Source organism: Acanthopagrus latus, chromosome 5, assembly GCF_904848185.1.
Source record: "Acanthopagrus latus isolate v.2019 chromosome 5, fAcaLat1.1, whole genome shotgun sequence".
Classification (NCBI taxonomy): Eukaryota; Metazoa; Chordata; class Actinopteri; order Spariformes; family Sparidae; genus Acanthopagrus; species Acanthopagrus latus.
The window spans coordinates 14,313,976-14,386,064 of NC_051043.1; the positions used below are offsets into that span (position 1 = coordinate 14,313,976).

At 41.0% G+C, this 72,089-nt stretch overlaps 4 protein-coding genes across 6 annotated transcripts in view; 2 read left to right on the forward strand and 2 right to left on the reverse strand.

The window, feature by feature from the left end:
• Positions 1 to 328: 328 nt before the first annotated feature.
• tor2a (torsin family 2, member A) lies at positions 329 to 5,882 on the reverse strand. The gene is made up of 6 exons (XM_037097532.1): positions 5,675 to 5,882; positions 4,648 to 4,913; positions 4,358 to 4,533; positions 4,071 to 4,198; positions 3,318 to 3,563; positions 329 to 3,213 (listed from the first exon to the last, which is right to left on the reverse strand). The coding sequence occupies exons 1-5, from the start codon at positions 5,793 to 5,795 to the stop codon at positions 3,319 to 3,321; spliced, it is 936 nt and encodes a 311-aa protein (XP_036953427.1). The 5' UTR covers positions 5,796 to 5,882; the 3' UTR covers positions 329 to 3,213; position 3,318.
• Positions 5,883 to 6,836: 954 nt separating this feature from the next.
• Positions 6,837 to 32,516, reverse strand: sh2d3cb (SH2 domain containing 3Cb). Of its 2 annotated transcripts, XM_037097529.1 has the most exons (12): positions 32,389 to 32,516; positions 28,070 to 28,814; positions 22,211 to 22,250; positions 20,761 to 20,889; positions 18,787 to 19,169; positions 17,959 to 18,062; positions 10,459 to 10,925; positions 10,226 to 10,341; positions 9,944 to 10,115; positions 9,025 to 9,136; positions 8,719 to 8,925; positions 6,837 to 8,552 (listed from the first exon to the last, which is right to left on the reverse strand). In XM_037097529.1, the coding sequence occupies exons 1-12, from the start codon at positions 32,405 to 32,407 to the stop codon at positions 8,383 to 8,385; spliced, it is 2,664 nt and encodes an 887-aa protein (XP_036953424.1). In that variant the 5' UTR covers positions 32,408 to 32,516; the 3' UTR covers positions 6,837 to 8,382. The 2 variants fall into 2 exon arrangements, with proteins under 2 accessions (XP_036953424.1, XP_036953425.1); XM_037097530.1 differs by lacking the exons at positions 28,070 to 28,814; positions 32,389 to 32,516 and adding an exon at positions 27,100 to 27,237 and having other exon boundaries at positions 8,383 to 8,552.
• LOC119019180 (UDP-glucuronosyltransferase 2A2-like) lies at positions 12,694 to 16,534 on the forward strand. The gene is made up of 2 exons (XM_037097531.1): positions 12,694 to 12,982; positions 14,463 to 16,534. The coding sequence occupies exon 2, from the start codon at positions 14,477 to 14,479 to the stop codon at positions 16,052 to 16,054; it is 1,578 nt and encodes a 525-aa protein (XP_036953426.1). The 5' UTR covers positions 12,694 to 12,982; positions 14,463 to 14,476; the 3' UTR covers positions 16,055 to 16,534.
• A 25,891-nt stretch (positions 32,517 to 58,407) lies between the features above and the next one.
• LOC119019533 (spermatid perinuclear RNA-binding protein-like) overlaps positions 58,408 to 72,089 on the forward strand; it is a 66,491-nt gene continuing 52,809 nt past the window's right edge. Inside the window, exon 1 of one of the 2 annotated variants that reach the window (XM_037098235.1) lies at positions 58,408 to 58,779. The gene's annotated coding sequence lies outside the window, so the exon portion shown is untranslated. The remainder of the gene's footprint in view (positions 58,780 to 72,089) is intronic. The other variant, XM_037098234.1, reaches the window with a different exon arrangement.

Here is a 72,089-nt window from a genome sequence, read left to right on the forward strand (position 1 = left end):
TAAACCTATCCTTTAGTTTAGGGGCCAAAGGACTGTAGGACATCCCAGTTTCACGAAATCCCATAATCTATAGTTGAAGCAAGTAATCTTCTGCAATGTGCCAGAAGCCTACTACCAAAGAGTAGTCGTCAATGTAAACAAAGCAGGTTTCAAAATGTTTTGAAATGAATTCACAAAGGTTTTGGCTGATGGAAAATGGAGAGACTGTTTTATAGAAAAGCAAAAACAAATTGCAGAAAAAACGTTGTGTTACAGTCTAAACAGACACATTATGGTATTTTTTATAGGACATTTCTCTTGACATGCCTGAAAGAGAACAGAACAAGTGTTTTGTAGTTTATTTTCTTTATTTCATGGTCTTACCAGAAGTGGCATTTGGCTTTGGAGTAAGCTTCATTTACCAACATGTAGGCACTTCAGAGGCTGAAACTGACATAGTGGTCACATAACATTGGAAGATGCCAGAATCTTAAAGGAGCACGCAAACAACCCTCAGAATAATGGCAACTTTTAATAGTGATTGCTATGATTATGAATGGAAATCATGTCAGTTTCTGATTTCCACTAATAATATCCTCACTGACTGGCCTCTGAAGGCACCTGCATGCCAAAATGATATTTGCATTGAGTCTGGTGGAAGTTTACAGGCTACCATCTGTGTATACCAGAGGGAGGCAATCTAAAAACTGATAATGCTGACAACACTGTCTCAACGGTAAAGAATATCATGTGTCAATACTCAGTCTGCTGCTGTGTTAATCTGTCTTTGTTCCAATAAGAAAACCTCCATGTACTCCACATGTAAATTCAATAAGCTTGATTTTCATAGGATTTGAAATGTTTGACTTGCTGCAGCAGGACTTCATACAGCATTCATTCAATACAACTAATAATTAACAGTTTACAGTCAGTAATTAATTGTAAACAATTCATCCTCTTGACAACTATTCATTTTGGCAGACCTTCTCACCATATACATTTTCTTTCACAAAGAGTGAGAAAAACTGTTTCTCAAGAACACATCAGATCCATTTTATCCACTATAAAGTTAAAGTGCACTTTCAGTGTGTTTAAACACACAGGCAAACATTTTACATCAAAGAAACAAATGTACATCTTTACAGAACTCACTCAAAGATCAGCTGGACTGAGCTGCAGCTGAACTCTGCTTCACCTCTTCCACTTGAGGTCAAAGGAAGTCTTTACTGCCACCTGATGGGAAAACTGATGAAGTGCTTCAAAGCTATGACATCAGCCCTGCTGGACACCATCAGAGTGATAGTATTCAAGTATTTCAATAAAAACCATCTTCTTCAGATTTCTACCACTTTTTAAAAAAACAGATATGGCACTTTTCAGACAGGTCATTCATATCACTTGAATCTCAATACAGAATTGTGGATGAGAAACACTTTAAGACAATATACATTTACATTACATATTGTATGTAGTCTGGTAAAGCACATGTTGGATGATTTAGAAGGAAAAAAAAGCAAGGTTGCAAGTTAAGTAAGAGAATGCATTTATCAAGGGAGCTGAGAATTCATTCAGAATTCAGTTCTAATTTATTCGAGGACAATCATGGCAGACTTCATTTTAATTTCTGTATAATGTTAAATTATAATGGTAAGGTAAGGTTCAAAACAATGATGGCACAGGCTTAAATACACACACTAAATTTCTTGCTTTAAGCTCTGCAGCCTGTTGCACCAGCCATGCGTAAGTCCTGTCTTAAATTAGAGTGTGAAGTCCACACTAAACTAAACCAAACACGGAAATTATATAGTTTGATACTAAAACGGTTTTGTTTGGTTGCATGACAGGGATGTAAGGTATCCTGACTACTACCTACAATACCGAAATACTGGTGCAAGTAATGACTTTTTCACTTCCTGTGGCCAATCAGTTAAAGGACTAATGGCTATAAATAAATAATTCCGTTAACTATTGTTAATCAACAAACAACAAAAGGTACCTGAAATAGGACATGGCTTTATGACAAGGTGATATCATATCTATAGCCTCCAACCATAATCTACCGCTGGTTTAAAATAACAACAGTGACATCGAGTCAGCTACATCATATGATAATATAACCATGTTCTGTAACTGGGCAGATGAAGTTGTGACAACATAACAAGCACATTATAGGGGCAACACTCGCAAGCTGTTTTAAATCAGTAGCCCTTTGTTAATTGTTAATTAAGAACATTATCTAACCCTATATGTGAATGCTAACATTATGTTAGTGTCTAATATCAAATTTAGACGAAAACCAGCCAGTAAAATCTGCTCCTTCTCCAAGTTTATCCCATCTTTCAAAACGATGAGCCATGCCAACTGATATTTTTACAGAGGACTTTACACTTACTGAGGGGTAGGGTTAACGTTAATCTAGAAATAACATTCAAACTAGGCTGAGTTTGAATTTTGGCATAGCTGGTGCAACCCAGTGCTGGTATATTTCCCAACCTTACTTAGAATTGTGAGGTTAAAACCTTGTTCTTTTGTTTGTTTTACATGCTCACACTAGTTGTGTGAGCTCATGAGTTCCCTCTTCAACCCTTAAACCCCTAAACTACATTTTTTCTTGGCTCCTTAAAAGTTAAATAAAAGTTAGATACAAGATGCAAAGCTAAATTTCAACTTTGTCTTTAGCTGCTACAATTGGGAACTCTTTACATCTTTGCGCTGACATTAAATATATTTTCCCTAGAAAACATTTAGATGTTTTAAATCCAATAAGTCCTTCATAAGAACTTTGATCCCTTTTGTATAACTCTCAAAGAGGAAGTCAGAGAGCTCCAACTGAGGAGTTTCCAACAATGGGTGTGACTGTACAAAAGTGAAAGGAGGGTAGTTTTGAGAAATAAATACTGGCTAAATAGACTTAATCGATCGCCTCCATTGATGGCAACCAACTGCAGCTAAAATATAAAACCGTAATGTACCAACTTCAGAATTCATAAATAAAAGGCAGAGTTGGATTTGAGGTAGAGCGTAGCATGACTTCTGGCATGACGTGGAAAACTCTCCTGTGCCCACACGAACCAGCTTTGTACCGACTGCTCCAGCAGCAATGTCTTCAGAGAAGCTCAGCTCTGACAGCACAAAACTGCTTTGGATTAGGGTAGTTGTGAGCTCAAGTCCTCTCAGAGAGGAGTCGTCCTCGACTCTGAATCCCTGCCTGCTCCAGAGGTGCTGCTCTGACCTCTGTGATGGAGAAACGGATGGAAACAGACTCTGTTTCACTGACTCACCTAAGAGGGAGTTTTCCCTTTCAGTCCTTAAATATCAACCAGCAGCTGCCTTCTCACCTCACAGGAAGAGGTTGATTTTGGCGGGGACAGCCTTACAGCCAGTGGAGGAAAAGTAATGTCCCTCGACAGGAGTGTAGATCATGTCCCCACCTACTGCGTCCACCACATCACTGCGGCCACAGCTGCCCCGCTGGCAGAGCTGTGAGCGGACACAGCGCTCCACGTGACGACGGCTAAGAGGCAGAAATGGAACGAAGCGGGTGATGTAGTTGTGCTGGATAATACTGGAGTGGAAGAAGCCGCCTGGAGAGAGAAAGTCCTTTCAGTTTCCCTCATCTGACAATAAGTCACAGTGCAAAGCAACCAAACCAACGCACTTGTTTAATCAACTGAATAGCCACATCCGAACCATAACTCTGGAGTTTCAGAGTATAGGCGCAGCACTCTGAGCTGTGGGCCCCACTGGTTCTTTTACCTAGCTGAAGAAAAAAGCTGTTTTTTGGGAACCAGCTTTTCAGCTCAACTTACATTGAGACAAAGGTGTGGCCCACAGAGAACTAAAAATCGTCAGCCCTGTGTGAAGGCGAGCGACATGTGAACCCGCTGCTGATAGCCTTATAGCGCTAGCCTAAACTCACAGAATCTGGAGTTACAGTACATAATGAAGGTTCCCGCCTACTCATTTTGAAACAGCCATAGCCAATGGGGAAACTCCAACAGGGACGGACGATCCCAGCACATATTTGTGGCTAGTATGTAGTGTGCACTAATCTCTGAAAACTGTACAATTAAATTACAAAAGACACATACTTGAGTTGGTGTTGTAGGCCGCTTGTGCGATGGCTTCCTGCAAGTCTGCCCACTTGATCTCGTCTCTGTCCCCTCCAGACTGCCGGTTCTCCAGTGCCATTTTGTTAATCACCTCCTCTCCTGTGGTGCTGCAGGAAAAATATACGTAACGCATTTAGATTATGATTCCCTCTGTATCTGGTGGAGGATTAAATGACTTGTCACTGTACACTCAGCAAAATGCCCCCACCAATGCTGCTCCTATATCTCTCTGAATGCCTTGTTTGTGTATGTGTGTGTCTGTTTACCCGATGAAGATGTAGATGGCCTTGCGGTAGTTGGTGCCAAACACAACGTGGGAGGGACCCAGGAAGGGCTGCAACACATCAATAAGACCTGGGGGCATTTTCTCCATCTCATCAAACAAGAAGACAGAGCGAGCGCACTCCGTCAGGTTCCCCTGCACCCAGCTCTTTAGCTCCTCCTGCCAACCAACAGAGAGAAATTTAGTCCTGACTAAAGCATTTTGTCACCAACCTGTAACAACTCATGATTACACTAAAATGAACAACACCTTACACAATAATCCCTAACTTACCCTGTACTCATTGACCCGGTCAGGATAAGGGAAGTGCAGCGTGGGAACAAATTGATGGACGTACGGGCTGCTCATCGCTGAGCCGTACAGATGATTTCCCAGCATGGAGCTGACCAGCGTCTTTCCCGTCCCAGACGAGCCATGGAAGGACAGCACCAGGGGCCGCTCGGGGTTGTTATTCTGAAGGAACCTTGCCACCTCCTCTGAAACGATGTCCTGGGCCAGATGTTGTCCGTAGACATTTTTGTAGAGGTCCCACTCCAAGTCTGTTTGTCAGGAAATAAAGACACATGGGATGTTAATTCAGGGTCAACTTGTTTGGCTTTTTCAGGGCTAATACCTATACCACTGTTAGTAATGGTATAGTAATCAAGGAAACTGAAAAGTGACATCTAGGAAAGATATTGCTTTGCAGTAAAAATTATACACTGTCAAAATTTCGAACAACCAGTCATGAAATCAATGTAAGTACAATTTACTCAAGTTCTGTTCTTAAGAACCATTTGGAGGTACTTTACTTGACATATAAGACCCACTATATCATTGTCAGATGTTTTTTTTTTTTTAACGGTCAATCCTTAAGAATGAAAAATAACTGTCTCTGGACTGTCTATTACCATAGACTGAATTGTTAAGCTGGAGAAGCAGGCCAGCAACAGTAAGCTGAAAGCAATTTCACACTGCATATTACGCAAGTTCCTCACAGTTTAGAGCTTTCAACTTACACAACAATGTTTTGTTCCAGCCTCTTGTTCGGCCCTGTACAGGACAGGACTTCCTGTGTTTTGCTAGCTAGCATAAGCAGCCAAACTAACAGAGCATTTATTACAGTAACAACTGTATTACGTCTAAATAGCACTTCTTAAGTACTGTGTAGAGTGTAACATCAGTAAACCAGTCCTGCACAGGTACAAACCACATCAAACTAGCTAGATATACGTATCTTATTTGCCTAGCTAGATGGCTAACAACACGTAACATCGATCAGTAAACGTTAGCTAGCCACGGTAGACATTTATCATCTTACCTCTGATATTGGGCTTAAAATCGCAGTCACAGCTGTCTTTGAAGGTGCATAAAAGTCTCTGAATAACACCGCAAACAGGGTGAGTAAGGTACAAAAACAGCACAGACAGGATTGCCAACATTTTGGCTGCCTGCTGGCGGACAGAAAAAGCGAAGTAACCCTCTCCTGACCGCAACCGGTCAGCTTGTAGTTTTTCAAGCTAGAGAGATGAATCCAGGAACATGTAACGAAGAGACTGAAAGGACTACATTTCCCAGATGGAAATCCGACATGGGGCGTAAGGCTGTACACGTTGGAGGATCACAGTCCAAAAAGCACAGCTGTAGGCACAACATCCGGAAAATACTGTAGATTCAAATATTGTTTTGTTTAATCGATGTAGGCCTGTATTTAAATTTGAAGTGATTTAATTACACTGGACTATGTGGCAGAGGGGAATAAGAATGGAATAGATGTTGTATGTAGAACCATTGGACAAAGCTGTTTTATTGGAAAACCCTTAAAATAATTGTATCTGTGAGGAATTGTATTCTTGCATATAAAGTGCAGTAGAAAAGGTCATTTACAGCAAAGGGTGCTGTTAATGTGGAAATTAAGGAGCCGTGGTGCACACGGGCTATTATACTTAAATTAACCCATGATATTGTTACACATGTCTGTTGCTGTTCTGTGAGGAAGCCCAGAGTCCCATTTTGTCTTGTCAGAGTTCACCTTGTCTTTGTGTCCTGGAAAGGAAATGGCTGAATCTCAGCTGAGACAAACAAGAGGAAAACACAGATGTGTGTGTGCAGATGTGTTTCAGTACTATGCATGGTAGAATAAACACATCTTTCACAAGCTTCATTAGCCTTCAACACTCTTTTTCATGTTCTAACACTCCAGATAAGCTTGGTTTGACACATCATTGTCCATTATGTAAGGCGTTAGTGAAAGGAAGACCAGGCAGAGATGGTTTTGTGCTATGGCTGTTCCACTGGTCTGCAGTGTGTGTATGTGTGAATGGTTAAATGTTTAAATGAAGTCGGCAGTAGAACAGTGCAACACAGTCCATTGTGATCTTAGACCTCTTCAAATAAGTGTTGGAAAGCTGTATGGGTCAGGCATCAGGCGTGTTTCTGACAGATACACATTATGAACAGTTTTATCCAGTAAACTGGCTTGATAGCGAGGTAAACATGTTTATTTTATTTTCACATTTCAGATAAATATTAGACATTAATACTGTGTAAGGTAATAGAAATGCTCAGTACCTGTGGGCTGCACTTGTTGGGGTCAGGTCGCTTTCAGTTCACTCGCCACATTGACATAGCGATAATCACATATACAGTCTGAGAAAAAAGGACGTTTCAACAGAACGTGAAGTGACCCCAGCACTGATTACAGCCCCTCTAATCTCATTAAATACTCACTTCAAATGATAAAATCCCAACGATTAACACATGGTGAGAAACATAATACAAAATATAGAAATGTGAATAGTATATTATTTTGTTATTGGTTGTACAATATGACATACGCTTCATACAGTTCTAGATTTAGGGAAGGTCCAGCCTTCAGGGACATATAAGCACATTTCTACACAACAGACTGAGGCACAGCCTCGTCTCAGGAACTATTTTCATAAAAACAGGTCTCAGGCTTCTCGTAACATAAAAGTGTTGTTGTTTTTTCCTGCAGAACAAAACCACTGTACCACAACAGAAATTGGCACAGGGTTGCATATATGCACACTGATATCTTCACATTTTGGTTCATTGCGGGACAGATAAAGTCCTCTGGTAATAAACTTCAACATATTAAATAAAAAATGCTGGCAGGATAAAGTTGATTTCAACTGATTTCCACTTTAAATTGTTTACATCCTCAGTTAAGAATATAGAAAGTGGCAAACAAGACTGTGATGAGGATGGCAAACTAGGGCGTTACCTTGTTTGAATCAAACCGATAATGTGCCGATTATTTGTAACTGCTTCTTTTGTCTAACCAACACTCCAAACCCACTCTTCATTTACTGACATCGGTGACAATGAAAAACAGCAAATCCTGACATTTAAGAAGCTGGAACCAGCAAATGTTAGACATTTTGCTTGAATGATGACAAAAATATTTAATCGCTTATCAAAATAGCAGACAAGTAATTGTCCTTGACTAATGGTCTAACTGCAAATTCTGCAGCTTCTTGGTTTGTGTTTTTTTTTTTTTTGTCCTCCAGGGTGCAGTACTGCCTCATACTTACAGTGCCTCCACCATCCTGCTGCAACTCGGACTTCAACACAAACACTTTGCATTTCAACATTAAAGCAACTGAAATGTTAGAAATTAACCATTTAGCATGAGATCAAATTAAAAGAACATTCATCCTGCTGATTAGCTTTTGAACAAGAATCTGAATCCCAACAATCTCCAGAGAACCAGGTGATAGGTTAGTCTCACCCTCACAGTCTGTAAGATGTGGGCAGGATTCGACCAGCAAAGACAACAAACTGCTTGAGACTAGATGCTTATCAAGTGTTTGTGGCTGAAGGCTTCCTGTTTCAAACATCCTGCTCTCCCTTTCAATGCCTCATTCAAGTTCGACTGGAAGGTCATCAGGACTGCCAGGAGGAGCTGCTCCGTGACCAACGGACTGTCACATGTAGGGTTGAGAACACAACAGGGTGCTCATCATCCTAGGTATACAAAGTCACAAATCTAAAAACAATCTGTGGTCAGTGTGGTCTGGCAGGTGGCTCCAGCTTGTTGGACAAGGCGGTCAGCACCTGGTCAAACTTGGCATATCGCAGAGCCTGGCTTTCCGTGGCTCCCCTGCTCCCCCACAACAGTCTCATCTGGAAGTCAGTGAGGAAGAGCTCCAGGACCTCCTCCTGCTCCTGGAAACCTGCAACAGCCATTTGTTTTAGTGAAAGCAACAATAATTTAGTCTCTGATGATATATATTTTTTTTTTGTCAGTTTGACCCCATATTAAAATATATTTTCTTTAATGTCTTAAATAAAACTTGAAATTTTAAGTTGGAATAATCTTCTGACAATCAACAACATTACCTTGGAGTTTGCTCTCGGCGTTGGAGCGGTAAATGCCCCCCAGCTGTGCGATGGTCCTCGCCGCCCCCAGGTGGAACATGACCACGTCCACCCCGACTTCCACCGTCTCCCACGGCTCCGTGCCCTCACCCACCGCAATGCTCTTCTCCAGCAGAGACAGGAGTGGTAGGATGTGGGGGAAGGTGGTATTGGACAGCGGACAGCTTTCTGTTGGACAGACGCACAGACAGAGTCAGTGTTGCTTGTGAGGAAGGTGACCATCAGGAATCACTGTCTAACCACGGGAATCACGGTAGGCCCCCCTACCTCTGCCTTCGTTCAGACTCTTCATGAATGGCCTCAGAGTTTTCTCATAGAGGATGGCGCCCTCTGTGTGCCGCTGCCGCAATGCCGTCCAGGTCTGCTCCAAGCGGGACACCTGAGAGGCACAGAAACATCACCATGAAAACCTGGCAGTGACTGTTTCAGATGTAGAGGTGGGGCCAGGGTGGTATATCTGACCGTCCTTCCCTGTTGTCCGAAGATGATAGGTAGTTTTTCCTTTTGCTTGTTAGCATGGGTGGATCACTGAACGGCCGTCTGTGTGAAGTGACTGCAGACAACATATACACTGTGTCCCTACTTAAGCCAGGGCTCTTAGGGGTGGAATTAACTAATTGCAGCGACACAAATTACCGTAACACATTTCAGTGCCATTTTTTGGGGTACTTGAGTATTTTTTAGTCTAAGTCTATAATTTTACTCATATGCATTACAGCATGCAGTTTATTTAGTTAAAACTTAGTTTTAAAATCACAATTGAGCGCTGACTACAATTTATATTCATATGTTAACCCTTCATCTACATTTCTGTAGTCAAAAAGGATATCCGGTCACAAACGGGCAAGTGAAAAACCCTGACACACCGACAGAAAAAAACTAACTCTGCAGCGGACCCAGGTTTGGAGAGGTGACCGGCTCTCACCATTTACATAAAGAGCACTGGGCTCAGATCACCTATGGGTGAGCAACCTGTACAGATTTATACCACCAATAAAAGATAAAGCAAGATAACGTGCAGTTTTAATAACGCAGGATGACAGTGCTCATTTTTCTATGTACAGAGGGTGATGACAGGGGTTATTCTGATATACTAAGATGAAACCCAATATCATCACCTTGGTTTGCCCATCATGTATTTTACAAATATTTTACGTATTTCCCTGTCTGGGGGATGCATGTTTACCTGCGGCAGCTCCAAGGCCCTCATGACAGCAGCGAAACCGTACATGTTGCCCATGGTGCTCTTGAGCTCGGCGGCGATTTGGATGATTTTGTGCAGCAGACCGGCCCTCTCCTCGGTCGTCCCGGTGCAGCCCAACACATCCACAGCCAACATGGTCGCCATGGTCTGGAACCTGCAGGAGGGAGGAGAGAGGGTCGGCTCAGTTTTCAGTACCATGCAGCTGGTTGGACGTGGTTGTCAATTTGTGCTGAGGATTGACCATTTGTAAAAATCCTAACTCACCTCTCCAGCAGGTCCAGTCTCAACTGTTGGCCGTGTGGCAGCGTAAGCAGCTCCATCCCAGAACTAACTCCCATCATCCTTTGCACCTCCGGAGTCACTTCTAGAATTCTGGCCACCTGGAAGACACAGGAACATGATGACTGGTCCACTTCTGGCTTCTTTAGGAAACAACAATTGGGGGAAAAAAAAAAAAAAGCATTACTATTCTTATTTTAGCCACTTTTTAACAGTACCATGCAGTCCGCCTTAGTGATGTGTTTGGCCGCCGTCCTGGGGTCGACCTCAGCCAGAAGCTCCTTCACCCTCCGCAGGATGCCCACCTCCAAGGGCTTATTCTCCTTGGGCATCAGCGGCGACTGGTACCTGCTCGGTTTGAAAGACGAGACAGTTTCTACCACCGGCGTGGAGTACACGTTCCCCTCCTCTACCCTCAGCGGATCGATGCCCATTGACCCTTCCTCTGCCCGCAGCCTCTCCACGTAGCTCTGAGGGCCGGGGTACAGCTCCGTGTAGCAGTTCCCACCTGCATCAGAGGATGGGGAGTCGTGGTTCAGATGAGGTTGGGGTCTGTCGTTGAACTGTCTGCGGAGGGTGCTGCTGGGAGAGGGTGCAGGTCCGGAGGGATCCGAACGCCTGGGAAGGGACGGGGATGGAGCCACACTGGGCGTCCTACTGATGTTGGGACTTCTAGACTGTGGAGCTGGAGACAGGAGGAGATAAGGAAACGGACGACATTTATTAACGCTTTTTACACTTATGTCAACACCAGTTATTCTTTGATCCCATCAAATGTTGGAGGTATTGGTCCACTGGTTCCTTCAGCAGCTCCAGATTTAAACAACTTTAATAACACAGGAGGAAGTATTGGAGGAGGAGGGCATTTGTTTGGGTCTATTTTCAGCGGCGGATTAATCAACACCGGGTGCTCTGGTGAGTATTTGTGGTGGAAGGGCGGTGTTTGTGTGACAGTGAGTCAGAATCAAGTGTAGCGTGTGTGTTTATGTTGTATAAAGAACACGTCAGGCAGTGTGAGGGTGCGGCTCATTGATGTATTTTCAATATCTGGACAACAATTGAGCCATATGGCGCAGAGGTCTGAAATATATGAAGCCTTGATACACAAGACTTGTAAGATCAGTTAGTTGCTGTTTTTGGTCGTCAGGTAGAGGTCTGCTTTCAGTCTCTAGACTGAAGACTCTCTGTTTGACACTTTTAAAGCTTTTAACAGCACTGTGACTTCAGCACTGTGACTTCTTTTGTCTAGTCCTGTCTCTCTTAAACATTTTTTTTATTTCAGCCTACTTTCCTTTCTCTTAAGTTGTTTTAATGTTGTGTTACTTGACGTGGTCTTACTTGTTTTTAAATGTTTTTTATTTGCAATATTTAATGTTATTTTTATGCTCCTGTAAACCACTTTGAGTTGCATTGGGTCTAAATCGTGCTATTCAAATAAACTTGCCTTGCCTTTTCATGGACTTTACACACAATCAGAAAAATGTTGCATATCACCAGACTTAAACGAGGCCAAAGTGTAGATTGCATTCAGAATGAAATGTATGTTCAAAGTATTCTTTTGAGGCATGATACATGGTGGTACACATATGGCTGTGTTTGCTCTTTTAGTTCAGAGGATTCTGGTATTTGTAGGACTGATAAGCATTGACTCGTTATATTTAAACCACAGGAGCAAAACACCCAGGAGACACCGGTAGTAAAGGTTTAGTCGAGTTGACAATCCAGAAGGGGCTGATTTGTTATTTGACCGTTTAACATTTTGTAAATTCGTTGCAGCTACACTTTAGTCAAGCCAACACCCTGTTACTCTGGAATGAAAAAAAAACATCATCCAGCATTTAAGTTATTCCTTGATCACAATTCTTAACACTCTATCGATTAAAATCTAGAAAAGAAGAACTGTGGGTTTTAAAGATTTTTCCACCCCTGACAATCTTTACAAAACTGTTCACCTCAGCTTCTGCGTGAAACGTTTTTGCTTTAATGTATAATTCATTTGTCTCGTAAAAGAACGCATCGAGCGCTTTTAAAGTCAATGAACAAGGTCATGTAGTTCATGTACACTTGGCCTGAGTACATTGTCTGGTTACACAATGTGATGAACTTTACACAGCATTATGCTGACTTAATTGAGGCTCACAATACACTTTCAATCTTAAAATGTTTAAACTAATTAAAGCAGATTTTAATTTTCAAAACACTTTTGATCTTAATTTTACATGTACACTTTAATGTTTATTGTCAGTGGTCCTGTTTTTCTTTTTCTTTCATTACAATAATGAATACATAGAGAGGAATTCTCAGCTAAATGAAGGCTTGTTGGAAGTGCTGAAGCTGGGATTCAGTAATAAAAAAAATAGTAACAGCAAAGTAACTGCACAGTCTGATCCATGTCATATTCATTCATTGTAGGAAGCTTTCCGTCAGAGAGCCTTTGCTCACGTTAACCTGTGACCACAGAACAGACTTATCTCGGAACTACATCTGAAGTTTAAAGTCAGAGTTTGCCACGTGAGACTCTCTCCCAGCTCAGCTCTCCCTTGTGTAACCAACCTGCTGGTGCTGCTGCTGCAGCTACATTACACACACTTTGAACTTTAGACCAGCTACTAGAGGAACAAAACCCTCCGAGCTGCTGTGACCATCAGAGCTGGACGCCAGTCAGTCAGTCAGCTGTCAGCTGGACACGCAAACAACAACAGGATTGTGTTGACAAGAAAACTATTGACTCCGACACTCTCGGTAAGTTTTTGGATAAAAAATTAAGACCAGTAAAGGAGTTTTAGAGGCTTAAATACCCTGTGGCATGTTAACACCAAGTTTTAAAACTTGTACTGATCTTTCGGTGCAGTTGTTGTCCATGTGAATGTTACTGGAATGTATCGATGGACTGCTCAGCTGAGTACTTGCAGATGGATACTATGGTCTCGTAGTCTCACTGAGCCATATACGACTTCCAGATGTTTCCTACTGACAAGCTCAACAACAACAACTGGACTGGACTTTATGTTTCATGACCCACGGCAACATGAAACATAAAACCCTGATGAAACCCGAACTCTGCGTAATTAAAGCGAGACCATTGACTCATTATTTTGGAATAACATTTGCTTATCAGCTAACAAAATAGCCTCACGATTTCTGTTTACAGAAAGGAATGCACGGCAGAGTTTGACTCTAGTTTTGCTCAGAGAGAGAGAGAGTGTGTATTCAGTACAGGCAGTCTCAGCTGTTAAAGTAGTACACAATTATAGAAAGTAGTCTAACATCATACAATGACATGTTTGAACACCTTTAAGCAGCTAAAGTAGAACATTTCACCGACAGTTAGGGTTTCTTATCTTAATGTCCTTAGACCACTGACTGTATAAATACAAAATGCAGCCGCTATGAAAGGCTCTTCACAGGTTGACACCTATCTTTACTAAGCACCACTTGCAGTCGAACACAAAGCTGTGAAGCTGTGAAACCCGAGAGTGGGAACATCCACCAAATGCAAGCAGCCTCTGTAATCCTCCTGGGATTTGGCTGCTGGAAATCCCACACTGTGCAGTTGTGTGATGGGAAGCTCTTCTTGAACTGTATTATGCAATTACCGGTATGCAAGTCTTGGAGCAGTGTGCTGAAGGAATAATGAAAATCCTCTATGGAAAGAATTGCACTGGTGTGCATCGGGTTTGTTTGGCTGGTCTTTGCTCTGTTAGAAGAAGCCAAAGGGGAAAAGTGCGTTCTGCTGGGGATCCTCACCCCCTTACACACTTTGTAACACTGGCAGTGTGCTTAAATGGGTCCGGAACCACATGAATTAATGATCTGAACATGTAACACCTGCAACATGTGTATTCTTTGAAGACTGATTATCTTGGTACTTGTTCTATGATCAAATGTGTGTTTCAAATATGTGTATATTTAAATCCCCCTCAATTCTAGTGTTTGAAAAAGGAGCATTTTGAGGTGCGAGAGACAATTTTCATTTGCCTGCGGGTGCCTTTATCGACTTTCACATCTCATAGGTATTAGGTGTCTGGTGCCTTTCGAGCTTGGTAAATAAATAGAGAATGGTGGTTTTGATCTATAGAAAGACAGACAATGAACTGGACCAGTTCCTCTACATCTGCCCATCTAAGCTGTCAGTTCTTTGTGCTCAGTTGTTTGTTAAGTGGGTGAATATTGCATAATTTTAAAGCATTGACAGATCTAACATTCCTACATCTCTTGTCAGAATCTCTTTCAGAAATGCACCGACCGACCCTGGTGGCACTTGTGGTGCTTCTCTGCGCTTTACACTCGGTAGATGGAGGGAAAGTCTTGGTGTGCCCTGTGGACGGAAGCCACTGGATCAACATGAAAGTCCTCATCGAGGAGCTTCACTCCAGAGGCCATGAAATCACGGTGCTGCGGCCATCAGACAGCTGGTACATCAAGCCAGAGTCCCCATATTACAAGTCCATCACTATATTTCCTTCTGGTTTTGATGAAGAACAGTTTGGGTCATTTGTAATCAGAATGATGAACATGCGGCGGGAAGGTGCTTCACTTTGGACCCGTATATCTCTGGAGTATGAACTAGTGGAGCAGTTCTATCAGATGAATAAGCAGTCGCTTGAGATGTTGGGGAAGTTGTTTGAGAATACCACAATGATGCAGGAACTCCATGACGCCAAATATGATTTGGTTCTGACAGATCCTGCGATTGGTATAGGGGTGCTTCTGGGTCACCGTTTGGGTCTTCCACTTGTCTTTAATGTTAGGTGGACCATTCAGGGTGAGGGGCATCATGCAATTACACCTTCCCCATTTTCCTATGTCCCGATACCAGGGACAGAGTTGACTGACAAGATGACATTTTTCCAGCGACTCAAGAACGTGCTTTACTTTTTCTTCACTCGTTTACAAATTTGGTATGTCACGGACCCAAACTACATACCATTTGTCCAGCGTTACTTCGGGAACGATGTGCATTACATGGAGCTGTTTCAGTCTGCAGACATCTGGCTGATGAGGAACGATTTTACCTTTGAGTTCCCGCGACCCACCATGCCAAACATCGTCTACATGTCTGGATTCCAATGCAAACCCTCCAAGCCGCTGTCTAAGGAACTAGAGGATTTTGTCCAGAGCTCTGGTGAACATGGGGTCATCGTTATGACATTAGGAACCTTGGTGGCAAAACTTCCTGAGGACATCACCAAGGAGATTGCCGCTGCTTTTGCCCAACTTCCTCAGAAGGTGATCTGGAGGCACAAAGGCAAAAGACCGTCCACCCTCGGCAACAACACCTTACTATTGGAATGGCTGCCTCAAAACGACCTCCTGGGACACCCCAAGACCAGAGCTTTTGTGGCCCATGGTGGCACCAATGGAATGCAAGAGGCAATCTACCACGGCGTACCCCTGGTTGGCCTGCCCCTCATGTTTGACCAGCAGGACAACTTCTTCAGGATGAAAGCAAGAGGTGTGGCTAAAGTCCTAGACATTGCAACTGTGAACAAAGACAACTTTCTGGAGGCGCTGAAGGAGGTTCTCTATGAGCCGACCTACAGGGAGAAGATGAAAACACTGTCCAGCCTGCACAGAGATCAGCCCACGAAGCCACTGGACCGCGCCATGTTCTGGATCGAGTTTGTCATGAGGCACAAAGGTGCGAAGCATCTAAGGACAGAGTCTTACAAGATGTCCATGATCCAGTACCATTCGATCGATGTGGCGGCATTTCTGTTTGCAGTTATTTCGCTAGTATTTATTGTTTTCATCTCTGCAGTGAAGTTTCTGTGGCGTAGAGTGTTTTGTCAAAGCAAAGTCAAAAAGGAATAATGAGTATGGCAAGATGGTCATGTCACATGTTCGGAATCCTGATTTCTCACGAACAAAACAACAACATTTCTGTATTTAGAGTCCAGCGCAGGACTAACAGTCTTACACAGGTTTCCTAACAGGCCTGACCGTGTTAGCTGAATGCACCCACAAACGCCACAGTTCTGTTTGCATTTTTGTTAGTTTGAAGGACATTTGAAAAATCTGTAAATAATTAGGAATATTTTTGAAGGATTTTTTGCAGGTTTTTTTTGTCGTAATATTTTACATCACGTTACCCTCATAAACTACTGCGTTTAACTGGTGTGATGTAAAATATATTTTTTAAAAAGCGGCACATATGTCTTGTGATTGTCTATAAAGAGTTGGTCTTGTGTGCTGCACAACCATGCAACATATCCACTGCTTCACAAAAGTGTGATTATATAAATGTGTACCTCTGCATATACTTAAGGTTTCAATAAATGTATCATCATGTCACCAGTCTGCACATTTTTGTATCCTAGCCACTCCGTGGACAACACATGTACAAAGCATTCAATTACCTATACCAGCTTTTTTTTTTTTTACTATACTGTATTTCTAAGTGGTGACTGAAACAATTATTTTGTTGAACACATTTAAAAAGTATGCTTATTTTCCATCTTTGTCTAGTTCTGTATCAAACATCTTATAATTCCCTGTATTTTCTGCTGTACTGAAGAAAACAACAGATCATACAGCTGTGTGTGTTTACTGCAGGGACATTAATGCCCAAGGACGAGAACATTGTGTGTAAATGCTAAATGATAAGTATTATCATAAGTAAGTATTGTGTGTCGTCTTACACAGCTTGCATCGTTGGATTAGTTTTGGCTTATCGGAATCAGATAGCACTTGTAGCGCACGCCTTTGAAGTTTCTGTTTACTTCTCACATTCACTTACTGTTATATATCACATAGGACATTTTACATTGACATTTTGGGAGGATAGTTTACACATTTTTCCATAACAGAAATCTTTCCAACTGTGCACAACATAAAAGCTTCCTCTGCAGGATGGAATTGAATGAGTCTGAAGAAGTTAGGCAAATATGGGCATTGTGCATAACAAACATCTAAAGCACGTTAACCATTTTCTCCTGCAAACTTTTCATAGAGGAGTATAAATTAATCTAGCGTAACATTGTCAGAACATGTAACAGTAGCAGGTACCCTCAGTGGAAATGTAATTATTGTAGGTAACAAAGCAAAAACTAGAAAATCATCTGTAAAACTATAATAAAGTACTTTAAACTATAACAAACTTTTGATGAAGAAGTGTGTGTGTGTGTGTGTGTGTGTGTGTGTGTGTGTGTGTGTGTGTGTGTGTGTGTGTGTGTGTGTGTGTGTGTGTGTGTGTGTGTGTGTGTGGTCTGAGCAATGAGAAATGTAATGGTTCATCTTTTGACATTTCTGTAACAAGAAAGATACTGCGGTCTTGTTAGTTATCACCTGACACATAAGCTAACAAACAAATATATCTGTAATGAACTAAAACCATCAGCCGTGTCGTTGAATCTGTCAGGCTATAATTGAAGCAGGAAGAATCTATGAAATAAAAACATTTTAAAATGTTTTTTACTCAAAGTCCACACCTGGTTCATCAGCACTGTGTGTGTCTATTTGGCCACAAAATAAAACTACCAAAAACTCACTAATGAACTGACGGTGGGCAGCTTACAGTTGCACTCTTATGCTTCCTGTTAGGCCTGAGGGAATAAATCTAATTTAAATGATTTGCCCAAATAATCAACTGCCTAATGCCTATTAATGATTTAAGAATTTTACTGGCTCACAGTTAGAAACAGATCATGAAAGCAAAGAGCAGAAAGTGTCCAGTTCAGTATTTAAGTTTAGTTAGCTTAGTTTAGTATTCAACTCACTGTTGTTGTAAGTCACAGAGAGTGAGGATTCTCCAGCAGTCGGCTGAGGCCGGTCGTCCTGCTCTGTGTTTCCATCTGCCCCCCTGTGGTGTAGAGAGGAAGGACTGTGTGGAGACAGACAGAGAGAGACAGATGGCAGGCCATCATGAATCAGGAAATAGCATGTCTTTTTGAATCTGTAACTCATCCTCATGTTGTCTCTCTCAGATTAAAAGTAAATGATGTAAATAGAAAGTTCTGTCTCTGTGTTGTGGTGCTGCCAAATAAAGTGTTGTCACCAAAGCACTTGGGAAAGATACAGCTAATAAGCCTCGATTACAGAAAAGTAAACTCAAACTAAACTCAAGTAGTGAAACGAGTTACACTACAGAGAAATAGTTGTTTTGACTAAATCCAACAGCTGAGTTGATCCATCAGTTTATGAATTTGTAAATGACAACTTTGATAACTGATTCACTGTTCAAGTTATTTATGAGGCAACGTCTCCAGATTGCATTTCTCTGTTTTGTATCATTGCACATGTAATATTGGCATTTTTTTTTGGATGTTGGTCAGACAAAATAAGCTCTTTGAATTCTAATCAGTTTATCCCTGAGTCATAGTGGATACTTGGAGCAAATTTGAAAAAAAAAAAAAAATCCTTCATAGCATGTCAGAGGTATCACATTCACGATCACGATCAGATCACCAAAACTTTCAGCAGTGTGGAGGTATAAATATAGGGTATTCTGGTAGTCTGGGAAAAAATACAATGACGGCAGCATAATCTCAGACACTGTGCCAAAAAAAAATCCCCTGTGTTCTTGTAAGTTCTGAGTGAAACCTCACCTTCTCGGACAGACCCTTTCCTCGCAGTTTATCAGCTGTTTGTGGCAAGACGGGGTACTGATGGCGGTGCAGAAGGCCGTCTCCAGGTAGCTGAGAGGCAGCGTCCTGTTCACTGGCCGGTGAATCTGAGCTCCGCTCCACCGGGTCAGAGCCGCCCTGCCGCCCACGTAGAAGTGAACGAGAGCAGGTAAAGAGTCAAAGGCCTCATCCTCCAGGCTGTACTGGACCCGGGTATATGTCTCACTGGACTGAACCACTGTTTTCCTGATGACGAAGTGAAGTGTTTTCTGCTCCCAGTGGCTGGTGAGGACAAAGTCGCCCAGACTGGACTGAGAGTCTCTGATGAGGAAGTCGCCGTGGTTCACCACCAGGCTCTCCGACACCTGAAGGAACATTATAAATCAGGAAGCAAGATAAATATCAGCCTGAAATTAGGAAATTTATCATATCTGTTTATTGGTATTGGTGAAATTTTAACTGATAAATAGAGCCAATAATATAACACCGAATTGCTTTCATTGACTTTACAAGTGAAGAATTTACAAACTTCGATATGGAAAGTTGTGTCATCCACATTCGAGTTCTTCACATAGAGAAGAAGAAAGAAGAAAAAAAAGAAGCGGAAGAAGAGGTAGAAAACAAGAACAACCCATGCAGAGTGTTTTTTTTGTATTTTTTTTTTATAGAGGAAGACAACATGCCTGCAATTTGCAAAACATGTTCCACAAACATTCACAGAGGAGGGAAAAGGACAAGAGATTTGATAGAACAAATCTAATTAGAGCTTTGTAATATTAAATCATCCATCTTTGTTCACAACATCTCAGCCTTTCTTACCTTCTGATTCAAATAAACTGCAAGACATGAATTTCTCTCGAAAACGTGAAATTATCAGCAATTTCACTGGTACTGGGGAAAGAAAATCCATATCATACACCCCTAATTCTAATCTCCTTTGGTTATTGGAATTATATGTGACATCTGAACATAAATATATGCAGTGATGTGGCTCCATTTTTACCAACATCACAAAGAGTTTCCAGTTGTCTGAATTATTATTTTGTTGCGTGAAGGTATGTTAGTTCCTATTAAATTAGTCCAGTCCTGACATAAATCAGCATTTATCTGTTTCTGATTCAGACTTATACAATTAAGAAGACAGATTTATCTGTCCAGTTTATGTCAGGTTTGCATAAACTGGAGTGCTTATGTAAGTGTGTTAAAACCGCTTGTCTCAGAACAGATATGAGGTGTTCATATCTGCTCTATCCACGTGAGGAGTTGTTAGTGTAAACCCTTCACCCTGAGCGTGAGCCATCAGAGACTGTTGGGTCAGTCCAGGAGGAAAAGGACAATAAGATGAGGATATTTCATATTCAATTCACACTTCTGATACATAAGGTTGTCATGCAGAAGAGCATGTCAGTCAGGTATGTTAAAAAGATTAAAGGGTAATTAGATTTTTGCTGCTGCACTTGCATTCACGTGCTGTAATCTGATGGTTGTAGCTATAATACTCTGTATCCTGTATTAATGCTGCTACATCGAGGGATCCCTCCTTTCTCTTACATTTCATGGATCCAGGTTGGGTGAGCAAGATTTTACCTTTGAACTAAAAATCAGTTCATTTAATGTTGGGTCAGAGCTCCCCCCTGTGGATGATTTGCTGCATGACTTTTGATTCCAATACCCCTTTTCCACTGCTTAATTATCCCACTTAAACCCGCAAACATCGGGCTCTTGTGTGTAATGGGAATGTGCAAACTCAGCATTTGCACCCGGGTCAATTGACTCTGCAGCGGATACAGACTTTTATCGCCTCTGCCCAGTAAGACCCCGGAGAAAACACTAAATTCCACTGTATGAAGTGATCACCCAGTGGTGGTGCGTAAATAAGGAGGGAATTCGGGTGTGTGTGTGTGTGTGTGTGTGTGTGTGTGTGTGTGTGTGTGTGTGTGTGTGCTGAAAACAGACCTCCCAGGGGATGCGTCCATGGTACCAGGCATGGCTCTTCAGGTTGGTGCCGCTCAGCTTCAGCTCCTCCTCCAACTGCTTCCTCAGCTTCTCCGATGGCGGCTCCAACCAGAACTTGTCTTTAGAGAACTGAAAGGGCATCACAGGCACACAGTCAGACACACAAACACACAGAGACAACAGCAGCATGAGTCCAGAGCCTCATGTTCAGCTTCCGACTAAGGTTTCAACTCCCGACCAATCAAATCAGACTCCTCGCTTTCCCTCAAAAACCTGCTTGAAATGTTCATCCTTTGAGGGAAGAAGCATTGTGGGTAAATCTGGTCAAGCTGCAGCCTCCTCAGCTCTGTTTTCGTGTGAATATGCGTGAGTGTTTCTGTGTTAAGCGAGGACGGGGGGGGAGGAGGGAGGACGGACAGGCATTCCCACACTGGCATCCACACCGGGGGCACCGGGGGCCCGAGACCCAAACCCATGCTGGAGTCTTACACTCGTCGCCGTGGCAACGTCATTGTGCGACGGGGGTCATCACTCAGTGGTGCTTTGTTGGACGCGTCTTTATACAAACACCCACACACAAAAACGACGATACTGTATATCAAGAGTGTACACCAAGGACAGGGTGGGAATGCTTTTGTTTTGGGACACACACACACACACACACACACACACACAGTAGTTACTGTTATAACACTGTTATGTAGGTGACATGTTGTTTTTCTTCTCTCTGACACCTCCCACCCCTCACTTTTGACAGAATGGTTTGTCCCACTGGACTGTGAATCAAGGGCTGGGCACCAGGCCAGGGCCACTTCAAAACAAAATGGGAAACAGTGTGTGTGTGTGTCTGTGTGTGTGTGTGTGTGTGTGTGTGTGTGTGTGTGTGTGTGTGTGTGTGTGTGTGTGTGTGTGTGTGTGTGTGTGTGTGTGTGTTTGAGGGGTAAAAGACCTGGAAGCCCCTAATGAATAGCTTTAATTTCATTAGCATTATCATTCATTGCCAGCTTGTACCATTCAGACGAGTGTGTTTGTCAAGTATCCAATTACAAGTCAATGAAGTGGAAATTCTCTCGTCCTCTGTGTCTCTTTCTACCTTTTCCAGGCAGCGCTGCCGGTCCGAATCGAGGCCGCCGCGGTTACCAGTGGCAACAGCGGCGACAGCGACTTCAAAGTATCTCACCGCAGAGGGCTGCATACCCCGAGTCCTTTCTGTCACCAGCCCTGACTGAATTAGAGCCTGCGTGTGTGGAGGATCACAGCAGCAGACAGAAAAGAGCTTTAACTTAACCTTTACTGAGAGCGTTGCCACTGGTGGGAACAGAAAGAGTTTTGTCTGACAGGAGGAAGAGAGAAAGGCTCCACCGCAGTGAAAAGGAAGTCACAGATAAACAAGATAAGTGTGTTACTGAAGTTGAAAATAGATTTGAAGTCATATAAAGAGGAAGCTCACCTTCACGTATTCTCCACCGCTGTCTGTCAGAATCGGCGGGCTGAAAAAAAGAAGAAGAAACATATGAGAAGTTTACATCATGAATCACTTTTAATGCTCCTGCATGAATCTTCTCAGTTATGATATTTTATACACTGGAGCAGTTCAGTCACCACTGTTCTGAAGTCTGCTCGCCGTGTGCCCTACATACAGTGAAGCACTTGATGTATCTATGGAGCCATGTTAGAGCTACAAACCATGATAGTGGCTCTGTTCCTGGGCAGAGCAATGCTAAATGCTAACTTCAACGTGCTAACATGATGATGTTTAGCATGTTCAGTATGACAGTTTAGCAAAGTAGCATGCTGGCAATTGCTAACAAGCAAGTACAGCTTTGGCTGATGGGATTTTGTTGCTTAATATCCTGCCTCATTTACATATGTATCTTTGACACAAGTGTTCAATAAGCACATTTGAGGGACCGTTGCGAAACGTGCATTTGTGTATATATTCGGTGTATATTAGCATATGTGCCTATATGTATCGATCATGGAATATTTCTGCTCCTTAATATCGGTATCGGCCCTGAAAGTCAAGAACTGGTCGGTCTCTAGAGGAAGAGTCATTAGGATTTATCTTCTGGGCACCATGAACATCTGTATCAAACTATAATGTGGCCCATCTGATAGCTGTTGAGTCATTCAGTCTAGGTTAAAGTGGTCGATGTATCGGAAACAGTTTTTCATTCTCAACGCCACAGACACATTTTGGTTGGTAACACAGAAGTATTTAGGTTGAATAACTAGCCATAAGTATTTCAACAGCAGTACAAATAGTAGCTGGTAGCAGCAGCAGTAGTATCAGCACGGTTTTCGTTCTCCCGCCTGTCCTGTTACACAACTGCCTGACAGCAGCCGTGTGTTAATCCGTCACCACCCAGCAACAGCTTGCAACACAACAAACTTCTTCAGGGAGGATGGGGAATACTTGTAATGCTGTGTCAAACTGTTTTTCAGGACTGAAGCAAAGGAAATGTCTTTTCTTCCCAATGTCCATCCAGCAATCAAACAAGCTGGCTTCTCGCCAAGTCTGGTGGTTCTGGGAGTTATAAAACTCAGCTCTGCACTTTCAGCTGACATTAAAAAAAAAGGAAAAAACACTCAAAGCGGCAGTTGCGTTGTTTCTTTCTGACAGCGGTGATGTGAAAGTGTGAAACTGCACGTTGGCAATGGCTCTTTTTTTTTTTTTTTCTTTTTCTCATCACTCTGCTCTTCCTCAACATGCTGCATATTTCCAGGAGTCACGTCAAGGGAGGTGACCTTTTGTTCCCAAACACAAACTCTGAGAACGGACAGCAAACACACACACACACACACACACACACACACACACACACACACACACAAGCAGATGTGAACACACAAGTAAAACACACTGCATGAGAAACTCCCCGAGTGTTGTTCACAAACTGTATGTAGACGTATGTGTCTGGAGCCCATCAGACTGAACCCTGGGCTACTCTCTGTGAGGTTTGAGAGGACGTGCATGTATCTATTTCCGACATTTTGTTTTCTCAAAACAAGTTGTGTTTTCTTGTGATTAGGACACAATTATTTCATCAGCAGAAAGAAAACAGATCATTAAATAATCAGAGCTCTAAAGAAAAAACAAGTCTGATTTATTGAGATCAAGAAATAACTTCTCACTATCACGAGAAAATGTCTGAAAACATTTCATCATCTGGCCCTCATTACAAGTCAAACGCTGGCTTGTAAGTACTCAACAAAATCTTTAGAGGTTTTATAATGCAGAGATGTTACATATTATGTCTTCGATCTATATGAAAGCAGATTCACATAGTGTGAATCCTGGTGAGTCAGGGAGGGAACGTGGGGGAAATCCTGCTCATCTGGAGAGTCGTGTTTTGTAAAATGTTTGGTTTTCTACAATGTTTTTATCGTCTACCTTCTGCCCACCATTAGCAGTGCACATAACACAAGTTTAGGCATGACTGGATGTTTTTGATATGGCCACTTCTGAAAAGCCACTTTAATGACAAACTGTCTCTCTTTCTAGCCAGCAGTTTTAAACTGCAGCCCGATCAATACTCAATTTTTGGGCCCAATATTGGAAGTAAAATATTCTGCTATTGATAAATTGACCGATATACATACATTTTTGACAGTGATCACTTAAAAGTGATCATTGAACACTTGGGACAAGGACATGTAGTGGTAGCAGGATACATTACACATCCCACATTTTCATCTTTGATAAAAAAAAAAAAAAAAGTGAGCGCAGATTGGGCAACATAAATGCTGTTAACCATATATCAGTTGTAGACCAATATGGCTCCAACCAGTACATCAGTAACTAAATGTACACAAGACGTCAAACCTCTGCCGCCCATACAAGTGTTTCAGTCATTCTGCCAAGGTTATAGTTACATAACAGGTAAAGTCAACGTATCAATAAGAATGATACAGATGTAAGTCGTCCCACCAGATAAGCGCTTATACAGAGTTACTCCAGTTCAGTGAACGGCAGCTGTGGATGTCTCTGAGGTAAAGTCTCTGAACCACAGACACAGCGGAGAAGAACCGTCCACCACAACTGGACTGCTCTGAGATCCCGGCGAGGGGGAAACTCCCTCCGCCTGGGGGCCGTTCTCCCCAAACCAGCATCACATTTTACAACACTTCCTGTACCCTCAGCCAAAAGCTCCTAAACCACTGCAGGAGACACACTAATAACATCCACACACACACACACACACACACACACACACACACAGAAATAGAGACACTAGCTGTGGTTCAAAGCTCTAGTAACCAAAAACAAATGTGACACCATCTACATGTCTCAAGTCCACATAGAAGTTTACCACAGAGACACAAACACAAAGTGGAAAAAGAAACACAGTTGGTAAGCCTGTCTTGACTTTTTCAATGAAGGTCAAGGTTAGCCTCAATAACCACTTCTGCTATGACTAAGTCTGAAACTAGGAAACACAAATGACTCTCACTGTGACAGGAACCAGCTCAGAAAATCACCCGCTGCTGACGAGGATCTGGGCGATCGCAGGCCATCATTTAAAGACCAGCTCAATCAGAAACCTTACTCGTGAACATCAGCTTGGCATGCGAAGGTCTGATATTATTGATGATGATAATTCTACACACATTAACAGCCCACCTGACTAAACACAGCCTGAACTTCAGGACCTATTCAGAAATCATTATTGTGACAGTTTAGTATCAACCCAGCAGTTTATACAGTTGCTTTCCAAACTTTGTAAGTTGAATATTATATTTCATAAATGCGTCATTTCTGTGGCAACATTTTAATTTGCAGTTACAAGGCTGAAGCTGCCTAGATCAGTAAAGCAAAAGGGCTATGTTGGGTGAAAGCTAGCTTGCGAGACATCAGCAGCTAGCCTTAGCTATGGATTTTCTCCTAGTTATCTGTAATTCAAAAATAATCATTTGTATAAGTTATTCAGTCTGTTAATCCACATAATCAAATGTCAACGCTGCGGCTAAATCAATTCATGATGGAGAAGAATACAGCTCATGCTATAGACACTCTTTAGCATAAAAGGCGACTTACTATCAGACAGCTGATAGAAACTGTTGTTTCATTTTTGTGACTCATTCATTCGATGTGGTGATCCAGTTTTTATCTAAGTCAGATAAGTGTCTTAAAACCATCAAATTAATGTAATTAAGTATAAATATTAAAGGTGAAATATGTGAGATTTGATTTTATAAAACATGTCAAAACAAAAGAACTGCGTCATAAACGTAGGCTATATGTATTGTGTTGCAGAGACACTTATTGACGCTATCATGCCACTACCCACTTTGTACTTTTGTCCAAGTACAGTTCATGAATACAACCACTAGCTGCACAGCTAACTGAGCTTACAGGCTAATAGCAGCTACAGTTGACAGACGACATGTCACCCCCCCACTGTAGTATGAATTCAGGTGGCCAATTCTTATGTACAGCACCTTTAACAGTGCTTGGGTTGATACACTTGGCTAGAAACTCTTGATTATTATAAAAAAAAGATTATTATTTTTCCTCTTATTATCAATGCAAAAAAGTATATTTATACTTTTCTTGAAACACTCTAGGCTGTTCTGCCTTTATTATTGTGGATTTGTGTGAATTCTCAGTTCTCAGTCAAAATAATGAGCCTAAAGTTACAAAAAAAAAAAAAATACATTACAACCTTTCTATGGGTTTCACAGTTGCTGCCCAGCCTAAAAGAGTTAAAAACCCCTTTTTCTCAGCTTCCATGCCTCTGCTCCTCTGTTCTGACCTGGAGCTGCTGTAGTTTCGCAGGGCAGAACATTAGGTCAACACCAGGTGTAAATCAGGACAGACTGAGGCAGGTAGGACAGACAGGAGAGAGTGAACCAGGCTGCCAAGACAAGTCTTATCACTGTTCTGACTGAAACCAGAGCAGGATCAAATTCCTGCTCTTATGTAAAACACAGCCCGGTCCAGTTACCGATCAGCCTGCACTTCTGCACACACACACACACACACACGCAGACTGACTGACTTGCCTGACCTCAAATCCAACTAGTTGTTGTAAATGTTCTTTTGTTTTACCGCTCAGACTCTCTTCATGTTTTACAGCATCACACTCAGCTGTGTCTGTTTCCGCTCTACATGCGCAAAACATGCAGGGAAAAAAAAAACGATCAGAAGTTAAAATATTAAGATGCAGATGAGTCGTGGATCAGTTGAACAGACGACAGATGACGGCGACATACCGCACATTCCTGCTCTGACACTGATCTCAGAGATGCTGCTCAGACAAACTTCAGCATAAACACTGCTGCTGACTTTATACCAGGGGTTGGTTTAAATGTAGCTCATTTCAGTTTTCCTCTCACCTCCTCTCTCGCTCGCCAGGGCGGACTGACCGACGACTGGCGTCCCCGACTTCACACATCTTCTCCCGCACAGTCCGACTCGCACTGCCGCTGAGCCTCAACCAGTTGACTGACTGGAGCTCAGCGGCCAGGCGGGGAGCCACTGCGCATGTGCGCCGGCACAGTTATATCATATTATGGGCGCTTTTTCTACCAACATGACAACTTCACTGTCGACATAATGACCTGCAATACTTCTTGTAATATCATGACGCACGACGTACATTCACTCAACTATATTCTCCTGAAATGACAAGTTTCCCACGATTAAAAGGGCACTATGTAGCTTTGGAGAAGACATCCAAACTCAGTATTTTGATATTAACCATATTAATGAGTCAATTAAACAAACTCAGAGATCTTTTTTCCACTGCTGAATAAACTAAGCTAGAAAGCTGGCAGGGTCCGCCACATATAAACAAAGTAAAAGTAAAGTGTTGCCCTTTGAGAGCAGTTTGTTCATTCTGTTCATTCAGTCCAGAAAACAAAGCAAGTTCCTTTATTTAGTTTGTTTAGGTGTTCTGATTGAAATTCCTTCCCCCAAAACAACATAGTGTTCCTTTAAACTACAACTGAATGTTGCATTTTGATGTCAAATGAAACATACTATTATATATTAAGTATTAAAAGAGTATGCATTAGGATAAACTATAATCTTTATTTTTAAAAGTCATTTTTGATTGTAACTTGTACATTTACCCAAAGAAAATCTTATGATCTTATTTTGAAAATTGTCCAAACTAGCTGATTTGCAATGGAGACAGGCTGAAATAATCTCACTGCCATGGCAGATTCTTAAACTCATAAGACCTAAAACCCGACAAGTGACGCCCTCTGAATAGATGTTTGTAGTGCTGGTTGAAGAACCAAACTATCTATATCTTGGACCGTCACTACATCCTCTGAAAGTCTGATAAATGAACTCTCTCACCTGTCAGTGCTCTCATTTTCATGCAAGCCGTTTAAAGTCTTTGAGGCTTCCTGTTTGCTTGTGACACCTCGCTGCCTCTGTATCAGGTCGTCCTTCAGGTGAGCGTGAGCTGCTTCAGCTATCGGGTCCATCGGCACGTACACATCCTGTGATGAGGACACTTTGGGGGCGTTGGTTGCCATGTTTGAAGGCTCTGTCACAGGTTTATCAGTTTCTAAAGCACCTTGGCTCCATGATAATGCCTCTTGGCTCCTAATGCTGTCGGCTGAAGGATCATTGAGGCAGCTCTTTGGCGCAGAGGTCAAAGGTGAAGCCCGGCTGAGCAGCGGGGTGGCAGGCAGCGGCCGGGCCGGCGCAGAAACAGGCACAGGCCGGTCCAGACTGGTCAGACTGTGGCTGGACAGCGCACTGAGCAGAGGGGAGTCACGGACATGCTCCCCCGCCTTCCGCTGGCTCTGCCCTCCGCTCGACCCCTCCTCCTCCTTCTTCTTCTGCTCCTTCAGGTTCTCGCCGCCCTTCCTCCGGCTCTGGCTGCGGGGCACAGTGCCCACGTGTGTGTACATTTCGCTCGAGCTGGCATAAGTGGGGCTGTGGAGGCAGCTCTCCATGTCATCCACAGTGTGGCCACCCACTGATGATGCGGCGCCGCAGTGGATGCCATCCTGTTCTGGGGCTTCCTTGATGCGGTGCTTCCCTGATGGGCGGCGGATGGAGAGATTGGTGAGGCTCCCAAGCCATTTGAAACCTGGAGAGAGGAGATGGTTGATTAAAAGGCTGGCAGAAATATTCCTTTGCCAAAATTATTAGATATCAGAGTCTCAGGATGTAAATGAAGGCGTGGTGACTTTATGAATTCAGCAATAAGAAAGAGAAAACAGACATCTAAATTTAAACAATTTATAAATCAAACAAATTGGTTAAAGTTTCAGAAAGTGAGACGGCTGTGGACATATTTTACTCTGTCACTCTTTGGTTCGGAGTGAAATACCTCCACATCTGTTGGATAAATTGCTTTGAATTTGGCTCAGACATCCCTGTTGCCCAAATGATCGATTCTAAACCTGTCTGCAGACTTTAGAGGCAGCACGATTTCAAAAAAAACGTCTTTGATGACGCCTTCGATGATGCAAGGTGAAGACGTGACATTCTTATTAACGTGTGAAACGAAAAAAAGGAAGGCCATACTGGAGGGGAGTAACAGAGCTGGAGGTATGTTTTAAAGGAACAGTTCACCCAAAAGAGAAAAATACTGTCATTATCTACTCATCCCTACGCCGTCAGAGAGTCTGTTCTCATCCGGAAAACATTTCTGGAGCGTGTTTTGCAGACTGAGAAACTTTCTCTCTGCATCAGGTTGAGTAGATAATGACTGAATTTTCATTTTTAAGGTGAGCTTTCAGATCAGTCGGTCGTCGAGCAGTCACACATGCTGTTGTCCGTTGTTTCTCTGTTTCTCTGTATTTCTGCTGTCATGATGTCATGTTAGCCTCAGCTGTACTTACACATGTTAGCGTGCTGATACACTACATGCTAAACGACAGTGCAGTCCGGCGAGTCACCCTCTGGATGAACTGTAAACTCCTGTCAGAGTCTCCAAATCCTCCAAAGTTTGGCATCTTTTTAGATGTTGTATCTTTCACCACGGATGGTCCAAATGGTTTATAAAGAAATCATGCTAAAATCTTTCAAGTCTAAATGATAAATGTGTAATCGACTGTGACGTGTCTGTACATCCGGCCCGACTCTGGACTCTGGATGAGATGATAACAGATGATAAGACAGTCGGTTCTCAGAGACTGAATGATGACGTACAGGAAATTACTTTGTAGTCTTTCACAACATGGGGCGCTTCATTCACTAAAACAGGGAAACACAGAATGATTGATAACCTTGTTATCTAAGGTGTTTAAAGAGAGCGATGTATCACAAGTGTGGATCGCTCTGTTATTGCATTCACCTGCTTATTTCTGAATACGGTCACGGTCTCAGTCAGGTAATACATTATTCCCCCTGTGAGATACATTTTAGAGATAATTAAAGAATGATGTGGGCCATTTGAGTCACCAGCAGCTGCAAACATTTAGTTTTCACTTTGTCTCGTGAAAAACAAAACATGTTTTCTTTTCCGTAGAGTCATCCCAGGAATGTTGTTGTACCCTCATCTGCTGAAACTCTCATCGTTTCTATTCCGAACTGCAGCCCCTCGAGCCCTGAGCAGTGTTTGATTATGTTTCTGCCCCAGGGACCTATTAGACTCTGAAAACACTGATGGATATTTATTTCCTCAGCTAAATATAGACTAATGATTTTGCAAAAGAGACAGGGGACCGTGGGGACCGCAGAGGTGCAGATGCAAAGAGGCTACTTTTTTTTTGTTTTCACATTGAAGGCATGTAATGGACTTGATGCAGCCAGGCTTGCACTCCCTCCCGCTTTTAGTCTTTGTGCAACGCTAGGCTAAGTGCATCCTGGATTCGTCTTTTTACTTTTTTTTAGATGATTAACATATCCAAAAATAGTACAGAATAGTGTTGAGCGTGCATCATTTCTGGGTGGACAAAGGTTGAGCTGACCTACACGCACAGATTCACATCAGCAGTTGGTCCAATCTGAGTAAAAACACAGAGATGTCTCTGAAAAGACAACGTTTTAATGCTTCTATTATTCATGACACAACTAAACTGACTTGACTTGAACACACAGTGATTTGTTTAAAGTTTCAGACTTGTTTTCAGGCCTAATTCAACTGAATGAACCCTCAGATGCATCACGGCTGAAATTCAGCTTTAGACAGTGAGCGACCATCAAGTCCAGCCACTGAAGAAGACAGGCACAGTGAGCTGTTGTCCCTGTTTAGACGTTCGCTGTCTTTTCTTAGCTCAACTCTGTGCTAAACTCTGCACTCAGCCAGCCCGCTGTCCATTCAAACTGCACAAAGGCGAGTCTATGCTCCAGTTACAATGGACCAAAAAACTGTTTGTAAGTGGAACAGTGAACAAAGAGCCAACCCACACACACACACATGCACACACAGTGAAACAAGTGTCAGTAGATCACATTCTTTTATAGGATTGCACAAATTAATTTGCGTCAGCCTCTTTACCCTGACTCATCGTTTCTAAGAACCCATCTTACAGCGACTGAAAGGAAGGTAGTTGTACAATCACTCAAGCGCCTCTATTTCTCTTTACTGATTATTTCCATTTTCTGTTAATTAACAGTTCTACTCCACTGCACTTCAGAGGAAAGATTTTATTTAGTGACATATGACAAGATTGTAAAACAAAATATGTGGTCAGATTAAGATTAAAGGGGCAATATTTAGTTTTGGTGCAAGAAATTCAAACCCACAATTTTAATATTCTAATATCTACTGTACTAATGAGGTAATAAAAAAAAATCAGAAATATAAACAAGCTGTCCTCAGAGGAAAATAAGGTCTCCAGAACACTGTTTGAAGCAAGAAAGGTGGCAGGGTCCGCCTCATGTAAACAAAGTAAAACAGTATGAAATTGTGCTGTCCTCAGTTTGTTTAATCGGTTTAATGGGCCATGAAAACAAAGAGAGTTTGTTTATTTAGTTTTCAGCCAATGAAGATCTGAAATTTCTTCCCGAAAAAACTACATAATGCACCTTTAACCAGAGCTTCCAAGTTGTTGTCGGCAGTGGTGGAAGAAGTACTCAGATCCTTGACTGAGGTAAAAAAAACACAAAACTGCAAAGCAAAAGTTCTCTGTTTAGAATGTAATTGAAGTAAAAGTAAAGACTTTTTATCAGTTACTTACACTGACAGTATTCAAATTAAAGTTCTGCTTTTGCAGAAAATACGCCCTTGTGATGGATATTGTAATAAATTACAACTACTTGTCTAACTACTTTACTTCACTGTTCCAATTTTTCCATATTATTTGCTTTTTTTGTAAAACATTCTAGTGTTGAACCTCTTTGGGCCTCAAACATGAATCTTTGTGTCTCTTTGGCGGATCATAGACATCCACAGCACAACTGTCTGTGTACGAGGTACCACTGGCTTAGTTATTAAACATGTACTGAGTTTCATAAACTGATAACTTTCTAAAAGAATTAAAGCTGTCAAACAAATGTAGTGAAGCAAAAAGTGCAATACCTCCCTCGCTGAAATGTCGTGGAGCAGAAGCATAAAGTAGCTTAAATATTGCAACTCTTCGTCCACACTGTTCTTTTGTCACTTAAGGACTCAGATATTATATCATGTTTTACAAGAATGTCTGGTTTCTCCAATGATAATGTGCCCAAATACCCGAATATTACACAACACCACAAAGTAAAATGCGACTTACTCAGTTTTCGTTTGCTCATGTTTCAGATGTTGACTTCCTGACAGACACATACAACTGTCATAAAAACCGTATCTTCCACTTGTTGCCGCTGTGTGTCAATGAGACGCATGCTCAACAGACTGACTCTGCTTCCTGTCTTCTGAAAGTCAGCGGAAGTGTTGGGGCATATTTCAAGGCAGTTTCATATGAAATTGATGCAATCAGGTGACAAGTCATTTTCTGACCTCACTCTGGAAAACTTGTCAGTCAGGAGCCACAGGGGATGTTTTTTCAAGGGCAGTTTGTTTTTGTTTTGTTTTTTGTTGCTCTCCAGAACACCAAAAACTGACACTCACCTGACATTAACACCCATGGACAGCAGCAATTGTTTGGTAAAAATGTTCAATCCAGATTTATGGTATATATATGGTATATATATGGTATATATATATATATATATATATATATATATATATATATATATATATATATATATATATAACTTAAACAGGTGCATTTTAAAATGTTTAAATGTTCCTCATCCTCCACTACAGAGGTAGTAGAGGCAGATTTAGATTCCACATTTAAGTTGGAGTCAGCTCATAAAGTTGATCATCAGATGTCAGACACTTTTTTTTGAATATCACTTGATGATGTGGTACTTTCAGAAACTTGCATGATTTGTTATCATTTATAAAGATAAATGGTTTTGTGGACCAGTTTAAAGAGCATCGTAATCCTCTAAGTGGTCTGAGAGCTGGAAAATCTCCAAAACTGAAAAGGAGGTTTTATTTTCTGAAACAGCACAACACGACACAAAAATATTGTTTACACATACAAAAGTCTCTGTACATTTACTAAAATGTCAAATGTAGGACTTTCAACAGGGTTTTTTCCCCTCCAGGATGAAAGTACTGAATCTAACAAAATTTGCATTTTCTCAGTTACTAAATTAGACATATTTGAATATGAATCATTTATATCTGTTGGGCGCATTCAGAAACATCAGACTTTGCATGTACACTTTTCTCGAAAGTCTCTTAGTAAAAATGATCTTTCACAGTAAATGGGTCCCATGAAGGAAGAAGAGATGAGAATGTGAAATACATCGCTTTCTCAAAAAGTAAATTTTTTCTCTTCACCGGAGCAAAATGATTTCCTGAAATCTCTCCTGCCTCTTCCTTTATATGTTCTTTACCATAATGATCATTTGAAACGAAAACAAAAATATATTTTAAAAAAAAAGGCAACAAAATAAAGGACACAACATTTCCTAAAGAGAAACAACACAAAAGAACAATTTCACTTCCTGTTTCAGTTCTTAAAATCACTGGGTGGAGTTCACCTAAATGTAACAAACACACACACACACACACACACACACACACACACACACACACACACACACACACACACACACACACACACACACACACACACACACACACACACACATTTCTTTGGCTAGCAACAAAAAGCCTAGTTAATTGTCACACTTTCATGGATTTATTTTGACTTTTTCTGGTTCTTGTTTCAACTCCAGACCCCCTCCAAGGGCTCCCATCCTCCACTTTAGGAACTACTGTCCTAAAAGTCTGAACATTTTGGGGGAAAAAAAGTTTTTTTCTTCCGTCATTTCAAAAGATACAGAAGATCTTGTCCATAAATTTCCTTGCACTATTTTATATCTATGTATTTTACTGGTTTTCACGTGATGACACTCTCTTTTTAATGAACAAATAAACAAACGAGTGATCAGTTTGTCTGCTAAGAATCTTATTCAGCCTCTTTGCTGTAAAACAGGGGTGTCAAACTGATCCAGTAAAGGGCCATGTGGCTGCAGGTTTTCATTCCAACCAAGCAAGAACACACTTGATTTGGATCAGCCAACCAAGCAAGAACACACCTGATTTGGATCAGGTGTGTTCTTGCTTGGTTGGAATGAAAACCTGCAGCCACGTGGCCCTTTACTAGATCAGTTTGACACCCCTGCTGTAAAACATAAAGGAAAAAACTAATTCCTTTCATTTCAGTACATGTGATGGACAATGATCATGTTTTAATGAAACTGTTCATCAGTAATTTGTCATTAAAACTGATTGTGAAATCATCTAAAGCTGCTTGAAGGTTACTCTGAATTTCAAAATACGAGAGAAATTATTCCAAAATGTAGTAAAAATGGACAAAAACTCGATGCAGTTTTGCTGAGAAGTGTCGGTGAACTCCTCTGCTTTGCTGCTGTCACTGCTCTGCTGACACGTCTCCCTCTCCGCTGACTCGCTGCCACGTCAAAGAATAAAATCACGCGGAGTGTGGGCTCTCCTTTAACAGGCAGAAACAGAAAAATAAAACGTGTAACCACTGCAGGAGGGCGTCTGTCACTCCCCGGGCTCTGTGGGGTGGAGGCACAGAGCTGTCAACGTCTTGCAACATTTCCTCTCAACGTTTCCTGACGAACATCATTCCCAAAAGCAACTGAAACAGATTTGTGTGCTCAACAAAACCCCACAGTCATGTCAACTTTATTTTGCACCAAGTCTCACTGAGATCTAAGAAGTCACAAGCTGCATCCAGCAAAGAAGAAGGTCAGATTTCGTTAGTTGCATAGTTAAAGATGACTTCTAATACACAGTAATTTACATATATATTAGTAAAGTAGGAGTGCATCATCATTCAGCCTGAGGACAGTACTTGAGTAAATGTACTTAGCTACATGCCACCACTGCCAGCTGCAGGTGCTGAGCTGTGTGTGAGCCCAGCTGCCCGTCGTCACTGACTTTCTGTCCGTCACACATAACAGTTGTTATGTCGCCTGAACAATGACGGCTCAGAGTTACGACACATGAATGAAGACTGTATGTATCGGGTGAGTCATGTTACCGTACTCAATGGGGACTGAGTCCAAAACTTAAAGGGTCAGTTCACTCCAAATCGCAAAAAAAACACTAAATCTATATAAACACATTTGTTGACCACAGGTGTGATCTTGTAAATACACGCACCTCTCACGCTTGAGCTTTAAGATCATGTGATTAGCGAAATGTCTTTACTCAACAGCCTGCTCTCTGCTTTTCAAAGTAAAAGTCCAGTAATTCAAATCTCCCTCTGAGGATCAGCTTCTTTCCTGAAACAGTCATGACTTTGCTTCGGTAACTTCCTGCCACTTTGACATTAAACTGCACCATTGCAACAGCATGGTTTCATTTTCGGCAACATGTTATATGTCTGTTTGTAAGTAATGCATTAGTAAGTCATTTTATGTAGTAAGTCAGCATTTTCTTTTGGAAATCTGCAGGAATGTTTATTCACTTTATTCAGTCATGACAACAAAGACAGTTTGTTAATTTAGTCTGTTTAGGCATAAAAGAAATGAGTCAATGAAGAACTTTCTATTCTGATTAAAATATCTTCCCAAAACCTACAAAGTGCACCTTTAATCTGTTCATCCTTCAGTGTTGCAGCTGGTAAGACTGGAGCTTCTATTATTTTATCTAAGTTGATTAAAATGACAACTGCTGTTGTCTCTCCTGTATTTTGTATTGATAATCTAACTCTGTAAACTAACTACAGCAACAAGTGTTGTTCAGTAAATGTTAAACGGGTTAAAAGTGTGATACTTTCCTCTGAAACGTTGTGGAGTTCAAGGACACTATAAAAGTAGTGTGTAATAATAACACTCAAGCAAAGTGCAAGTAAATCAAAAAAGTACAATACTGACCTTGAGTACATGCACTTCATTATGTTCCACCACAGGTCATCTGAATGTATATTATTATTTTTTCTCTGGTTCTTTTGGAAACAAAGATTTTGATTATTTGCTGGTTCCTGCCTGCCCCTCTGGTTTTGGACACTAGGTGGCAGCAGAAGTCCTAATAGAGCAGTGTGAGAAACGCGAGCATGTCAGTGGTGAGAGTTATGTAGTATAAGCGATAACATGTACTCAAGCTCAGTTTGAGTAGCACTTAGTTAATGGAGACTTTGACCTTCACATCATATTATCAACCTTGTGTGAGGTTTGTACTTTTGTCTCAGGATACTTCTGACAAAAATCTCAAGCTTTCCATCCTTTCAACAAAAAATGTCACATATTCCAGCCATCTTTTCCCCAAGGCTGCTGGGTCCAAACGCTGACATTTCTGAGATAGCGGATCATATTGTGTGAAGAATCGGTGCCCATTTTGGATGTCTGTTACCAGTGATGGACGGAAGAAGTATTCAGGGTTTCAAGAGTCCTTTTTGTACTTTAATGGAAGAACTTCACAGACAGGTTCAGACCTCAGAGCTCACACCTGGCAGAGTTTTCACCTCAGATTTTTGGATTTAGGCTCAAGGAACGAAAATGCTACAAGTGCAGTTATTTCAGCATTTTAGTTAGGAAGAATACACACCATTCTGTAATTACATTGTACACTGTTCCATTAAAGGTGCAATATGTAAGTCTTGGCATCCTGTCAAATATGAAAAACAGGTAGGGAACCGCACCTCAACAGAATAACTGCTAACTGCTGCTCACCGTAGCTTCAGTTGGCTAGTTAGCTTCGACAGCTGTGCAGCTAACAGTCCAGACTGAGAACTCAGGGACCAGGGGAGCGATGGTGTTCGCACCACTTGTCGGATCTTTGGACTTGGATGGGCTGGGGTTAGCTGGTTAGCGTGCTAACTTCAGCAGACGTCTTTGCAACACATTACAAAGACATCATAACATCAAAACTGCAATTTATTGTGTTCATTTTTGAACATTTGCAACCAAAAGTCTTACATATTGCCCCTTTAAATAATATCTGATTAGCTCTTAACTGTTTTGTTTTTTTGTTTTTGTTTTTTTATGAACAGTCAGAAACAAATAATAATTCACATACAGAATTCAAAACATCCCAAAAAACAAATTTAGAAGGCAGAATGTGTTTTGCCATATAAGCCTGATTCTGTTGATGCACTGCTTGAATTCAATATTTCAAATGTTGTCCTGACCCTGCTGGAGACTGGCTGAGAGGATTTACATGAATGAATATATGCAGTACAATATGCATTGGTTGGTTTCATTCTAAAAGCTGCATGGAGAGAATAGGAAACAAGAAATGCAGCTTTTAGTGGACTAAAGAAAAGGGATCAGCGGGAATAAAAAGCAGCACAATAAGAGGATAAAAACATGTAGCTTTGGAGTTGGATTTTTAGATTTGGGATTTACAGAGCTGTGGAAAAAACACACACAGTCTGTCTTATAAAATCAAAGTAAAATGCATTGTGTGGTAGCTCACCCACATTAACATGTGAGAGCAGACGTACTGAACCAGGAGCAGTTCGGTCTCTAGTCAGATGTTTTGTTAAACAAGATTAGTCTCTGTAAATGAAAATCTTTTTAACATGTCATTTAATTCACTACTGACTCATCAAATCTCATTTGTCCTCAAACAAATTTGAAAAAAAGGCAGCGTGTGTGGTGAGATAATACTGTTTCCATTATGAGCCAGTTCAGTTTGCTGGAGGAGAAAATCGTTCTCTCTCTGCTGGGACTTGATCGGTATCTGATCCTGGACCAGCAGGCCAGGGCTCAGGTCACTTCACCTGCTGGTCTCGCTGCTGCAAACCAGACCTGCAGTCAGCATGCAGTAACTCTTACATTTAGGTACATTTAAGCATTTAGCTCACAGTTACTGTTTCAAACTGTCCAGAGGGAGGTTGGGGTTCAATCTGTAAGCTGAAACAACAGACTGAATGAGGATTCCTGCAGGATATCCACCCTTTAACCTTAAGTGAGTGTCTAATTACCTCTGTCATGGAGGTGATGTTTTTGTCCGTGTCTGCTTGTTGGTTGGTTGGTTTGCCAGCAGGATTATACAAAAACTACTGAACTCAGATGGAGGTTAAGTCTCAGCCCGGAGTGGAACACATTTGGCACAGATCTGGTCACTGATCCAGGAATAATCATTAAAAAAAATAAAAAAACTTTAGTTGACATTCTCGAAATTTTTGTTAATTTCAGGGAAGAATGTATGGCTCTTGATGTGAAACATGGGGCACATTTAGATGGGTGGTATCTACGAGTGAGCACAATTTGATGTGGCTCCAAAATAAAATATGAATAAGGCAAATGTAGATGTGTTTTATTTGTTAATGGATTGTAGGCTTGATCAGTTACACGGTGCTGTTGGCCGAGGGGTGCACTCTAATGAGTGCCATTCTAGTGACTGATGCATTTCATCTATAAGCATCACTTTAATGTAGAAACTTGTGATATTCAGCCCTGGGGATCAATAAAGTGCTATCGTTATCCATTATATTACATCACAATGTAATTGCTGTATAGATGCCTTTCTATTTGTATTAATCTGAACTTCTAAGTAACTTAAAGTGGAAACAGACTGACTGGACTCCAGTGGTGTCATTTATCTATAGCCATTAAATTATGCAATCAACATTGTATTCAAACATACGTTACATTAAAGCAAAAAAAAGTTGTCTATTGCCTAGTTGTCTAGTTTAAGTTGTCAAAGAATGTTTTGGAGTATACTCAGATGAAGCTGTTCTTCAAAATTGTATTCAAGTAAGTACTTAAGTAAGAATTCAGTTACTTTCCACCACCGGAAGGTGAGCGACAGGAATAAAGATGAACGTGGGGGAAGATTATGGGCTTTCGATGTTTCTTCCGCAAAGCCCCTGAAACCTTGATGTGAAATCTTGAGATTTATTCAAAATATTCAAGACAAATAAGAGAAGAAGAAAAGCATCACTGGTCTGATCACATTTCATTATGAGTGATCAAACAAAACGTGACTGATCCTCAAATTGTGATTCAAATGTTGCAGAGCCCTGATTAATTCAGAAGGATTTCATTCAGGACAAATACAATTATTTCTTGTTGTGTCTTCCCTTAAAACATGTCTGAAGAGATGCTTAGTGCTGTGTTGTACTGTAAGGTTTTTATACATGTCCTGTTGTCATAGCAGCTCATACGAACCCAACGAGAGGAAATATAGGTCAATCAGCAAGCATTCAATGAGTGCATGTAATATTCATGTTTAGGCATAAAGAATGTAGTTGAAAAGTAAATTAAGGTGTTTTTATTCCTTTGGTTTTCATACACGAGACAAGAGAAAACAATCAAAATTGCAATTTAATAAGAATTGATAGTAATAATGATTTGAACGAATGGGGAAAAAAGCCTCAAATGTCAGTCGAGCTTGATTTCAGCACCAGTGAATCAAAACAGGACCATGAAATGAATTTTCCTTGCCGGAGAGCTGAAACCATCAGAGAGTACGTCAACTTCTCAAAATCTGTCTCAGTCTTCTTAAAACTTGCAAGCATCCCTGAAAGTATTTTGTGTTCGCTGGAGGACTTTCCAGTCTGAACCATCTGCCAGTGAAGACACGTGACATCTGACACAACACTGTCAAGGTCTCTTTTACCACAAATAAACATGAAGGATATGAGGACATCTGGTTGATCAAATTAAAATGTGTCCCTCAACTAACAGCACCATCTGGCCTGCTGAGCTGTAAAGCCGCTAATTTATTATGCTTTTTCTTTTTTCTTCCTCATCACAATCAAGTGAGTAAAAGCTAAATCACTGCACATTAATTAAACACACGTTGTCACTTTTGCTGGTGCAGTTGGCTAAAGTGTCTGAGTGAGATACGGGATCGGATCGTGATCAATCACAGAGGATTACATCCTGAAAAGAGCATTATTCATGGCCTGATCCCGTCCTGATCCACTCTCTGTCATTACCTTTTGTCGGCTCTACCCAGGATCACTGTATGAAACACTGCTGCTAGAATATTAATCGAACCAGTGGGAGGGACCACTTTACCGAATCACTAATGGAGCAATCCATGCACCTGTTTTTGTGCTTTTTTACATTTTAGGGCATTTATCAGACGCCTCTGTCCAAAGTGACTTACAGTAATTCATACACACATTTATGTACTGATGGCGGTGGCTGCCATGCAAGGTGCCGACCCGCACATCAGGAGCAGTTTGGGGTTCAGTATCTTGCCCAAGGACACTTGGACATGCAGACCAGGGGAATCAAACCAGCGACCTTCTAATAACAGGATGCTGGCTCTACCCCTGAGCCACAGCCGGCCTTGGATAGGTGGTGGTCATGTATATTTGCCTGTGACAAGAAATGTTGAAATGCAAAAGAAAATGTGAGGGAATCCATAAAACAAATCAAATCAATAATGAAGTACACGACACGTGTCACTGAAGATCCTGCTGACGAGACATCAGATCTGCGTGCAGAGATGAGGAGACTGTGACCTTCCCCAACAGATGAAACCAACAGAAATGTTGTATTTCCAGCATGTTTTCTACAGATTTCCTGAAAATGAAAAATATATGTTGCACTTAGATGGCAAAGTCACAGCGAGTCCTACCCAGCCCGTGATACAGTTGCATAAGGTCTCCTGTGGCTCTGGAGTCATGTAATGAGAAAACAATATAACTTATGTCACTTGAATACAGAATGTAAAGGACTTAAGGTAGAACATGCTGTAGCAGCCTCACATGTTGGAGTTTGAGTTCAGCCACAGAGGATCTAACAATAGATGCCCTCAAGTTGCTACGTGCAGAGCTGGCAACACCTTCTTCTTCTAGTCAGGCAGAAGTACAGATGCTTGTGTAAAGAAAAGAGAAACAAACTCAAGTAGAAGTAAGAAAGTACAGAGTTCTAACTGAAGTTAAAAATATACTTACTTATACTTAATTATATATTGATTTATTTTGTCTTTTATGAACATGTGCTATTCCAATTATATAATGATTAATTTATATATATAGTCAAGCACTTAAGGTCATCTCTTTATATCTAGTGATTTAAACTGTATTGTGATGATGATGATTAATTTGATTCATTCAGAACAGGAATTATTAATTCATCATAATAAGGGCAGCACAGAGGAAAATGCAATACATTCTCAACCTCCGGGATATTTTTAAATCTGCCAGCTTCAAGGGCCAGATGAAGGATTCCTGTTATCAGCTGTGCAACTAGACCTTTGACTCCTTGATAGGTTTGCTGTAACATACAGTTCAGTGCCATATATGTAACTTTGGTCTCAGGTTTCAACAAAATACCATTTAGCTCTTTTTTTTTTTTTCAAATCTAGCAGGTAAGTTGCAAGAATGTGTTTAACACTGTCCATGTAGCCGAACCTGTGATTCAAACGCAGCCCAGTGTCAGTCAGCTTTGTCACACTCTTACCCTGAAGCGTTAACGAACGGCAGAGATCTCATTGTGAGAAACGACACAGAAAATAACAGCTCAAAGCCACTGGCCCCCTTTTTGATATCACACACACTGAAATATTGATGATCCTCCGTTTACGCTGTCACCGTCTCAGACATTTCGCTCTGACTGATGAATGCTGTGCTATTTTTCCTGCCAAACAGCCAGGACTGTTTACTGTTAACAAACGCTGCAGTGCAGGCCGTGTTTTTAAAAAAGCCACGTGGGGAGAGGACGGCTAACCATCCTGCTCTGTGAGCGGCTTGCCACTATTTTCATCTCGCTGTGATCCGTGCCCATGTTTGCTGCTTTTCCTCGAGACCTGTTTTATATGCTGTCTTTGTTTTTCCCTTCTGGAGCCTGGAAGAAGACATGTTCTGCTGCTAATTTCATCCCCTCTCCCACTGTGCTTCGTTTGCCGAACACATCTCTACGGCTGTGATTTATCACCGCTCAGAGGCTTTCAGGTAATTCCCTGGTGATTCTACCTGTCTTAACGACCGCCCAAAATAGAAGACTTATCACCCAGAAGTAGGCTTTGGAGGATATGCGAGTCTTCCCTCCCCTGATTCCAGAGACAGTGTGTATGTCTGCACTTTATTCCACCGCTGGGCTGATTCACGCCTCACTAAAAGGTTTCTCTACTTGTTTAAAGACAAATGAGGGTGCGCAAGTGAGTGCTGCGTTAGATTTCTCTGCAGCATGCAATCTCATTCGCTGTGTTATGAAGGAGGAAATGCTGCAGATAGCTGATCAGTCATACTGTGCGAGGGGCACATACTATCCTAAATCCAAAATGGTTTTTGACATACGTTATTTTCCTCAGAAGGAGATGATTGTTGTCTCACCACATGTCTCACAGCTCCCATATTATAATTTTTTCATACTTTTATTTTGGGTGTCTGTGAGAAAATGTCCATCCCCTACTGACAAAAAAAAAAAGCATTTTTCTCATACTATCTATTGCTGCAGCATTTCTCTTCACCCTCCGTCTCTTAAGGCTTACTCTGATTGGTCAGCTCTCACAGGTCTGAGAAGGCTCCAACCACTGTGCATCAGCTCTGTAACCACCGTTGTCCTGGGGGCGTGGCTGACTGCGTACTGGCGACATCACAACCTTGTTTGAAGGCACAGTTCCTGAACAAGCAACTGTCTGCATTCATCATAAAAAATTCACGGGAGAATGTGCAGCCTGGCTCTGTCAAAAATTCAGTATGCCCCTACAAACACTTCCAAAGCTTCCTGTAGTATGTCATTTTTATATGATCATAGACTGAAAGTAAGAAGACTTAGGGCTCTACCTTATGCCCAGTGCTAGATGGTGCACAGCGCAGTGCAAGTGTCATTGCTAGTTTCAGATGGTCTCAGTTAACACCCAGCACCCATGTTGTGTCAATAGCAGATGTACTTTGTTGGAGTGGGCTACATTTCAAGCAAGTTTACATACATTTGGAATTCTCTGAAACCAGCTGTGCATTAGGTAGAACGCAGGTTGAAGGCACATCGATGTTGACCTCACTGTTCAGACCAGAAGAGAGCCCTGTCTATATTTTATGCAGATAACGGTGTGACCGCTCTTTATCAGTTGTTTCCACCTGTTTTGGTTCTGAGTTTGATGGATTAAACAACATCAGGTTGTTCTATCAAAACATTCAGGGATTGTGGATTTGACGCATGATGCCCCGTCACAGTTCAGACTGTGTGACAGCTATTTTTTTGTTTTCTTCCCCCTTGTGGCAAAAATAACAATGTGTCTGTAAAGGTGGATCCCTGTCCTGACTGTAATACCTTCAAGCACACAGACTTGCGTCCATCAGCTGTCTCACGTCTCAGCAAACACGCAGCAGATGGATGTGAGTGGCAGCAACACGTATAAATCGGCACAGATGGACTGACGCCAGGAGCAGAGAGATGGAGGCGGCAGTTTCCTGTGCCACTATTTTTCTCTGAACCTTCAGAGCTCTCTGGGCAGCGCTTAATTAGAAACAAGTTAGGTATCGACAATCCTTTAATGATCTATGAGAGCACAACATGCATCAATTAATTGATCAGGTGCTTTTCATACAGTTGGTAAAACCAAGAATCTGCAGCATATCCGCGTGTGTGTTATGTTCACATTTTTGTGTGCGTGTTTTCTTCTCCTTATATTACTACATATAGGTAGAAAGTGAGGGTTTTAGGTATGAGGCGATTGAGTACATTGTTGTTAGGCATGGCAAGTTTTTTGTACAGCAGCTGTCAGTAATAAAGGGCTTTAGAGAGACTTGAAAGGCATTTAGACAAGGTAAAAAAAAAACACAAGCAACATAGGATTTCATATAAAACATGCATAGGATTGAAAAAGAGATGTAATTTTGTTCCATAGCGGAACAAACAATCTCTCAAAGGACACCAAGGTCCCCAGAACACTGTTTGAGGCTAGAAAGGTGGTAGGGTCCGCCACAACAAAGTAAAGCAGTCACCTTAACAGTGTCCTTTAAGGTCAGTTTGTTTATCCAGTTTATTATGTCATGAAAACAAAGAGAGTTTCTTCCCCAAAACTACATTAAATTCAGAGCATGATTGGAACGTGAGGACAGTGAAAAGAAGACATTTTTAAAAGGGAGGGGGGTTTTATGTTTTTTGTAGGGCTGAGGTCAGACTGAAGGAAGAGGTTGTAAGGAATATATATTATCTCAGTTAACATCCTCACAAGTATAGAAGCATGTGTGTTCATGATTGTGTCTACCGTCAGCATACATGGTTGTGCATGTTTTTTTTCCCTGTGTTTGCCTATCTGTGTGTGTGTGTGTGCCAGACTGCAGATTCTTCTGACCTTGGACGCCCGTTAAGCTGCTGGAAACACACAGCAGCTCATCAAATATTTACGGCTCCATCTAATTCAGGACTTCATGTGGTCTTTCTTCCTCTGGCCTCAGGCTGTTGGCTCACAGGCTGCCAGAGAAGAGAGGAAAACACATCAGCACCCAAGTCCACACTCACTGTAAACACATGAAACGCAGCATTCACCCATAATGAGCAGTCACACGAGCTTTACAGGGTTAATGCCTTGAACTCAAGACCAGCCTGTGTGACTGGACGAAGATCAGAAAATGGGAATTTCTTTGTAGCCATGCAACAAATAATTAGAATCATGGTTACTAAGATTGCTTTGGACATCACTATTTTTTTAATCCATGAAACATCCCAAAATATTGAAAAACATTGCTAAATAAAATCTCAGAACCCAAAGTTATATCTTCACATGTTTACTCTGCATGGCCAGTAGTCCAAAAGCTGAAATTATCTGGTTAAAGACATATTTAAAAGTGAAAAGCAGGAAATTGTCCCATTTGAAAAGGTGGAAAAAGAGATTTGCAGATTATTTTTTTTTTACTTTCAAAGAAATGTCCTTACATCTTGAATTGCAAAGAGATTTAGCACAAACGTTTATGTTCCCCTCAGGTTGAAGTGTAACCTTTGCTTGAGTGCTCATTTCGTGTTTGGTGATCCTCTGACTTTTCCTCTAGTGCCACCATCAGGTCAAAAATATCAATACACTAGCTTTCCTGTCAGTCTCACATGTATTTTTTGTTTACCTAACGTAACCTGATAAACAACAGGCGCAAGAATTCTGATCTGTAAAAATATTATTCTTTAAATTTTCATTTTTTTGCGTTTTACACATGAATTTTTCTTTAAATCTCCCTAAGAAATGATGTAAATGCACTTGTTTTAAAGCCTTCTCCCTGTAGAAATATATTCATCAGCAACAAATACAGGAAATCAGAGACTGTTTTTCCCACATCTTTACAGAGACCTGTCTCCACCAGAACACCCCGTATCAAGCCGTTGCACTGGACAGTCGGATTGTGCTCTGAGCCGACAGAGTGCAGGACTACAGCTGGACCGATTTGTTTATAGATATTCTTTCCAGGCTTGTTAACGTCCATGTTGACGAGCTTGCAGTCGTCCTCTACCCTGCCTCTGTTGGAGAACTGCTGTGTTTCTTGGAACACATGAGATAACTGGAATAGTATGAAACCATTGATGAATATAAGAATAAGTTATGTTTATCACTTCAACTTTGAATTTAGTTGGAACTTTTGTGGAAGAATTGAACCTTTACGTTTTTGTGTGTATTTGCAGCGCACTGAAGATTAAAGAGAGTGTTGGAGTAAAAGCTCTGCCTGCACAGTTGAAACTTCATGTAATTAATGAACTATGCCCAACACAATTTGTTTGTGTCGAAAGCAGAGTTTCGGGCATAATTTAGTATTCAGTGTTATTTATCACCTGCTGCTTTAGCAAGGCAGCGTTGCTACTTTGCATTGAAATCGTGCTTCGGAAACTTCCTCTCATTATAAAAAACTTTCTCTGCCCCAAATGTGAAAAGGGTAACATGTAACTATTGTAGAATAAATTAATACTAATACTGTAATACTATTAATCACTATTTGAAATACATATGAATCAAATAAAAGCAAAAAGGAAAACAGCAGAGTCGACAGCAGACTGGTTGCAGGTTTGTGTCCCAGAAACTGAGAAAATGTGGGCATAATTACGTTTTTCTCCTTCCTAAACAAATCCTTGGGGTTGTGGTTGTTCTCCCACTGTGACTGTGTGTGTGAAGTAGCGTGTTGCTGTAAAGCGGAGTTCGTGCTCCACCTATTCTGGATAATTAAAGTGTGAAAACAACATGTGGGTCCATGCAGTGTGTTGTTCTTTAATAGGCAGAACACCCACACATCCAGTCTGCTCCGAGTCAGAGTGTAAATGTGTTCTGACACCGCTCCCGTCCAAATATAAAGGTGTTATCATCATCCCGAGTTCTGGTGGATTTACAGAGTCGACCTGAGTTTGAGATGGAGAAAAAAAACAAAAAACTGCTCCACAAGTTGACAGCTCCAAGAGACAGACATACTGTGAGGTGTATGTGATGTTTTATACCCAAAATAACTGAAGGGATGTAAGAGGGAAAAAGAATCTGACAATGATCAGTTCAGATTTATCCAAAAAGACAATGTTGAGTTTTAAGTCATTTTGCAGCACTCTTCTGATGTCTGTCAGTCCACTTCTTTGGTCTAGGCTTCAAAACATCCAACAGCTATTAAATTCCAAACATTCATGGTCTCCAGAGGATGAATGTTAATACATTTGTTGATCGCTTTACATTTGATGTTGCACCTTTATCAGGCTGCCTTTACATAAAAAACACCTACTCAGTTTTTGGCAGCCTTAACTGCATTAATGCCAAAACAACTTGCTAAATATTACCATGATACACTACTGATATTTTATCTTCAATTATCCTAAATGTTGGCATGTTAGCACCACACTTATTGTCTTTTTAGCATCCAAACATCCAGCATTTTTAACATTAACTTGCCAACTGAAAGCATGCTAACACTACTGCTAGCATGCTATCATTAACATCAAGCTAGAAGCACAGCTGGACCTCAGTCGAACAAAGCTGATCTTAGACTGATATATGCTGAGCCAAGCCTGACAGTAGAGCTGAGCCTGTTAGCATGCTGGTGTTAGCATGAACTAAAGAAATATGCAAAGAGCAGGAATGCAGAGATAAAAAAAAAAAAAATGGTGGGGAGGGGTGAGGTGGCTTTGTTTCAGTAGCATTTTTAATCTACTTTACTTTTTTTTTTTTTTAAATCATCATTTATGGCATTAAAAATAATAACTGATAAACTATTGGCTGGCATATAAATCAACATGCGATAAACTATATATTACTGGATTCGAAATTTTATTGGATACAGGATGCATGAAATATCCAGAGGCTGGCATATAAGTGGCTTGAGAGAGGAGAAAGAAATAAGACAGGGCAAGCAGTCTACAGACTAACTTACTGGCTGTTGTACGCTCGAGGGCGGGCTTAAAAACTCATTTATGCTCAAATGACATGACTGCCATCCCAGGGTCTGAGCGGGATAGGCAGAAATTAGCCCCAGATACACAGTTATATAGTCTGGGCTTTTGCAGAATTGTCTTATGTTGCCATTTCTGTCTGATGAAAGCACCAAGTTCTTCTTTTTTACTTTCCAGTGTGAAGTTTCTTCAGAAGCCAATAATGTGTTTGACCTCCACGTTATCGCCAGTGGATCCAATCCCTGAGGCAACCAGGTGAACACGATTCCTCCCTGGTTTCCCACTTTCTAACAGTCTATTATGTTTGGAACACTCAACAGGACTTCCACTGCCAGAAAGTGACAGCTATTTCATATATAAAAAAGACTCAAAAGACTCAAGACTCAATTGTTCAGACATGGCATGAAATGTACTTATTGTAAGTCACTTTGGACAAATGCATCTGCTAAATACCCTAAATGTAGATGTAAATTATCATTATTATGCCACCAAAACGTCATTCTGCACATGTTAACGGCAAATGTCAGCGTTGCTTCTCATCAATCATGAAATATTAATAGCACAGTCAGCGCCTAGAAGATCGGCATGTGTCCACCTATCCCTTCACACATTAATACCCCCCACACACACACACACAAGGCCTGTTGATTTATTTCACCGCTGTGTTGGGCTGTTTTTTTGTTTTTTTTTTTTCGTCCTGATCCCTTGATTGTAATTCAGCGGTGGAGGTGAAGGGCAGATGGAGGCGATGAGCGTATCTGCGGCGAGGAGAAACAGAGAAGCTTCCCTCAGGTGAAAGGAGTGATTAACAGCAGGGCTGAAGGTGACTCCGACAAAGAGAGAAGTGAGAGTGTGCGAACATTTGTGTGGCAGTGGAAGGGAAGGTGTGAAAGGGACAGGCAGAGCAGGGAGGTGATGTCATTGCCGGTAACATCTTATTTTTCGTGTGAGCAGAAACGAGGATAAAAAATACACTGCAGAGAACCAAGATTTTTTTTTTGTCCTACTTGGAGTTTGTGTGATTAAATGTTTTATCTCAACCCGAAGTCAGGCAAAAAAAAAAAAGATACAGATACAGATCAACAAATTGGTGGCGTTGCACCCGACGGCTTTTTAGTACTGAATCATTTTATCTTCATTAGATTCCCTGATGTGATCCAGATAAACATGGTGACATTTGTGTGAACTGCTGTTGGTGCAAATGTATCAATCATCTTTAGCTTCAGCTTTAATTAGCTTTATGGCATGGAACAAAATTCTCTCAAACGAGCCATGACTGACAAATGATTCACATAATGCTAACTGTGCATTGATTAGTGATGGCAGTATCACTTCCAGAGTTCGGAAGTCGTTCTTCCGACTGTGTGTGTTGATGGTGTGTTCACGGTGCGTCAGGAACGTGGGAGTAACATGGACGATGTTTCGCATGTTGTCGCATTTAAACACTTCTGACAGCTGTTTACAGTGTTGCATTGACAAGGCAGAGCAAAAGAAACCGTCATGTAACCCGATGTTTACATTCACCCGCCGTGATTCTGCCTCATACAACGTCAACTTGGCAACCTCCTGTAGCAAAGTACGATCAGGGTTGCAACATTTTGTGACGGGAGTCTAGAGATCATGCAGACTATTGAATCAACAACATCCAACGACAGAAAATGCAAGGCAAAGGCAAACTGAAGCACACTGAAATAATTCGACAAGTATATTCAAAATTAGGCAAGGAAAAGGAGAAAAGGAGGAATTGAAAAAGAGGTCTTTTTCTTTGACTTTCCTGCACTTGTTAGTCCAGGACACACAGTCCAGATTTGCTTTCTTGCCGAGAGTGAGATGAAGAGATCAATGTAAATGTGTACGCTGGTAGTAAAGCTGGAGCCAGGATGTGACTAGCTTAGCGATGAAGACATGAAACAGAAACGGGGGCGTCAACAGCCTTGAATACACACACTAACACCAGTAAAACTTTCTGATCAATCAAGACACCATTTCTGGTTTGTCTGAGCCATACACAGGCAGAAATATGAAAAGAAAAGTTCTTTTGGCTTTGTTAGCAGAGAGCAGCAATTCAAAAGGAAGAGTACATGGAAGTTCGACGTGGTGGTTTGTGAAAGTGAAGAGAGACTGACGGAGGTGTGAATGCAACAGAGGTGTTTTCACGGCAGCTCGTGTGACTGAACATGAGATTCACGGTGTTCGCGGTGAGTCATACCGCAAGTCAGCTGAGACTGTGAGAGAATTATACCTGTAATCCCACGTTAGTCACTGACTCATTAGGCATCCGCACTAATCATCTCTGGTGGAGTCAAAGGTGGGTAATTATGAATGATAAACAATGCAAATGAGTAAACAGCGAGTTTCAGGGAACAAATATAACCAAATCATTACTCTTGTGAGGGGTTAGAAGAGGGCAGCAGTGGGGAAATAACATTTTTTTTGCACTTTGCAACTGAATGAAAACCGTGTCCTGATTCTTTGTGCCCATCAAATGAAGACAAAATGCTAATTGCTAATTTACATTTGAATTATCAGGATTAAAAAGCCATTATAACTGACTCTTTTGTTTGTTTTCCATTTCTAAACTCGGTTGCACTTTGCCAAAGCACACGTGCGCGTGTGTATGTGTGTGTGTGTGTGTGTGTGTGTACGACGAGCTCTGACGTTGCATAATGACCCACTCATGTATCAAATGAAGACACAAGGCCATTCAAGCTCCTCGGTGAAGTCATTTAATAAAGCTGGCTTCACTTGATCCGCCACAAATTGCTCAACATTGTATAAAACTATTTAGTTATTATTGAGGGAGCGTTGACGCGTGCATTCAGCAGCGTTTAACCGTGTCGGGCTGCGGGGATACACCCCAGAATAACACAAGGCTCAAAGCAGAGCTCTTCAAGCAGCTTTATCAGAGCTTCGATGACACGTGGACTCTCAGTGGCAGAGCAGAGACATATGAGGCAGCAGGTCCTGATCAACTGTGAGATTCGGCGCTGTGGCAACACTTGTCGGGACGAGTTGCACAGTTATTGAACAGGTCCAACAATACAAACACCATAAACAAAACACTATCCATGACATGTCCTGTATTGTTGAGTCTCATTCATAACTCATCCAATTCAGATGCTTCAGGCTGCTGGCCGGCCCGACCTGCCAAATGAAAGCATATGACGACCTGGGAAAGACACTCAACAATCTACAGTCTCACAAATCCATGATCCACTAAATTGGGCTTGCACATGGAGCGATTTCGATCAACGTGTCAGCAGTCCCAGTCATGAGAGCAGTGCCGCTGTTTAATTCCTTTATCTCAGCATTAACCCTGCATTAATTTAGAAATATGAAGAAAAAGGATCAGTATAGAAAGAGACAAAACATGCAAAGAATCATATACTGAAAAAAATTGTAAACATTTAAAACTGAAAGCATGCAGTGAAGGAGCTCTCCTCCTTTATTACTTATTTATCCACTATTTGATAAATCTAATCTAATCTAATATAAAAGTGTAATAGAATGAGTTGCAGTATTGCACACAATTCAACAATGTTTGCTTTATATCATTCATAATAACATTTTATATGTATATCTTACCGACAGGAATAAAAGAAAAATGATATACCTTACACATGACTACATTTCTGAATCTTAAATGTTATTTTACTATTTAATTGAATACAACTTAAATTGGTTATGAGAGCATTTTGTCTACTACAAAATGTATTTCTATTTTCACTGGCAGATATCATCCATGCGTTTGCATCCTGACATAAGTGCAATCAAAATGAACACCAGTGCGTGATGCGTGTGGTGGTAGTGGCAGCACTGCATGAAAGCAAAATGAGGTACCGCCATTAGTTTGAACCCCTTCTGGAGTGTAGTTATGGAACTCCAAGCAACATGTTCCCATCCCAGTTTCTGGCTAAAAATTGTGTTCAAACATATATTAAGCATTTTTCTGATGATCTGAATCAGGTTTTTTACACTTTTTTTTCTAAATCTGATTGTTGATAACAAACATTGCTCGGACACCTTCCTGCTAGGGTCTGAATCTGACATATACAGTACATCTAAATACTTTGTCATGATGTGTGTTGTGTGATTTGCAGCAGGTCCTTCTGTAGCCGACTGTATGTCCGAACTGATACTGTTGTTAATGTCTCTCACCTCGCTGCAGAGTGGAGCCCATGTGTGCCAACAGACAACACTGATGCGGTCTGGCGTGTTGTGTCCCCTGTGATCTTGTTTTTATTGCAGCATGGAGCCACGGATGAACGATTCGATCTTGTTTTATCTTATAAACATATTCTCATTTTACCACCTTAAAGGTGCAACAATTGGCCGCTTGTCGAAATCAAATTCCAAGCAAATAGACGCCAGCATATCACCAGAGTGGCTAACTGCTGCTAACTGTATTTTATGTATGACTGTAGCTACTGTTAGCTTGTTAGCTCAGTTAGCCAGAAAGTTAGGAGAAATAGGTTTGCAGATCCAGGGCTAGCTGGTTAGCATGCTAACTCTAGTAGATATCTCAGCAACACGATACACAGACGTCTTTGATGTAACATTAAAAATAGTATTTCTTCATATTCTCTTGATCATTTAATTTCATTTTCAAGTGTTTTGAACTAAAATTCTTACATATTGCACCTTTAAACAAGATAGCCACAAACGCTGTCTTGTATGCAGCGTTTCCATGTGGGATGGATCCATAGATCAGTGAGGAGATGTAACAGACAAGTTGCATACGACGGCCACAGATGATAATTAAGTTCACATGCTTAATGGATACATGCAGCCTTTTAGCATCGGTAAATTATAACTGAATTAATGTACTGCAAACAAAGTAGATCTTCAGGTAAATCTGATTGAAAACACAAACGATAATGAGCATACATGCACGCAGCACAACTCCAGTGGACAGCTATTATATGAATGACTGAGACCCCTTGAAGGTCTGCAATCAGCATTCAGCAACAGGAAAGAAGTTAAACCAAATTTTAGTATTTTAGTCCTGCACATGATTAATAACCAACACGAAACACCCCTAAGAGCCCGTTTAAGGGGTGAAACCATTTCATGTCATAGTGGGACAGCTTGAAATTGATTAAATTCTGCAATTAAAGCACTCCAGGCCTGAACATGTGAATGCTCCCCTGAAGAAAATTTGTACAGTGTTTCACCACTTCAGCTGCACAGAGTGTTGAGGCAGTCCACCGTCTCTGAGTCATCATGAGTTTCTGATGGCCTCACATGTCAAACGAGAGAGAGGCTCAGCTGTTTGTCTCTCTTACTCACAATGTGGGAACATACATGTGTTTAGACAGTCACATTGTGAGGACCCACCTTCCTTATGGCGACCAAGTGCAAGTCCCTGTGATATAAATCATTGCGTTTTACTGTGAGTACTTGGTTTGCGGTTGAGTTTAGTCTCCTGGACTGTGGTGTGGTTGTGTGACTGTGTGAGTGTAAAATAACCTCGCTATCCACCTTATTCCAAGCTCCCACTGTACACTGCACCTGTCATGTGTCCTGCCATTTAACTGGAACTGGCATTTTCCATGGCGAAAAGACACTAATCCTCTGTCTGCGAGCATTCATCATGGCTTATCATTTATTAAGATCTAGGTTAATGAGTTTATTGAGTGAACTACTACTTTAGTATTTTAATTGCTCAGCCCACTAAGTCTTCAAAGTAAAGTAGAAAGTATCATTATCATAGTAATCATTTTCCCCCTTGACCTCCTCTAGATTTGAATTCTCAATTAATTTTGTTTAACCTACCAATAATTCTAAGTGAAAATGTTGTCAGTTTTTGGTTAAGCAGACAGGGCGGGAGATCTCTACGTCTTTCTTCGATATGTATCAGTGTTTGTGTGGTAAAAGAATCACATCATTATATTTTATTTTCAGCATAAGACTCACCTTAAATCATAGTAAGACATTTTTATGATCCCAGTCCTTCATAAGATGGGATAGTATTGTTGTAGTTGGTTGCTCATTTTGAACTATTTTGTACAGGACTCCAATTAAAAGATTGTTTTCATCATAGATCAAGTTTCTGATTGTTTTCGCCATTGATCGACTGATTTTCTTTGGTTCCGACAAAATTCTACCATCAGCGGCAAACCTTTACATTTGAGAACAATTGGAGTACAATCGTTCAAGTCAGCATTTATAAACTTTGGGTCGATAAAGTTTCAACAAAACATTTCAGAATCTCTTCATATGTTATGCAAAAACACAATTAAGTGTTAAATAAATGTTGTAGAGTAGAAATTACAATATGTCCCTCTTCAATGTAACAGAGTAGAAGCAGAAAGTGACATGAAAAGAGAAGATTCCTGTGAAGTACAAGTACAGTAGTTGAGTAACTATACTTAGTTACATTCCGCCACTGCCTAACAGGAAAAGACAGACTGGATCAAAGAATGACAACAAAATGGTCATAGAGTCCAAGTATGACGCCGAATGCTCAAAAGTTTTGTCATTAAACAACATCCATATATCCACTCGACTGCAATGAGGGTGAACAAGAACGGAAACCGAGTGTGAAAACCTGCAAAACTTCTGTTTGTATTTGTATGAAAACAGGCTGGAGGGCTGCTGCAGAGAGGAGGGAGGCTCTCCAGTCCACCTGCTGCTCAGTGACGTAGATAGAGCTCTCTCTCTCTCTCTCTCTCTCTCTCTTTCTCTCTCTCTAACACACACACACACACACACACACACACACACACACACACACACACACACGCTCACCCCTGTAACCCAGCACTTTGCTGATGCAGCAGAACAACAGCCAGTGTGTTGCTCCATCTAAACAGGGTTACTTGAGCATGCAGAGCCACAGAGTGGTGCAACACGACAGATAAGAGTCGTCCTCCTCGCTGCCTGAACGGCTGAGACGGCTGGTGATGCATGGCGTTATAGATAGACGTGGGGGACCTGACGTCTGTGGCGTTAAGCACATACCAGATGGAGAGCGTCAGCGGTGTGTGTGTGTGTGTGTGTGTATGTGTGTGCGTGTGTGTGTGTGAAGCAAGAGGAAGCCAGTGTGAACGTGTGAATTTGAGAGAAAAAATTTTTTTAAAAAAGAAGAGTAAGAAAGAGTGAAAGTAAGTGTGTGTTCTGCAATGTTTGAAAAACAAAAACACAACAAAATTGCCTTGTTGGAGCCTCTCTGGCAGAGAAACATGATGAAGTGCCCCCTGTGGTGCCCTTCCATTAGAGTCGATGCAGTGCTGAGCGTGCTGCATCACAACCCTCTTGGTGCCCATTTTACCTATTTTCACCCCCTGCCCCTCAGACCGCCGGTGTCCGCCACTGAGAGAGCTGATAATGGAGATGTACACACATCAGCTGTCACGCATCCTTGTTCATCAGGCCTGACTCAAGTGCAATTTATAGCTGAAACTATGCGGCATTATTCACCAGGGTGTTTAATTAACACTAAAAGCTAAATGAGCGTGTAAATTGCTGCAATTACTGTAATTTCTGATGTGACTTGACATGAACTAATCTGAAGAAACTGCTGTTCTGCTCATTTGGTTAACATGTGACGGTGCATATGATGCACTTCTTAGTGCATTAATCGACATGGTGGCCGTGACTCACCAGCAGGCATACTTAGTGTTACCTGAATTGCTTCTCTGCCTGCTGGGGGACAGCTTTCCTGTTTGTGCTACTGAGAGGAGTGGGGGAAAAAACAAGGAGGTGTCACTCTGCTGCTGATTCTTGGAACCGAAAAACAGCACTCATGGCAGGAAGGGAGAGTAACTTTCTCCTCCTCTTGTGAAATATACCCAAGTACATTTACTTAAGTAACACAGTTTTAAGGCATTTGATTACTTTACAGATGATTCCACTCACACACGTTCTGACTTTTTATTGCACTTATTATTTTAATAGCTTTCATTACAAGTTACTCACAGATTCAGGTTAAAGCAAAACTCTCGCCAAAATGCAACTAAGGCTTTCTTTTTTTTTTTTTTTTTTGTTAATGTATATGAATCAAACCTTTGTGTAAAAGCATAATTACAACAACAGAGGCACTTTTGAGATTTACCGTACTTTCGTTTTCGAGTCACTCATTTTCAATGGGAATGCTACAGACACTTTAGCGATGTCATCAAAATCGCTATTTTTAAAACACTAAGATGGCTCAACACAGCATGAAACTTTACTCGTAGTATCAACAGGGTATCTACACATGAACACGAGCACTGAGAACATTGTTTGTATACAGAGTTTACTAAAAAGAAAGTTTAGCAGTTGCTTGTTCCGCTAGCTGCCGTCCTGCCAGCCAGAAGTGTCGATCTCTGAATGCGACTTAACATGGAGGCGAGTTAAGATGGAACGCTCCTAAAGCTTAGTTCCATATTAATGCACGGATAATTCGTTGTTTTGTTGTTGCCAAAAAACCATATTGACCTTGAAGTTGAAAAAGGAGCCTCATATAAGAAACAATGCTAAAATAAAAAGCCGGAAAAGTCACGTGAGATTTCATATCGAGCTGTTGCTGGGAGACAGTAGCGTTCCGCCTCAACTGTCCTCCAGCGTGTTTTAAAGGGGCACTGTTCAAAAGTTTATTTTATTAAGTTTATATTATTATTTATTTAATATAAATGCTACGTTGAAGCAGAAAACTTGTCTGTTGCCAATTCAATGTGAGTCTTCTGAACTAGTTCTATTTCCTGCGAACACATGTTCTTTTCATTTAGTGGAATCTCATCAACAAAGACACGGAAGAGTTGCGTTTCTGTGAAAATGGAACTTCAACAATCTTCACACCTTGGCTGTGAATTTTCACACGTTTCCTGCTGTTCTTTTCTTGTATTCAAATAAGCTTCGAATCGTGGCACACGGCAGGAGAAGTGGACAATATCTTCATCCATCAGTGTTCAGATTACTCCAGTACAGTGAAAATCAGGGTGAGCATTACAGATGAGCTCCAGAATGCAGTTTTCACCACTTGGTTTATTTTTAGATTAATTTTTTACTCATTGCAAAAACACATATGGGTAATATACTGTGTGTTCCTCCAGCAACACTACTGAGTAACAGGACACTGACGGTACTGTACATGCTGACTCTGAAACTCTCCTGGTTCACCTTATGGTGTGAGCTATATTTACTTATTGCACCAGGTCTATGAGGTCAGTCAGGGTGTATCTAAACTCACACGCTAGCTGTGTTCATGTAGACGTGTGCATTATGAACAAAATGAGACATCCTTGTACATTGGAAATTAAACTGGTGACTAAAACTACTTTTATATACTTTTCATTGGCAACAACAGAGACATTTTGCATTCTCTGTATCCTCATTTCAAGAATGAAATGAGGATACATTTCATTTCAAGTGTTATTATGGCTCTGTTTAGGCACTCAAAGCTCTTAGGTGATGTTCATTTGATAGTTTTTTTTCTTTTAGACATTCTCAGTTTTTCGATATCTGACTATGAAATCGAAACTTTCCTTGACTTTCACCAAAGTGTTTTCTGCAAGGCTAAACCTAATCACATGCTGCAAGTACATAAATACAACTTTTCCATTCAAACTTTAATCTGCTGTGCAATTACAGTGGCGCATGTTGGGGGGAAAAAAGGAGGAAAATTATGTTGCTGACATGGAGATTCAGAGTGTCAACACGTGACCAGGCAAAAAACGGTACAACACCAAAGACAGATGACGTGGCTTTCAAAGTGGGTTTTTTTCAGTTTGATACACGTTGACGATCTCTGTGAAAGATGTCTAATTTTGTATTGCAGTGACTCACGCAACATAGCTGACATGCGCAGGGACTCGCGTTCTTTCAGGCTACCGTAAAATTTGTGTCAACAGTCTCAACTTTGTGATTTATGTGTGTTTGGGATGCTTAACCAAATGGTTTGAGGAGCCACAGAGGTTTGAGTGGTTGTTCCGCAGCAGTCTGGTTTGGGCTGCACGTAATTCAAAGTAAACAGAGTGCAGGCACACGGGGTAATGGCACAGCAGTGTTCAAATTAGAGGCTACAGATGCAACACGCATATCTGTCTGATGCCTTCAGTCTGCTGCAGGCATTTACACATCAGACACCAGCTAAAGGGGAACACTTGTAAACAGAGTAAAAATAGTTAGAGATAAATATCCATTCACCTTCAGCTCAGTCGGCTTTCCCGATGCAGCCACATTAAAGTCACGATGTTTGTGGTCGTCACGAGAGGTGTATTTTTAGCACGATGTCAAAGAGTTCATCAAAAATACCTCCACTTGCACTGCCACATCTGCAAGAAACTCTCATCTCATTTTTATTTTTCTATTTTTTAATGTGAAAAAAAAACACTTAAAAAGTCACTGGCTCCAGCTTCTCAATTGAGAATCTTCACTGGTCTTCTGTCAAGGCGAGTGTTATCCTGTCAGATAGCAGTTTATTTGGGTTTGACAGCCATGCTGTTGAATTACTAGCTGAATGTATCAACATGGACCGTGGATCAAATAATTGATCCATCAGCAACTCTAATGACTGTTTGCAATTTAGCACACTGAATTGCTCTGTTTATTCATTTCAGTTCCCAACCTGTTTGACAACACGAACCAGACATGAGCTGTCATTTTTCAGGCGGAATCTTAATATTTGTAGTATCAATTAGGTTAAACAAACTCAGAAGTATTAATTCCTTCCATAAGTGAATAAGAAAGCTATTCTTGTAGGAAAATGTTTGAAGCTAGGGAGGTAGGGTCTGCCAACTATGTCCATAATTTGTCACTTGTGTTGTCTTTTAAGGTCAGTTTGTGAAGATCTTTCTCTTCTTATTAAAATGGCTTCCCCAAAACTACATAATACAGATTTAAACTGCTCATTTCAATATATCTCTGACCCACCATAAATCTGTTTCCCATAAATATTACATGGAATTTGAGGTACCATATAGAAAATGTCTGATCTGAGCTGCCATGTCCCTAAAATCTTGACAGTCTCCATTGTCGAGGGGGACCATCCTGTCAGTTAGACGATCTTTGTTTCGCAGTAGCAAGGTGGTGGGCGCATGCGCAGCCGCAGCCTCCGCTCCCCCCCGCGCTGAGCGCTGACAGGAGGCTGGCCGGAGATCGTCGCTGCCGCCGCCGCCGTTGTTGTTGTTGTTACCGCTTCCGTCGCCGCCGGCTTCCACTCCACGTTGTGAGCTGCTGTCCGGATACAAACTGACACCAGAACTGGACTTAATTTCTGTCACGGGAACCAGAGACAACACCAACAAAGTGTTTTCGGGGGCTTTGGACACGCTGACCGCCGACCTCTGTCCTCTCCCGTCCTCCTCCCGGTGCCGAGCGGACCGTCGCTGAAGGTAAGTGTCCGCTTTTTGTGACAGTTGTCGGTGCGGAGGGAGAGAGGGATGAGCGGGCTGCTGCTGCCTCCATGCTGTTGTCCCGCACGGTCTCGGTTAACTTCAGCCTTTCCTCCCGCTGAAGCTTCAGGACTGTCTGAGTGTTAAATGTGTGAATTTACTCAAGCGGTCGTTTTGTTAACGAGGTGGCCCGAACAACGGCAAGTTTCCCTCCGGCTGACCATCGACCGCTGAGCACGCTGACCGTCCTGGACGTTGCGCGGATGTACTTCACGTTGTGTTCCCGCTGAAAGACAACATAATCTGTCTTTACAGGCAGCCTGAAATTAAGTTCCCGTCGGCTTGATTTCAAGTTCACCAATGTCAAACCAGGACCTGTTTGTATGTGTTAATTCAGATAGACAGGTAGGCCAACATGCACCTGTACACTGGATGATCTGTCACATAAAAGGTCGTAAGTCTCCACTAAGGCTCTCAAGTTTGGTCAACTACAAACGCACTTTCCAAAATGACTCATGTAGTTTGATGGTAATTCACTGTGTTTTCAGAAGATTAGCCAGAAATGTGTGAGTGGAGAAATAATGAAATTCCACAGTGTATAATTTATCATTTGTTTAGTAAGCTAACATTTCAGTGTGGGAGTTGAATCACAGTATTTCAAAGATGGGTCCAAACTGTCTGAAGTCTGTCTCAAATATTCACATGGCCCGTTGAGTTGAGCTCTCCTCTCGAATTGTCTGAGTACCTTTTATAAAATGTGTCATTTTTTGAATGGAGCTTTGCACAGAAGGGACTGTGTCTATTGTCGCCACCTCCTCAATTATATTCACACGAAGAAGGGAGCTCTTCACAGCTTGTATGGACAGAAGGAATGGCCGCAGTGAAAGTAACTATTTCAGTGTTCACATATGGACCTATTGTATTGAAGTTAAATTAGTTTGTCCTTATGATAACAGAATGACATCGCTGCATTGCACTACTCAAGTAGTTATTAAACCATCTGATGATGAATGAACTGTCTCAGTCTCAATCATCCTGACTCTTTACATTGACATCTAAGCCATTTCAGGAGGAGGTGATAGACCTGGGTAGTGAGAGGTTTATCTTCACCAGTCGCAGCTTGAGTACAGGGCTGTGGAGTAGTTCTCTATTGGTATCGAAACTCAGCACTTTTATTGACTGAAATTTGACTTGCAAGTGTCAAAAACTGTAAAGTGGAGCCGAACTGACATATCAGCTGGCCGATATTGTCATATCAAAGATATATCGGTATCGGCATGGACAGTTTCCGATGTGCGTCCATGCTAAACTCTGGCTTTTATAAATAAGATTGCAGAAAACGAGGCTTGGGGTGGTTTCTGATCATTAAATTCCAAGTAAAGTTTACCGTTTAAGTGTAGTGATGTAAGATAAACCGCTTCCGCTACATATCTCTGTCCCAGGCATTTGATAACAATATTCAAGGGGTCGTTACAAAAGATGCTGGTTTATTGGCCAATATATTAATAGAGGGGCCATGGGATATTATTTCAGAAAACTTTCTATGGTAGTGAATGGAGAAAGACAAATATTTTGACAAATTTTTTACTCCCTAATGTCAGTATCGGTATCGGTGAGTTTTACTATCAAGTAGCAAAATCTGGCTTCTATAGAATGTATTTTATTGAGACAGAGTTCTGCTTGTGTTCATATGTTTCACATTAGAATTTGTTGGGGTTTTTTGTAAAATGAAAACAGGATGTCATAAAAAAAATTCATAGTCCGCAAAGAGAGGAAACAGGAAAACATGGCTCAATGGTCACTTTTCTCTTACTATTTATCATTTTCCACTCAAAAGATATTATTTAGAGGTCTGTAATGAGGGTATTTTATCAGCTCCAGAAGTTAAAGTGATTTTCAAGTGATACTAAGACCTGATGACCATGTCAAAATCATATCACTGTATTGCTTTGCTAAGTCAAGTTTATGGTGTTGTTTACACGACGGTTGGAGTTAAGTGAGGATAAACTGAAAGCAGATCTGGGGATGTAGCTGTTTACAGTGGGTCTCCTCTTCCCGTTGTACAGCTTGATGGGGATGGCTGGTTGGCAAAAAGGCAAGATGGTTGAGGAGCCTGTCATGAACCTAGATGAGCACCCTGCTTAAGTTTCAACAACACTGTCTAACCCCCACCTGCTCCTGCGACATAACGTAAACTGCTCCTTAGAAGACCAGCAGCCAAATGTGAAAGAGAACAAAAGGAAGCTCTGTTCTTGTTGTCTATTGATGCTGCTTCTGTATCTGCATTTCCCACATTTGCCTGCACCTGAAAAACACCCCTCTGTTCGCCACAACGCCAGTTCAGATTTCAAGGCCCGGTGTGCTTGGTAAGCACAGCGAGCACCGGCCCGGAGCAGGTGGCTCCTTTGAGACGGAGGAATGTAAATGGAAACGGTAACTCGAGCCTAATGGTCATCCGTGGGTGCCTCGGGACTGGCTGCAGCTTAAAGTGTTGACGAGGATGCACCCTGCTCTTGTAAATGAAGCTCAAGTGTGAGTCTGACATTTTGTTCTCAATTAGAGTTGTCCTTTGCCGTGTGTAAGGAATACACAAATGTTTTCTCAACAGTAAATCCTCTGGACAGACTCTGACAGAGGTCTGACCAGTGTGTCCAGGCTTGAAGTCATGACAGCAGAGCTCCCAGCAGCCTTTTTTGTGCAACACAAGGTTTAAAACTGGAGAGCCTCAACCATTGATTTGAATGATGTAGGTTAATGAGGCAGGCTAGAAGAGTACACAAATAAAGCACTTAAAAATACAACATGTCATTATTGATACCAATGGGGAATAATACATTCAACTACATGATGTCCAGCAGGCTGAACAATCACTGGATTAATCTAAGTCAGTTGACTCAGTGGGTATTCTAATGATTGAATCATCATTTAAAGTCATGCGACGACAGATGTTTGCCAGCTGTGAGAGGTGGAAACAAATGACAGGTGGACAACGAAAGCTTACTTTAATCACCTCGACATGATCTGTATCCTGCATGCGGTACAAATCGGGACACACGATTGGTTTGCATTCCTCTCTCCAGTATCGATTAGACTATTAAAGTTAGATCTAAGGCCATTTTTCATTGTAGAGTTGGATCAGCATCACTGTTACAACTCTGGATTTATTAAATGCACCTAAAAGTTTTTTGGCCTGAAAACAGTTCACACTTTATTGGAAGAGGACCAGATTTCTACCCACTGACTGCTGTGTGCCGACTCATAGTTTGTCAACTGATATAAAAAAAAACATAATATCACAATCAACTCAGTGGAATGTATACCTCGCCAAGGTCTGACAGTGCCCTTTCATTCAATCAAGCCTAATCTAACATCAAATAAAACATTCTTTAATATTCTATGTCAAGATTGATCTGCACCAAATTGAATTGGTTCAATTCACTCATGGATACCACCTAAGTCAACCTTTTTTTTGTTTTTTTTTTGTTTTTTTTTAACAAGATCAATGCATTATAACCTGAGAAATTGATGAAAATGAAAAAAATGCCCTTTTTCACAATATTAAAGAAAGTGAGAAAAACAAGTTCTGTATCTGTCCCTTTAATCAAGATCAGTATGAAAAGTTAATGTCGTCTGTTCTGGCCCAAGTCCCATCCTCCGTCCAAGTTGTTGTGTAATCCTGTTGACAAACCAACAAACCAACAAACAAACAGACACAGGTGAAAACCTAACCTGCTTGGCAGAGGTTAGGAATATGTTCTATTACTCAATTTAACCTAATAAGCAATTTCCTGGTATTAGTTTTAGTCAAGGTTACTGCTGATGTCACTTATTCAGTATCTCTACATCTACTTGCTGGATATGTATAGATAGTCATGGTCTCCAGAGGATAAATCCTAGACCTACTTGGATCTATTTAATGCCATGAGGTCGACATTTTATTTTGTTTTGAAATATCTCTGCATTACCAAGAAATGTGGTGACTGATCAGAGCTGCAATGTCAGAAAGCATCTTGTTGAAGCTCCGCAGTTTGACACCCTCCGCTTGATCGCCTTCCAGCATGTCCGCTGTGATGAGCTTCTCTGGAGCACCGTCACATTTGCTTTTTGAATAAAGCCCTGGCTGTTGTGGATCACCTCTGGCTCTGCAGTCCATGCAGTGATGGCTGCGATGCCATCCTTTTGATTCTACCTCTCAGCAGTATCACACAGCGTATTCATGGCAGGGCTATCTCCACTAAGTGAATATCTCAGGGTGTATGATATTCCCTGTAGATACGCTTCAATTTACATGATGAAAAACATTTATTCAGGGGTTTTCCATATATTTTGGCTTAGCTTTTGCTTTTTGGCAAGATGAGACCCGAAAAACACATCTACAGCAGAGGATCATGGGAAAGTGTAACGTCCATAGTAACCGTACTGCTAAAATTCTTTGACCTTAAGAGGCTCTTAAATAGAGTGGTTTTAGCTCAATTCTCTGTGCAGGCCAGTCAAGTTCTTCTGCACCAAACAGGGAGAACTATTTATTTTTGAAGCTGTGTGCAAAGGGCATTGTCATGTTCAGACAGCAAAGGGACAAACACAAACTGTTGCTACTAAAGCTGAAAGGATTTGCTGGTCAAGTTGAGGTCAAGTAGTCTCAAGATAGAAATTAGCTGCGTAAGTGTCTACTGTTTCCTGTTGCAGCTTCTCAGCTGTGAGCTTTTGGTGATTTTTTTTTTCTTTCTTTGTTTTATGTTACTTAAAAAAAAGCTAACAGTTACATTTCATTTATATACAACAAAGGTTTTAGATTAAGTTTTTTTCCAGGAATGATAGCGCAGTATCTCTCTAATTCAAACTGATACTTTTTGTCTTTAAATCAGGAAATCTTATGTGTTCAAAGTAGGATTTAGGCCATTGTGGGTTTCAAAATCTATCCACAGGTTTCAGAGTAAAATGTATTAGCTTTCTTTGTGTCTTTTGGCCATCGTTGAAGTGGTATGTGTTTTTAGAGAAAGGCCTAACACAGAAAATAGATTTTTCTGTTTATGTATTCAACATCATTAGCAGTTTACTCCATAACTGCAAAATACCGACCCAGTGTAACACTGCAACCACGTGAATTATGAATTGAGATTATTAATATTTAGTGATACCTACATCAGCATATTGTTTACTCATCCTGCTGCCAAGACTGAGCATCAAACTCTGCTTCCCTCTCATGTTTTGGCTTGACTGCAGAAGCTACACCTCAGCAGTGTAACTGAGGTCTGACGAGGTAAGGCAGTGAAACATGAGCAGAGAGGCTCCTGCTGCCATCAGCTCCATCATCTCTTATTTCACTCACCTAAAGAGCCGGAGAGCTCAGCTCATCCTCCAGTATAAGCCTCAGAAAGTAGCTTCATTGTATAGCCCTGATGATGACATAAGAGAGGGAATCCAATCTGGACCAGCCATTGCCCAGTTGAAATACATATTATCATCCGGGACACAGGGTTTTTCAAAAAGAATTTTATGAGAATCCCAAAGGATGTCTTTTCTCCTGAGCTATTTGATGTGCTCTGAAAACAGAAACCCTGCAGCACATGATTCAGGATGTCTGAAATGCAGTAGCTGCCAGTTGCCTGCTTCTGCCAGGAATGGGACTCATTTACAAAACCCCTCATGGACTTCCATCACAGGGCCATCAGCTCACATGTTACATTTACTTTTAAGACAAGTTGGGGGATCGCTTATGTCCAGGCTGTGACCACAGAATACACAGTAAATTCCTCCTCAAGCTCTCCCTCCTCTATTACTGAGTGTTTTTTGGTTGTCATTTACTAAAAAACAGGAACATCTTTTTTGATGCAGATCAGTGGAGCTGGATAAAAGGATGTTTACTGAATTAATTAGCAGACTGAATTTTTTTGTATTGGGCCATCCTGTGTTTTTTAGTCCTCTACAGAATTTTCATCAGCGCAGTGGCCTAATTGAAAAGAATAAGAAGAGTATATTTCTTGACACACTGACGATCTTAGTCTGAACAACGCCAAGCTCAAGTTTCCTTTTTAATTCTTAAAATTGCAGTAAGAGTTTTATTGCCACTTGAGGCCAGAGCAAGAAACTGTAGACACAAACCGGACATATTATGAGTCGACATACTGAACGTAAACAGTTATTTACATGATGAGTAGATACAGAGCAACATCATTATTCATTTAGACTCATGTTTGTGCCTACTTTATTAGTGTATATCCAATAGTCACTCTCCTTCCAACTCTAGGGAAAAATGTCTGGCTCATTGGCAGCTAAATGCCCTACTATGTTCACCAGATAGTCTCTGACTGCTGCTGGAAACAGCTGATTAAAGACTGAACCAAACAGTAAAGCTGTGGGCTGTAAAAAATGAAACAAAGAGCTAAAACATGCTAAAAATTTGTCTGAAAGGAACTGCAGAGTTGGAAATAATTCTGAGACTTATACCATTTTCATACCTAAGTCAGTGTATATGTGTGCTTACTACTTCAAAAATTTTACCATTTTCGGCAGGCGAGTTTGCCCTTCTGTAGTTTTTGGTTTTGTTTTTTTCCCCTGGTGTGTCACATTTGGTGTCTCGAACGTGCCGTAAAACAGGAAGAGGTGTAAAGCAGTATTACCGGCAGTGACAGTGTTACAGTGTTTATTTTTAAAACATCTTTCACCTCTCGTTTAAACTCATCGCTAACTGAACAATGTTTTAGTGTTGCCTGAATGGCGGCAGATGGGAAACTGCTGATATCCTTAAAGTCGTATAGCATCACACAAAAGGGGTGAAAATTAGCGAGTCCACTCAGTGAATGCCCATGACTAATGCAGAGTCGTTCAACCTGGGAATGAATGCTGTGTTACTATTTTCCTTTAATGACAAAAGCTAGATGTTAGTGGGTGTACGTGGGTTTTTTGTCCAGTGTGAAAGGGGTCACGTTCACTTTAAGTCCTTCACATTACATTTTTAACACTGATTGATCTATAAAATAAAGCAGATAAATCAGCAGTAGAAACAGATGAACCAGTCACAGTTTCTATACTCGTAATGCCTTGTTTTAATAATAGATGAGGACATAGTCCATTTAGTTGCAGCTCAGGTCTGTGCTGACTTTGCACCCATGCGTAGACATACTGTAGTCTATTAAGTTTTAGAGTTTTGTGAGCTTCTTCCTGATCAGTTTAGTAAGTCGAGGATCAAGTCAATTGAGTCAAGTTCAGTTGTGATGTTTACATGTTTACCGTTCAGTAAAACTTGCTAGTAAAATAAAGGTCAAAGATCAATGAAACAGTCAAACCTTATAACATTTCTGTAAAAGAATGCTGCAGTAAGCTCTGAGTAGAAGAGTTTTTCAGCTATTATCAACCAAACTGGAACACAGGATGTAATGGCGTATCTGCAGGCAGGAAGAAGACACGCTGTCATTTTAAACATCCTTGATTGTGATGTAAATCGAGGAATGTCTCACCCAATGATCTCATGTTAAACGTGAGCTCAGTTCAGTAACAGCTCAGTGTGAGTCAGTGCTGTTTTCCTGAGCCTCATTCTGGCGCATTAGTTGTCATGTCCCTCAGGACGAACAGGCCCACCTGATTGTTGTCAGCCCACTAGTGAATCCCCGTGCCAGGCAGCGTCACTTTCCTTAAGGTTTCCCGCGCATATCTTTGAGTGCTGCTTTCCTCGTGGCGGACGAGGTGCCGCTTGTTTGATGCGTGCTGAAAAAGACACAGAGAAGCAGAGCAGCTTTGCCAGCAATTTCACAGGGACTGAAATATTCACGCAGGCGTTTCTGCTCTTGCAACATGAAAGGATGGTCTTCATATCATCTTCTATGCTGGCACATTCAGCGAGATCCGCCAGGTGAAGGACAGAGCTCATACACAAGTCTCAAAAGTCTGGATAAGCATAAAAAATGGATTTCAGGTTAGAGTGATATATGGATTCAAATTTTGTTGTCAACAACATGTTTTCTGTTGCCAGCAATCCCTGAACATAACTACTTGACGATGGAAGAAAACAGCAATGAATTTTCTTCTATGCATAATTTTTGGATTATTACCATTTATTACTGATTTAAACAGGAAAAAAAAACAGTGTTCCTCTTACTGCCTGATGTTAATGCGGAGTTTTAGTTTCTCTCTGTGGTCCTAAATCTGTTTCACAGGCTTTTCCACTCTCATAAGACAGTATAATGGAGGCAATGAGAAAGGTTTGACGTAGGTGTGGTGGATATGGATAACATCTTTTATCGCACAGTATGTCATTTTACTTTGTAATTAGGGTCTAGGCAATATATGAGCGGGTGACATACTGGCCAATATCAGCTTTATACAGATGTTGTATAGACGGGCCAATAAGTAAAAAGAAATTGCAGATTTGAGATTTGTCTCATTCCTCTATGACACAGCTGTGTTGAGAGCCACACTACAATATAAATAAATATTAAATAAACATTACTTGTTGCTTAACAACACAATGAAATATTCAAATCAAGGTAAAGTCTGGAGAAACCAGAAACGCTTAAATGAGTAAAGATTTTAAAAATCAACTCTGTAGTCATGTGGACAGGTTAAAGTACTGCAGGTCAGGAGGAGAGGATGTGTGGTGATAGGCTAGTTCAAAGACCTCATGTTTTGCACTTGATAGTGGTACGTGAGCTGTGAGAGCGATGATGTGCGATCCAGGATGAATGCGGTGCATCCAGAGCTGCATTAATGAAAGCCATTAGTGGACTGTGTTGCTTCAGACTAGACTCTCCTGCAGCTTTACCTGAGCTCACTGGAGTCCGGGAAAAGCTCCCAGGGCTCAGCTGAGGAGATAAAAGCTCAACTTTCTTTGTGTTGCTCATGGTGTATTTAGGCTCTGACACTGAGGGGTTTACTCAGGCTGTGTGTTGGGCTGTCCTGGTGGCTCAGCTGGCTAAATCTGAAAACAAAACACACCAGTCTTTTTAGGTCGATTTTTTGCAAGATTTTAGTCAACGCTGAAGTCCCAAACAATAGCAAAACAGTTAAATGTATTTTTGTTGTCATTACTCAGTTGTCAAACAGCACAGTGGGGCAGATATACCAGAGACTCTGAGTCTAAACATGTTGAACGACTGTCCTGCTTCCATTTATACTTAAACCTGGCCACAATTACATAACTTCTATTATTCTGTTTCTGAGGAAGGTAATGTAAAGCTGGGGGATCTGGCCTTCAGATGATATTGCAGTATTTTTTGTCTACATCACTAAAATCCAAATGTGAAATCTCCCCCAAATCGTTTAATAAACTGGGCGATAAGATCTAATATCACAATATTTAAAACTGCAATTATTTTGTGTTGATATATTGATGCTAAGTAATTTAATGACAGTCCTTAAATCAGTTTCCAGCAATTCAGCGGGAAGCTCTGGGAGGTGAGCTAACTGTCCTCCTGCTGCTAACACTGGGCGAACCTCAGTAAAGTCGCTGCTGGACCAGAGTGAATCCGTCAAATATCCAGCCTAAAACTAACTTCATCATGTTGGTTTACATAAAGCAGCGTTTTGCCTAGGAATGTGGACAGCAGGTCTGAGGGGGCTTCAGACGGCTCTGTAAAGTTTACCTAGCTAGCTGCCAGCAACTTTTAATGCAAGCTAGCATCTGGGATCTAATGAACGTAACGTTAAATCACCAAGCGCAGTAATTCGCTCACAACATGGGGTAAACAGTAAAATCAGAGACGTTTAATAAATAAATACTTGTTTTTATTACAGCGCAAGTTAGGCTGCCTAACTATACATATGTTGTTGTCTGCATGACATCTGGCTTCGATGAGTCGCCTCTTGCAGCCTTTGAATCGGACGATGAGGATTTCAGTCACTCAACTTAAATGGTGACTTGTAGAAATGATACAAATAGCAGTAATGATAACAAGAATCAGTTTCAAGATAACTTAAGTTGTAGTGCTTTCACTGTGTGCAACTTGAATTTGCCATTCGCCTGTGATGTTAAACCGACAAAAATCATGTCTTTTTTTTTTTTTTTGCAGAATGTATATAGGGGAAACACTGTTATAGTCTCACATCACCATTGCTGTATATAATGATATATTGCAGATCACAAACTCCAAAGACTGTTATTCAAAAGCTCCAAATTCTGGTTACAAAAAATGTCTCCTCACTCTCGACTGGAGGGCCAAATTTAGAGAAAAGCTTCTTTTTCAGATTTTCTCAGCTTTGTGTGGATGTGGCTTTAAAGACTAACTTCACACTAGACTTTGTAGGGAGGAAAATCTGTGGTAGATGTGTTAATTGCATAGCTGTTTTTCTTCCTTCTAAAATCCAGCGAGGAGTTGTTCTTTAGAGACAAAATGAAATGCTATCTTTACTTCGTTAATGTAATCTTGTTGCTTTTTAAACAGGATATTGGAGAGTGAAAGAATATCTGAAATTGTAAATCATCCACTGCTTTGTCAAATGGTGATATGCTGGAAGCTGCATGAAAACGCACTGGTAGAATTTTAATGAAGTGAATACCTTGAATTCTGTTTAGAAGAAAAAAAAAAGGTTTCAATGCAGGGACTGAAGGTGGAACTGCTCAAAAGTCTGTGTTGATTTTATTGGTTAGATTGTATGTCAGTGTCTGCTAGTGCATGAGGGGGTCACCATTACAGATTGACTTTGGTTGTGTCAAAGACTGGTGTTTGAGTTTGACGGGAGTTCTTCGTTTCATGTCATCCTCTTCTTGTCTCCCGACTGGTCTTTTTTCTGTCTTCGCTGTCAATGGCTGAGTAAAGGCTGAATCTCCCAGAGATCATTTTCACATGAAAATTAGTAGCTTTAATATGTAGTGGCAGTTAAATTAGACAGAGTTGATTCATTACTTATTAAGCTGCGTGGTTTGTGTTTCGTAATAATTCCACTGCGTGTCAAGTGTGGAGGATTTTGGGAGCCAAGAAAGCTGAGGTATTTGGACAGTAGCTTTAGCAAAAAAAATATTTTTTGTTTGAAGTTATTGGATGCTGCGTTTGGTGTCTCACAATTTCCACTTATGAGAGGCAACACTGCTGTCATCGATTAAAAGACTCAGTAGAAAAAATACTTTGGTTTCAGCTTGACAACCATGGATTTTCTGTTTACCCAGACAGGTTTTTGTACGGGATAGATAGGTAGCTGGAAACTGTCAAAAAGAAAATCTTCTCCACACCCCTTCCTTCAAAAACAAAAACTGAATTTGAAGTATTTTGCAGAACACACAAAGCACAAATCAGTTATTTTATTAAGTTTGTATTTTCATTTCAAACCCTGGAAAAATGTTGCAAAGTATAGTTAATGTCAAAATTCTTGTCTTGTGCAATGCATCACATAGCGTTTGGAGAGTCTATATTTAAAAATTGTCACTTTTGAACTCTTTATGTTTAAAATTAGTCTGATGCTTCGTATTTTAGAATCTGCATATAAAGCCGCATTATAGGTGGCTGGTTCATCTCTCTGCCCTCCTGTGTGAGCCTGACTGCTTCAAACTTGAAGAGTGGATTTAGAAGTGCAGATCACAGCTTTATTTGATACCATAGGTATTGTGGCAGCAGTTTTGGTTGGGTACAGTGAGGCGAAAAGTCTTAGCTCTGTGCTAACTCTCTCATGTGGCAGTGGATTGTATGAGGTGAATGGATGTAGTGAATTGGCTTCAGCCCATGAAGGCTGGCTGGACCAGTGCCCAATACTATGCCACTGGATATTATAATTAGCTTCTCACACTGGGACATTATTCAGAGTTTACAGAGGGCTCCCAGGCAAGTCTGGGAAAGAAATTTAATTCTGTCCATCTATGTCCAAATACCGTATGTAAGACTGCACTAAAAAAAGACGCTGTATTTTTATTAACTGAAAACGTGACATCAACAGTAGTCAACAAGTGGCAGTCATAGCAACATAGCTATTTGGTTTCCAAAGATTCATTTTTTACGTCACTGTTTATTGATTTTCTAATACAGTAAGTATCTGGTAATCTTCATGCCTCTTCTGTAACACCCTCTGTATTAACTTTCTGTCAAGCACAAACACTCTTTAAACACTGAATCTATTGTTTCACTTACCCTGGCTCAACATTAAGACCGACTGAAACAAGTTATAAAGATTTGTGCCTAAAATTATGTTCCCATCATGAAAGTCAATGCATTATCTGCTTTTAATTATATTAATATTAATCATTTTCAGCTGTAGAAAATAGATCCTGACAGATAATCTTGGTCGATATTGGATGTAAATGTATCGTGTACAATGTATGTATGTTATTTTTTTGAAATGAAAGAAAATGTAGAAAAAGACTCTCGGGGAATAGTATAATTATTACATTTCCAGTGAAGTTTACTGTTTCAGTTCACTGAAGTAAATGACATATCTTTACATAAGTACATATCTTTGTCACAAGTGTTTGATAACCACATCAGAGGAATTATTGCTGAAAATCTGTGTATATTGGCTGATATCTCAATATCAGCATTTTTCACTCCCTAACATAAGTATTGGCCGTGGCCCCACATATTGAGTAGGTTGTGCTGTAGTAACAAAACGTGGCCTTGTGGTTTATTTACAATATTGATCAACTTTTCCTTTGTTAAAATCCAGCGTTATGAATACAGATTGCTGTGATGTTAATGCTGCATTTGAGTGTCTGAATAAAAAATCTGGTTTTCAGCCTCCTTACATTGCTCTAAAGCCTAGTAAAAATAAAAATAAAATATTGTTTGCCAAATGTCAAAATGTTGCTGTACAGAATAGTGAATAATCATCGAGAATATCTTAAAGAAACCAGTGATGTGGGCAGTCATTTCCTCAAATATTAAATCCTCCAGCAACATAGACATGTAGACAGCTGATGGGACGAAGCAGAGAGGTTTAGTAAGTAACAATGTTCTGTGAGTGTCTGTCCAGGTTGACTCTCCTGTGAGCTGCTCCGGGCAGAGCTCTGAGCGGTCAGCCGTGCACGGTCATATGATGTCTCCATTACCTGGCTGAGAGACACACACACACACACACACACACACACATACAATTATACACACACCCTTATACACACTCACACGCTGCCTGCTGCTTGCACACACTGCAGGTGACCCGCTTCATGAGTCAGTCTGTTCTGATTGGTTGTTAACAGTGCAGGGAGCTGAAATTTGGTCCAGTAGGTGATCTGCAGCAACACACATACGCACTAAAGTCTCCTGAATGCCTTGTTTGTTGTTGTTTAATGAGTCAGTTGTGGGGATGTCCTGACTGTCGGTTTCAGAGGCTTATTGTAAGCAGCTGTGTTTGCTGTATTACAGCCAGTCCAGCTTTTTTGTTATTGTAGCTGATTC

Bases quoted from the DNA above. Each gene is read 5' to 3' on its own strand.
- tor2a (XM_037097532.1), bottom strand. From the start codon at position 5,795: ATGTTGGCAATCCTGTCTGTGCTGTTTTTGTACCTTACTCACCCTGTT. The intron at 4,534-4,647 runs GTAAGTTAGGGA...GTTGGTTGGCAG, and splicing joins ACCGGGTCAATGAGTACAGG to GAGGAGCTAAAGAGCTGGGT. The intron at 3,564-4,070 runs GTATGTGTCTTT...TTCTCTCTCCAG, and splicing joins GGCCTACAACACCAACTCAA to GCGGCTTCTTCCACTCCAGT.
- LOC119019180 (XM_037097531.1), top strand. From the start codon at position 14,477: ATGCACCGACCGACCCTGGTGGCACTTGTGGTGCTTCTCTGCGCTTTA.
- sh2d3cb (XM_037097529.1), bottom strand. The intron at 20,890-22,210 runs GTGAGCTTCCTC...ATGCCCTTTCAG, and splicing joins GCGGTGGAGAATACGTGAAG to TTCTCTAAAGACAAGTTCTG. The intron at 8,926-9,024 runs GTAGGGGGGCCT...TCTGTCCAACAG, and splicing joins GAGTCTGAACGAAGGCAGAG to AAAGCTGTCCGCTGTCCAAT.